Source organism: Motacilla alba, chromosome 3, assembly GCF_015832195.1.
Source record: "Motacilla alba alba isolate MOTALB_02 chromosome 3, Motacilla_alba_V1.0_pri, whole genome shotgun sequence".
Lineage (NCBI taxonomy): Eukaryota > Metazoa > Chordata > Aves > Passeriformes > Motacillidae > Motacilla > Motacilla alba.
In genome coordinates this window covers 105,787,040-105,858,455 of record NC_052018.1, presented here as the reverse complement: position 1 = coordinate 105,858,455, position 71,416 = coordinate 105,787,040, and the positions used below count along the sequence as shown (strand labels likewise).

Below are 71,416 nucleotides of genomic sequence, written 5' to 3'. Positions count from 1 at the left end.
TTATTCTGCTTCAGTGTAAAGTCCTCCCCACAGAAAGCCACGTCATTTCCCAAGTTTACCCAAGATGAAGTTTTAAGCTGAGTTTCTTTTTCCCTTCCATTAGGAGAGCAAACCTGATCCTGCAAAAGCAAGCATAATCCTCTCTGCATTACTACTAACTGCACTTTAGAGTACTTCTAAAAACACATTCTCCTAGCCAGGCAGTCACATTAGAAACAGCTGTGGGTCATGCCAAGTACTGCCAGAGAGCTAAATTCATCTTCTCTTGTAAAATTTCTCAGAAGATAATCACAACTCCCAATTATATAAAAAAATAAAATAAATAGCACTTTTGGTTTTGGGGACTGAGCCAATTAATATTTAAAAAGCAGATGGGTCTCAGCTTGGTCCTTTTAATGTAACTTGGATGTACTCTGTTGAGCAAATGCCTAATAACTTTGTGGGTGTTTGCTTAGAAATGGCATTTAGTTTAAACGCTGGTTTGGTATCTGTGCTTTAAAAGGTCAAGTGGAGCTGCTGAATTTGAAAGAGAAGGAAATTCAAATGCTTCAGCATCTGGTCATTTAGGAAAGGTGGAACTTTGAGTAAGACTAGAGCAGTAAATAAAACTCAGGGACGTGGCAGAGCCAGCACAGCTTGTGCACTGATGCAAACAAAGAGGCACCTGATGTGCAAAGGATTGCTCACATTTCTGAGTCATGTTAGAATGAGACCTGCTGGCTCCTGAGCTGTCTGTAGGGACAAAGTGAAGAGCATTGCACAGAATCAGTCGGGATGGAAAAACCTCCGAGGTCGAGTCCAGCCCATGACCAAACAGCACCTGGTCAGCTGGAACATGGCCCTGAGTCCTTTTCTGAAAGGCTCCAGGGACAGTGGCTGCACCACCTGTGCTGCTGGGGAAATCTTCTCCTGAACTGCCACCCTGTGAAGCTCACTTTGAGCCATTAATTAATAAATTCATTCATTAAATAATGAATCTGCCCTAGAGGAGGCTCCTGGATGGAGAGGTCCCTCTCAGATTCAGCCTTTAGGTGCACACAGCCACGACCCAGAGTTCCAGCTCAATCTCAAACCTAGTTAAATCACAGTGGGCAAAACCCTTCAATTGTTTCAGAGCATCCAAGTGAGAAAACCAAAGCCCTGACGTAGAAGCAGCACTGCTCAGTCAGAAGTGGGTGTGCTCCTTACGGTGAGCCTCCTTTACACTGTCCAGGGACTTCTGGCTGAGTACGGATTTCAGAACTCCACTTTACGTGAAAAGAAATGGGAGGATAATTTCCATCTTGATACAAATACCAGCTGCAAGTCAGTTTTCACCCTCCCTTAGATCAGCCTCACAGAGAAATTCAGTGATGATGCTGCCATTCCCCTTTGCTCATGAAAAAGCTGTGGAAATCACTGGCCTCTCCTTCTCCACACTGCCTGGGCAATACAAGAAACACAAAATGTTTTGACAGCATCTCCTCTGAACTCTGGAAACAGAGTTTGCTGGAAGCACCTTAAAAAGCAAATGGGAATTCTGAGTTTACAGAAGGGAGTCTTACTCAGTTTATCTGTTCTACATGCTTTTGTAAATCTTATCTTTACTGATGAAGCAGCAAGCACAGGGCAATGAGCTGGGTTTTGTCCTGTCTCTGGCACCAGCAGCAGAACTGTCAGCTCAGCACTATTTGTAGCTTTTCTCTTGCTTGGCTGACGTGAGAGACAGAACCCGTTTCTTGGGCAGAGGATGAGTCCGTGGGTCAGAGTCTCTGCTGCAAGACAGACTCAGGGATTTCAAAGCCAATGTTATGGCACAGTCATGCTTCAGAAGTAATGGTGAGCTTCTATAGTCTTCCTACTCAATGTTTTTCAGAGTAAGTCCTCAATTTTTCAATCTTAAAAGACAAATGCAGGGCTAAGGAGCCAAATTTCTCACTAGTGTAGTTTGAAGCATCATCAATTTATATATATGACAGCAGATCAATCTCCTTTTAAAGAGTCTTGCTGATTTTTAGCTATTATTTTCTTCTAGGTTTCTTACAGAATTTTTTTAGTCAGCATTTAAACAGAATTTCCTGCTCTCTGGAGGAAACCCCAGCCTGACAAAAGGCTGTCAGGATCCTACCTAGCACCTTTCAGTCTGGGAATCAAGCTGGCTGCATTTTGGAAGTAGCTACTGATTTTATTAAAGGAGCTTATGGAGCCCTAGCAGGTCTGCCAGTTGGCTACATGCTTTCAGATGTTTTTGACAAATACAATTTGATTTTTAGTTCCTTTACCAGATATTTCCATTATCTCCCTTGACACATCAGCTTCTCACCACTCACAGATCACTACAATCACAGATGAGGAGCTTTCCTTTTGAAGGTTCATCCACATACATCCCTTCTTTCCTTTCCAGTATATTCATTTTTGTTCATTTCTCCTTTTAACCCCGATGGGCAAATGGCCCCAGCTCTGTTTTTGCTCTCTCTCACTGCCTGATTCACAGCACAGTCAGACATGGCAGCAGTGCAACACAGGACAATTCACATCCAATATTGGAACAGATACTGCAGTGACTTGCAGCATAAGGAGAACTGTAAAAGACCTTTCCCCTGTAGCTATTGCACAGATCAATTCACACAGGAACACATCCTGAAGCCAAGCATAGGACAGCCTAAATTAGAGATGCCAAGGGTCAGGTCTCTTCCCAATTCAGTGCACCCTCAGTTACATCTGGAACCAGTGGTAGCTGCAGATATGCTGTAGATGCATAAGACTCCCTCAAGAGAAATCAGATGTGGAAGACAGTCTCTCAGGCTGCCAGCAATGAAGGATTTCCCCTTAGAAAATAACACCAGTCACCTTAAAAACTTACATTTTGGGGGTATTTTGGAAGGAGAGTGAATGCAGATACACCTTCTGCAGTCATGGGTGAATGTCAACATGTTGAACAGGAGAGCTGAGGTTTGTCACTGTGCTCAGAGCTGATTCTGGATCAGTTCTGAAGAGAATTCAGGGTCTGTGTTTGGAGAGAAGCTGAGGTTGAACTATAACAGCCAGTGCCAGGATAAACAGCTGAGACTACAACTCTGACTTTCCGTTCTGGTTTTGCCTTATGTAATACTTTGCATGTCATCATTCCCACTGCCATTAACAGCCACAAAGAGAGGGTTTACAGCAAAAGAGAGAATCCTTTTTCCTTTTCTGTTTTATGTGTTAATGTGGCATTAAAAAAGAAAAAAAAAGAGAAACCAATGAAAGAAATAATACTGCCATTCTGCAGACACTTTAATTCAGCATCAACCTGTCAGCTATGAAAAAGAGGGTCTTTGGAAGCTGCCATTATGCTGCCACCATCACCACCTATAATGTTTCATAATGGATTTAACACAATGCCTCTCCAGCCATAAAGAGGCAAACTGCACCACTCCTGACCAAAAAAAAGCATTGATATTTTTTCAGAAGGAGAAAGAAGGTTAAGCAGAACATTGGTATTCATGTCCCATCCTCCTTTCTTCATCTCTCCCTTCCCATGATGACTTAGGGTATTTTATATACAAAAAGCCCACTGTTTACATTAAGGAAAAAAACACAGCCTACCTGCTAGATAGCAAACATACCCCATATTTCAGAAGAGCAATAAAGTGGGAAATGACTGATCATGTGTGATTCAGTCTTGTGTTCCAATATGCACATTGGCATCACCACAATCATCACAGCACAGAGGATCACAGATTCAGCTGCAAAACACAGTGTTGCACACTGAACTCCCCAGGCCCATGAAATACACTGGGACAGACCCTCAGAAGCCAGCTCTGCAGGAGTTTACAATGCAAAGGGAAGATCTGAGTGGCAGATGCACCAAAGCTCAGCATTGGCCTGTGCTCTTGCAATCTCCCAGTGCTCTGTGCTGCAGCAGCAGGATGGGCTGGGGAGGAGCTGCTGGGGTTACCCTGCTGTGCTGGAGGGCACAGGGCAGCCAGGCATGTTCTGGGGGCAGGCAAGGGCAGCAGAAGTACTTCCCAGCTCAGCTGTCACTGTCACATTTTCTGAAAAATCCTCTTTGCCCAGGTTTTTCTCCTGGGAAGCTGAGAAGCCTCAGAAAAATGAAAACAATATTTGTCTGATTTGCTTCTCCTGTGTTTTGCTGCTTTGGAATGTGGTTATTATTAAATAATAAATTAGCCTTCTAAGAACATGGAGTCAGATTTTCAATTCCTCCTTATCCTGGGGACTGAGCAAATACCACACTCAGCCATTCACTAATGACACCCACCCATGCCAAAAGCCCCATGGGGAGCATTCAGGGGAAGGGATAGAAATGAAGCCCAAAGCTGCACACACCATGCTTTGGGACAGCCTAGGACACCTTTTCCCCACTGCCATCCCATTGCTGCTAAAAGAACAAGCTGCTCGCTGCTGGCTGGGTACCAGGTAAGCTGCCTTTCATCCTTTCTCCCCCAGGTTCATGCTCTTACTTCCTCCCCTCCTTTCCCCATCCCCTGAAGTGCTGAAGTTCTGCTCTTCTTCTCTGCCAAAGGGGACTGCACACCCCCTGCAAGCAGTGCCATACCCTGCTGGGCCTGCTGTTGCTAAGAGACTGAGAGAGACATCCTACCCACTCAAATTCCCCTACAAATCCCAATATTCCTCCTGTTGCTACTCCCCAGCCCTACTGAGAAACCATTGGTGCAACCTTGGTATCCAACAGACCCATATGGGTTTTATGGGATGTTCTCTGCCACTGGCCAGCACTACTGAGAAAGTCCCAAAATATGATACTACAGTAGAAAACACGTCATTATGGAATTAGCACAGATACAGACGCAATCTACTCTTGTGGGAAGGAAGAGGTCAGAGATCTTGCCTGTATCTAAAAGATCAAGATCTTGTAGATCGAGACAGGTTCACAAAAATATCCTTGGAAAGCCAAGCTAAAAGTGGTTCATTAGAGGGCACAGCACAGCACTGGACTGCTCCGCTGCATAAAGTCCCTCCAAATGCTCCTAATTATGATTTTATTTCAGTGTACAGATTGATTTTCCCCCTCCCCCTGAGAATGCAGGGGAGTTTACTCCGACTCCAACACTTCTGGCAGGAGTCTCTCTCAAGCTTACAGAAAGGCTAGCAAACACCAAATAACAAATCTTATTGACAAGGGAAAAACACGGAGTCAGTTTTTCCAACTCTCCTGAAGTACTGTCGTGTTGCTAGGCTGACAGAATCATCAAATCACTTCAGTCCCTGTCACAGCAGTGCCAGACTTTTGCAGACTCACAATTTCAAGGCCTGTTTGCTGCCTGTGTCTTTCAGGCACACCACCTGGATTCTTAATTCTCCAGTAAATTGGAGGCACTGATGAGTAGGCATGGAGAGAGTTCAACCATCACACCAAAACCTTGGAAATGTGCCAGTGGGTGAGGTCATGATACCTTTTGTATGTGCACAGAAATCACTTAGGCTGGAAAGCTTCCCCAGCTGAACAAGAAGCATTAAGATTATGGAGACAGAGAGAAGACTGTCTCAATACCTCAAAAGAAAAAAAAAAGGAAATATTCAAGGTTATGAACTGGCCAAAGAGCTCCAGATTAATTGTAAAGAGAGAGTAGAGCTTGGGGTACAGCAGCAAACTACTTCAGAACTACCCATGGGAATGCTGAATGCTGTTAATTAATAAGGGGAACAGAGATATTTGAGACAGACAGACATCAAACAGGTCACTCTAAGAAATGTTTAGATGGCAAAGTAGCCATCTGCTTGTGCCTTTGCCGACAGGGCTGAAAAGCCTTACCCCCTCTCAGATCACCTCTCTCCATATAGGTATTTATGCAAAGCAATCAAGTCTTCTGTTGTTCTTCCCATGGAGGCATGTTTTCCACACTTAGGTAATTTGAAAGCAGTTTTAAGGATTTCTTGTATTAAATAAATCTGTTTTGGAAATGAAAAGAACACCTCAAAATTTCCAATAACAAGTATTCCTTTTCCGTGTGCTGCAAGGCAGTTTGGGATCAAAATCCCATGCAGAAACCTCCAAAGAGAGACAAAAATCAGAAGTGTACAGGAAGCTGATGGGCAAAGCAGCAAGTGGAGGCTGACAGAACTACTGCTCCCTCTGACAAGGAAGAATTACAGATAGCTGGGAATGTGGCATGTCTGAGGGGACAGCTCTTCTGCAGAGTAGAAAGGTAAATTATACACAGGAGAAGCAGACATGGATAAAACAAGTTTTCTGTGCAATGTTTATAAGGAATGGGGAATGTGGAGAAGATGCCAAGAACAGCCATACATTTTTGGGAAGAAAGCAGAAATAGTCAGAAATTGAGATAATGCCAGGAATAGTTAGAAAATTTTTTAGAATGTCACAAGGCTGACAAAACATCAGGGCCAGATGGGATCTGTCTCAGAAAAATCAAGCCATTAACAAAAAAAAAAAAAAAAAAAAAAAAAAAAAAAAAAAAAAAAGGGGGAAAAAAACCAAACCAAAAATACAAAAAAACCCAGCAGCATATGAATCAAAGGAGTGAGGTCCATCATGCTTCACCCTTGCCACTTCCACATGGACAGCTGAGTGAAATAAGCCCTGCCTGAGCTCACTAAAAAGCTGTGCTGAATGTTCAGGAAGGCTGAATGCCTGAGGATACAGCTTCTTACAGGGAAAAATTTCACTATTTCACTAAGTTGCAGTCCTTTTCAAGGTGTCCATCTCAAAAGGCAGCAAACACCTTTGGGGAAAGCTGCTGTCCACAGCACTTTGTGTTGCTGCTGAGTAACAGGGATGTGGACCCTCTTTTTGGGGACCAGAGTGTTAAAAAAAAACAACCAGAGAGACCAGAGGTGACCAGGACCTGGTGGGCTGGGGAGGTGCTGGTGCATATTGAGGTCTGTGAGGGATCCAAAAAACCAGGAGAAACCCCACAGCTCCAGTTGCACAGCGAGGGGGTGGACACAGAACAGAGATGTTCATTAAGGACACACAGGAACGGCTCAGGAAATTATGACTTCACCAACAATAATGACTAAATGGAGACCCATACTTTAATCTGTTGAGCATGGATTTTCCAGTTTTATTGGACATTTGAAATGCTCTTTTTGAAATCTAACAGAGAAATCTGTTCAATGCAGAAGCACACTGGGGCAAAGTTTCCCAAGCAACCAGAGTAAGGGTTTCACAAGAGGAATGTGCCCTGGCCTTGCAGATAAGGCACTAGACTGCTTAGGGTGAGATCATGTAATTGAATCTCTGAGTCTCTGACATGGCTGGACAATTCCCTACAACCATATCAATAATAAGTATTCCAGCTGCCTCAGCCAGCATTCCTATAGAGCCCAGGAGAATCAGACAGTGACGTTTTTTGCCCGCTATTTGTGACCCAGAGCCCAGTGCAGATTTCCTCAGCGAACAGCCCTAGGGCTCCTCTAGCACAGAAAAATCACTTCGGGATGGAAAGCACCACTGAAAACTGCAATCTCCCTGAAATAAAGTGGTTCAGAATGAATTAGGCACTTTTATTCAAGGGTAGAAAACTGCAGGCTGTCCTTAAGCCTTTGAAAACCAAAAGCAGCCATGGCGGTCCTTCCCTGAGCTCACCATAGTCCTCTATCCAGCATCTATTTAGCTGCTACCCCTTTTTGCCTAAGAAATCCAGAAACAGAATAATTTCCACCACAAACACCCCTCTCAGGGTTTTGGGAATGCTTCCTGCCCAGTCCCCCTTGCACTTGACTCATCTCTTTAAATCAGTGTACCAGGTATAGGCTTCCTGTGGGCGAGAATAACTCAAGACCAGCAAATGCAACATTAATCCCATTCTAGATTAACAGGAATTTAAGCAGGTGTTCTTCTACACCAAAAAGCAATTTAAAGTAATCTTCCAGCTCTGGCAGGAGAAATAAAAAAGAAGTAGATGGATCTCAGGAAGAAAATAAATATAGCTTAGCAGGCAGTGGTTAGACTGATAGCACATTGACAGCACCAGAAGCCTTTTGCAGCTGGATGAATTGCTAAAACAAATGAACCAGCCTTCCTTCCCATGTGTCCGTGCTTGAGTCCACTTCCAACAGGACTTTCAGTCCCCATGCACACTGCTAATGTCAGCTCCCAGTGCCTGAGCAGCAGCTTCTGTCATTACTGCCTTCCTGATTATGACAACCTTCCCTTCTACATTCACAACTCTTGCCAACATTAGTTGGCTGCATTAAGCTTCGAGTGAAGATTTGCAATTTCTTCTTTTGCTGAACAAGCTTAAAAATACCATTTTTCTCCTATTTTAATTCCTAATAGCTGCAGAACATTGCCACAATCTGTTGTATGTCAGTGCAGCATTTGCAAAACGAGCAAGCACAGTCTCAGAAAATTAAGTCCCCTGCTTGCTCACGAGGGAGAGAAAGAATTGGCAGCAGAGAAAGTTCATGTTGCAGTGAATAGTTGACAGTGCATATCTAAAACTTCTCCCTCTTGAAGGAGATAACAAGAGGCCATAACAAGAGGCCTCCCCTTTGGATCACAGGATGCCCTGTCACCGAGTCCCATCCCTACTGGAAGCTTGAAGTCCAGTGGGTGATACCAGAAAACCCCCTGAAATTCTTACACATTGCTGACCATCAGTGATCTCAAGAAAACATTCCTCAGGTGTGGGAACTCATGGCACCAGGAATATTTCTCTGTCTGCTCTGGGGTGTCCTGACCCCCAGGGGAGCACTGACTTTGACCCTCACTGATGGAGAAAGTTTCCTAGACTTCAAGATAGACTAGAATCCAGAAAAGTGTGAAATAGATTATAGAGAGTAGTGTAGATGTATCACTTAGGTGAGAAATTTAGGTTTTGGGATTTTTAGTACATCATGGATGGAAGCAAGATGGAGGGCACAGGAGAAATCCTGGGTTTCTTCTTCATGCTGCTTCTTCCTCCTTCTTCGTGGGTTTGGGTGGTGTTTTGTAATTGGGCAGAAAAGTCCCCATTGTGGGCTCTGTGGGATCAGTTACTGGGTTAAAAGGGAAAATAATCTAGGTGTCAGTTCTTAATTGGATAGTTTAGCTTTAAAAGACCTTGTAACAAGAGATAGTTAGCCATTTGTTGCCTTGCTGCTGAGCTCATGGTTGTGAGACTGTTTTACTGATAAGAAATAATAAACACCTGAGTCCAAACATGAAACTACCATCTCAAGTGCCTTCAATCCAGACCCAGAGAAACCAATACTCAGGCAAAACCCTTCATCTGTTCTCAGCAAGCCTGCTTTAAACTGCTATTAAACTCCTGCTGAGGATATCTACACCTTGGAACAGGCTGGAAATCTACTGCTGTCCCACAAAAGGCTGGACAAAGCCTTCAGCAGGGAGCAGAGCCCAGGCAGCCGTGCTTAAGAGAACACAAAACATCTTCTATTCCATATGTAACTTTCCCCATCCTGCTGGAAACCCCTGAGCTATCCAGCAGTGCTTATGGCTTACATTCATCTGATGTGACCTGTGTCACACGAGCTACTGATTTCCATCCAGCTGAGACTATAAAGTTATGGGCAACTGCAGCAGAGAGAAGAAGGCTGAGTGACTCACTCTTTGGACCTTTAACTAATTTTTATTATTGGTCCCTCCAGATAAGAGGTAGAACACTACAAAGAAGAGAACTCTTTTTCCACTGTTCCTTTGTTGGTAAATTTGATTCCTCACAGCTGTCAAATAGATGGATACCTTTCTCCAGGATCAAAATTTATGTGTGCTGGTAAAACCAGCCTCTGTCACCATCACAATTCAAGCAAATCCCAAAAAAGGGGAGCAGCATACGCTTCTCTATTTCTCAGCTTTCTGAAAGGGCTGTCTCACAATACATAACATTTATGAACCTGTCTGAACCAGCTTTTATTGAGAAGTAAAAGGTACTACATAAGAGGCAAAAAATTTGATCTAAGGAGCAATTTCATTTAAGGGAGAGCGTGACAGCTTTGCAGTAGTTCACCTGATAGACTGCCGTGCTTCCCAAGCCACAGAACATCATTTGCCTCCCTCAGACTTAATCTCAGAGAAACAGACTGAGTGCAAAAAGCTCCCATCTCATCTCACACTCCTACTAGAAAACATCTCCAAGAGTGACCTTAAAGGGGGCCAATGCAAGTGTAAAATGAAGGGAATCTCATCTGTCCAAACACTGCCTTAAGTTGTAACTCAGACATCCTAAAGCCACTAAATCCACTCAGTAATCCATTCCCACTTACCTTTCAGGATTGTTTAATCCTTCAGGCGCCTGAATTTAAAGGTGCTTCATTACACAGACTGATTATTTCCCTGCCACATAATTTCAGTTGCCTCCTGCTGCTCATTAGTGCTCCCCTATGAATAGTGGTATTTCTCCATCACCTGCAGCTCTGCTGCGATTTACTTTAGGCTTTTGAATCCTTCCTATGTCCTTCAGAGTAGCCCTGACCAGAGCATGATGGTAGCAGCACTCAGCTTTTAAATTATAGTCTCTGGCAAAATAGACTCACTCAGAAACCAAACACACAGATGCTTGGTTCTACTTCGCACAAAGTGTTCTAAACCATGAGATGCTTGTCCTCCAAAGAGGGAAAAGCAGAAAGGATGCCAAAGGGATAAAGATACCTAATTTTCCCTACAGATTTCACCTAAACTTAACCATAGAAACAAATGCTCAACTTAAAGCAGAGTTGATCATTCCTGGAATGATTGAAGAATCTGCCTCTCCACCAGCTGCAAGACAGAACTTCCACAGCTGCGTAAGGAAATTGGATTTTTTTGGGTGAGGCTAAAAATTATTAAAGGAACAGGGTCTCCTCTTGGCCTTCAGCAGCAATTTGGCTGTGTTGGAATAAGGCTGCTACCAGAAGGACAAGGCTGAAAGAGAAAAATGGATCAGCATGTGGAGACACTGGGTTTGGCAAGGAGATTCCCCTCAGCAGAAAAGAAGGGGGGAAGGAGACTGTATTTTGTGAGGTGTAGGAATAAATGTGGAAAACACAAATACTTTAAGCCAGAAAGCCTTGGGCATTTCCAAACACTGTAACTGATCTACTGAGCCGTGGTGTGAGAGGACTGAATAATCCAAAGTACTAAATGTCACAAGAGCTAACACCTAGAAACTGTACTACCCACACTTACAAAAACCAAGTGCCCAGGAGCATCCCATAATGCCTGGGATCAATAATTAGTTCGTGCTGGGGAGCATTGCTCTAATCAAAGAGCACCATGGAAGCGCACAGAATGCTAAATCAGTAATAAAGTGTTATGCTATGTTGCAAGGCAGAAAGATTCACAGAGAAAGGTGCTGTACAAGGGGGCAACGAGGTTACATCATGAAAAAGAGGAAAAGGGAACTTGTAAATAGTATGAGAGAGAGTCCATAAGCTCAAATGGGGATAGAGACAGTCAAGACTCTTAAAAAATAATCTGCAGCGAAACAAATAGCCAGTGCCACAAGATCACCCCCTGTGACACTGGCAGCTGGTGTTTGTAGTGCTCTCGATGTGTTTATAGCCTTCCTGATGTTCTCCATTATTGTATTTGCTGGGACCCTCATGGCAGGAAGGAATGATGAATCTGACTCCATGTTCTCAGAGGGCTAATTTATTATTTCATGATACTATATTATATTAAAGAATACTAAACTAAACTATACTAAAGAATACAGAAGGGATACTTACAGAATGCTAAAAAGATAATAATGAAAATTTGTGACTCTTTCCAGAGTCCCAACACAGCTTGGCCCCAATTGGCCAAAGAGTGAAAACAACTCACACCAGAATCCAATGAAACAACCACCTGTGGGTAAACAATCTCCAAACACATCCCAGATGAGCACAACACAGGAGATAGCAATTACTATCTGATTTGTTTCTTTCTTCTTTGAGGTTTCTCAGGAAAAAAAAAAATCCTGGGCAAAGGGATTTTTCAGAAAATGTGCATGCCACACTCCATAAGTATGTTTGTTCCAATGACAGAAGGGAAATGAGGGGAAAAAAAATGCAGGTAGCATAGAATTCATAGAGCAAGGGTCTCCTTTTCTTTCCTATAGATTTTTGTGAGTGTTTGAAAATAAATTAAGACCTGCCTCAAAGTTTTGTGATTTTTGTCCATTCCCACCCAAAAGACTTAATGACAGGGAAGGACAAACAAAAGATTAAGACAAAGAACATTATTTCAGTGGCAGAAAATTAGCAACGGGGTACAATTCAGAGCAAAGGACTTCCATTGGACAAGCAGGGTACAAAAAGATTCTTTATCTTACAGGATGCAGCTGCCTGACACTATTGATGGTTTCAGTAAAGGTTAACATCCTTGTTAACCCATAACAGTCACAGGTAAATTCCAGAATGAATCTCTAGAGATCATTCTAGAGGTGCTGCCAAATCATCTGCACAAATGAAGACTGACATTAAGCCTATGTCATACGAGTTTAAAACAGCAACCCACAGCTGAACTGCAGGCAGACCCAAACACAAAGCTGTGGTGCAATAATCAATAGATTGAGCTCCAGATTTTCATTAATATCTCACATCTCCTGGAAAACTCCAAATGCAGGAGGACAAACTAGGGACTGGGGTGTCTGCTCTATTTTCAGGGCAAGCATGAATGCCTCAGAAAGGGGAAAGGGAATGTTTGTGCTTGAAGAACTGCTTTGGGCCTGTCCACAGTGTTTCTCTAGTGCCTCTAGTTCCTCCCTCCTCACCTATCTTGTCTTTGGTATGATAAGTACAGATTTTCCTGACTATTTTCCCAGTTTCTCTGTTGGAAGAATTTACTTACTGGGGATTTTTCTCTCTCTGAGCACCACAGCTCACACTGGGTGAATTTAGGGGATGTTACAGAGCCTGGCACAGGCACATGGAGCAACATGGAACAGTCCAAAGCTGTTTGAAGGAAGAACAACTGCATGAACACTGAGCTGAGAAGAAAGACAAGCAGCTACAGGCATTAGAACATAAAGACTCTTGTGATGAGATCCTCGTGTTTCCCAGAAATGACTGCAATTCATTTTGCACAGGCTGTAAGGATGAAGGGATGCTTTAACTGAAGCCTGGAAAGGAGGGCAGCAGCCAGGGGATTTGTCCAGGTTTGTCCTGGAGTCCTAAGCATTTCTTGGTGATCTTGGTACCATCACATGTTTTCAAGACACAGCAGGACACAGCTGTAAATGCCAATATGAAATGTCTTAAGCTAATAGAAATTTATGGAAACTAACACTTCCTGTTGTTTTGACACCCATGGAACAGAAGAATAATTAATAAATGTGAAGCTACTATTGCTCCCAGTGGAATCAATACAGGATTGCCACCAGACTGGACACAAAGAATCCTTTTTTTTAACTAGTGGGAAGTCTTGTGTGTGCAGGATATACTCAGGTACTAGGTCAGCAACAAGTGTAGCTCTCATTTGCACCAGGAAAAGCTCACTGAGTCACAAACCCAGCCTCATGTGACTGTCTGACATTTGTCAGATGAAAGCAATTTATGAGGTCTCAGGTTCATGACAGTCTCAGTTCTGACATGGGCCACAAGTGGCACTTGAGTAAATCATTCCTCTGCACAGAGCTGCATTTGTCTCTGTGAGGACACAGGGCTGTGCCAGCCCCAGTTTCAGCTGCTACGATGGATTTTCTAGTGGCAGACCCAACAAACAAAACTCAAACCTCCTGCACATGAATGAAATTAATTGATCTTTTCTGTTAGGAGGGTGCTGTACTCCTTGAGCCAAGCTCTGCTTTAAGTCACAGCGTGTGGAGCCATGCTGGATTTACTCTGGTGCTCTGGAGTGCAGACTGCAGGGCTCCTCCTGTCCCCCAGGGATGGTTAGTGAGCAGCAGCTCTGCTTGGCTCCTTATTGTCTTTGTTAATAACAATCCTAATGATTTGTGTTTGCATCTATTTTTGTATCTCTTAACATCCTTGTGAGATACTCAAGGCTGCCTTGGAAAGAACCCAAGCTCAGGAGTGGGGTGTGTTTAAAGCAGATGAACCCCTGGCTGCTGTGGGTATGTCATTGCTGTTCATTCCATTTGCAGGAGTTTTTTTTCTCCCTTTCCAAAGTCAGAGGCAGCCTGTGGTGTGCCCAGTTCTCAGAGCACTGCGACAGAGAAGCACCATCCCTTCCTTTTGCAGAATCTCCAATTCTCCACAAGATCATCACAAATACTAGGGCAAGCAGGGAAAGAAAAGGTCGTTCTACAGCTGCAGGGTAAACTAAAACAACTATCTGATCTTAAGCTCCCTTTAGCCTGACAACACTCCCCTCATTGCTTAGTGTACAACTCAGAATGTCCATACCTGCAAAATGTTTGTGATACAGCTTGTTTAGACTCTGTGGAAAACAAAGGGAAAAACTCCCATCATAAAATCTCCGATGACAGCTCCTTGAAAGTCAGCTAGTGACCATAACCAACCCCTTCCCCTGCTCTCTGCTGGCATATTATTCTCCTCTGACTGGGTGTTTGGTGGCCGTGAGCCACACGCTGGAGTCCCTCAGGCCTGATGGGTATGGAATTCTCAGGATACTGACCAAAGCCCCAGCAGCATCCACGTGCAGTGTAACTCACACAAAGCCTTGGCAATCACTGTCAACCAGAAAGTCCAGCCCAAGCCTGGTCAGCACTGAGACAAGGCTGCTTCACACGCAGCTTCTGTCCATGCCTGCTCATCGAGGAGCAGATAATACAAGTCAGCTACACTCGACTCTTTGCCACACTGGAGGGAGTCAGAGGCCAGGCTCCTCTGGTTTTTAGGGCTACAAGAGCGTGGAAGGTCCCGGCCACCTGCAGGATGTCTTTGTGGCCACATGGGCCAGCACCACCTACTCTTCCAGCGGACATCCAGGAGATTCAGCTGTCTCAGCTTCCTTTGGGCCTGCCCTTGACACAGCAGCACTGTTTGTCTTCAGCTTTTACAGTGCATCCTGCAGCACTTCTCCAGAGAGAAGTCTGGGGGAGGATGCGTTCCCAGCCCTGTGTGGCAGCATACTGGTGTGCCAGGGGAGTTCCATGGTCTGTAACACCACTTCAGGTGATGTTAGATTTGTCGTTTTTAAAAAAAACAACATTTTTTTTGTCTCAACTGCAGAAAAATAATGTTATATATATATATCTATATACACATAGCAGTTCTGTAAGCTGAGAAGCCAAATGAACATTTTAAAAGATTAGATCTGAGGAAATCTGAGTATTCTTAGCACGCACAAATATCACCGCTTTTTATAAACCATAACCTTATTTTCATAATTAAAAAAATATTCAGCCCTGGGCCACATGTCCTTGCTTAGGTCCCAGCACACCTTTCCATGGATTCCTGCCTTCCCTGGTGGAAGCTCTCCAGCACAGCCCTGTCTCCCGGGCCAGAGGGAAGCCCTAAAATGTAACACCACACAGCTCGCGGGTGCTCAGCTCGGGATGCTCCGCGCGGCTGTCACGCAGCACTGGTGGCGCCTCAGCAGAGTAATGCTGCCACCAACTCCCTTGTTTAGAAAATCTTGGGAATGTCACAACTTGTTACACCCTGGTATCCTTAAAACCCTGGGGAGGCAGTCATAACTTCTGCCTGAGGCGCCCGAGCACTTCCAGCAGCACGAAATTAACGACGCGGCTCAGTCTGGGAGCGGTGGCATTTGAACAGCGGGTAGAGGAAGCCTTGCATACTGCCAGCTAATCTTGGAGAAGTAAATGAACTAGCTCGCATTTGTCACAGGCTTTGAGATATTCCAGGGAAGTGTTCCATAAAAGCCAACTTGTTGTTAAGTATTTCTGACAAAATATTGTTTTAATTAATCTCCGTCTTTGACTTTCTATTTGGGCTGCTCTCACAGTGGCCTCTGGCTTGCTTTTACTGTAGGTAGTGTGGGCTCACCCACACACAATTCCCAGGACCTATGGAGAATTGTGTCACTGCAAGTTACTGATTGTGTTCCAACTGGGATTCTGCTTTGCACAGGCTCTAATTAATCCGTATTCATACCATAAGGATTTCTCATCTGACTGTGGCTTGATCAACCAGCAGAGAAATACAGAGTCCACATCAGTTATGTTGGATCTTTCCAAGAGAAAGTGCAGCTCTCCAATAGCTTTGTGTCTAGGCAATACAGAGTCTAGGCTGTCATGAACTGTTCAGATGGAAATAAATGTCACCATTAAATAAAAAACTGAACAAAATAAAAATACAAAACAAAAAAACCAAACAAAAAAATCCCCAAACCAACAAACCCCAAAAAACCCTCCCCAAAAAGCCAGACTAGTTAATATATTTCAGAAACATGTCTAAACTTCGTGCTTAATCAAAAAAAGAAGATTTTTTTTGGATGAAATGCACTCAGAAGACAAGCCAAAAGATAAGCAAAGAAAATAAAGAGATAAGAAGATAAGCAAAGAAAACCTGTTGTTGTTAAAGATGAGAGAATTTACATGGGTTGTCTATGTTTTTGTGGTTTCAAGCCCAGTTAGTAGAAAAATAAAATTATGTAACCTAGGAAGAAGATTCTGCCTTTTCCTCATTTAGTTTACCCAACCTTTTCGTTGTGCTAATTTGTACTTTAGTCAATTAAACTGTTGAATAGGGCATTTGTCAGGTGGTATTCAAGCGGCATAAATAAAGTAGTTCAAGGTTTCTCTTGGAATCTAAATTCCTTGCAGGAATTTTTTTGGGCAAAACTGCAGCTTCAAAATACACAGCAAGACACAGACGATCCTCTATCTCATGGAAAGACCCTGTGTATGTCTCACACTTTATATCAGGATTAATGCCTTTAATATTTTCCCCGTTTTCTCTGCTGAATCCCATATACAGGGACAATTATTGCGGTTGTTTGTTTTTTACCTAGACACGCTCAAGTTTTGTTCCCATTTCACCCACTGAATTCTGTGCTAAACAATAACTACCAGCCCTACAAAGCCATGTTTCGTCTCTTGGCACCGAGGAACGAAGCCACATTTCCACACCAAGCTGCGATTAGCTCTCCAGGGATGAAGTTTTCTTTGCCTTCCAACTCTCGTGGCTCCCTCTTCCTCCTTAGCGCAGCGATTGTCAAACAACAAACGCGTGTGGGTTTAATTTACACATTTTCTTACACCTTCTCTTTTTAAGGGCGCACAGGGTATGCTCTTCCACCTCTTCTGCGCTCCCTCATGCGGAGCTCTTTCCCTTATTCCAGCGGGGGAACGGGACAGCGCCTCGCCCGTCTCTGGCTGCCCAGGCGGGACGGGGCGAGGGGCGCACGGCTCCGGCGGCTGGGGAAGCCGAAGGGCTCGGGCTAAACCGGGATGCAGGGAAGCGGCTGCCGAGGGGCTCGGGCTAAACCGGGATGCAGGGAAGCGCTCCGGGCAGCACCACGGCTGCCGAGGGGCTCGGGATAAACCGGGATGCGGGCGGGATCCAGCGCCGCGAGGGGCGGGCGGAGGGCGGGGAGGGGTCGGCGCGGGGGGCGCGCAGGCGGGGCCGCGCCTGGCGGCGGGAGCGCGCTCGGCAGCGGGAGCCGCGATCCCGGCGGGACACGGCCGCGCCGGCCATGGAGCCCTCGCCCAAAGACGGCGAGAGCGCGGCGGCCACCGAGCCCAGCCGGAGCGGCACGGCCCCGTCCAGCGGCGTGGTGGTGCAGGTCCGGGAGAAGAAGGGCCCCCTGCGCGCCGCCATCCCCTACATGCCCTTCCCCGTGGCCGTCATCTGCCTCTTCCTCAACACCTTCGTGCCGGGGCTGGGTAAGGATGCTGCGGGGGGGAGCGAGGGAAGGCGGCCGCGGCTCGGGGTCCCTCTCCCCGCCTGCGGCTGCCTCGCTCGGGCTGCCGGACCCCGCCGCGGCGGCAACTTTCCCTTATCCGACGATACCGCGGGGAGGGACGGAGGAAGGCAGGAGCCCCTGTGCCAAGTTCCGCGTCGGGGGCCGGGGCAGCGCCCTGCGGGGTCCCACCGAGCGGAGCGGGCGGGGGTCGCGTTTCCCTCGGCGGGGAGCGGGGCTGGAGCAGCCGCCGGAGCCCGCTCGGCGGGGCACGGGCGGTCCCCGGCGCCGGGGACGCATCAGACACAGCCCCAGCGCCTTCCGACGGGCGCGGAGCGGGCGGTGCGGAGGGGATTCAGCTGTTGGGGCTCTCGCGAACTGTGATTGCAGTCAGGGGACCAAAACTCACGGTGACCGCATCGCTCGCTAACTAGAGACGAGCTTTCGGAGCCCACCGTGCCGGGTTTTCTAAGGAGAGCCGCTGGAAAATGTTAGAACTATTGTCCAGAGAAACTGGAGAGTCACAGTTCCTCAGCCTAAAGTCTCTAGCGTGCTCAGGTCCCTAGGATGCAGCCACATCTTTTCTGTATTTCCTTTTCCTCCACTCGAATTAGGAATTGCTTACTGCAAGAGGAGCTTAGAGTTTGAACACTACAAAAGCCCCTGGAAAACAAGGCTAAATACAAACATTCGAGCTGAAAGCAAAATAACCACATTAATAAAAAACAAAACCAAACCCAAACAAAATAATCCATGACTCATTAACCCATACCTCAAGTCTCTCATGGTCCATTTGTAGCTGCTGTTTCTGCTACTGTGGCCACCACAGAAGCCTTCCTTGTGATATGGGAGTATCCTCCACCTAGCCCTGCTTTTAAAGAGCTACTGCCTGCCTTTAATTGCTTCATGTGCTTCAGGTGACTTATATCCTTAACAAACTCTTAAAGTTCTGATTAAAGTACTACCCATGTGTGGGTGGGATAGTGTGTGCAACACGTAGAAGCCATTGCTACTCCAGCGTGCTTGCTCTGAACCTGTGGATGTGTTCCAGAGGAAAACTTGCACCTTTTGCAGCACCTCTCAGTTTTCCTGTGGAAGGACTGGTGTGTGTGCACTTCCAGATGCAATCCACTGCACAGCCCTTGTGTGCAGCCACCTGAAGAACCTCGAGTGGTGAATCAAAGACAATCTCTGGAGCTGAGTTCTCTCATGGGGCTTTAGCTTTCCTGGGGCTTAGTTTCCCACTTTGGAGAGAGAAGTTCAAAACCAGAGTTTTCGAAGCGAGTGTTGTTTTCTGCTGGCATTGAAGACACCACATCTTCAATGTGGACATACAGAAAAAAAAAAAAAAAGCCTGACTTACCACCCCTTTTTCCTTATCCAAATTATCTGACACGTCACAAAGCACACTAGAAAACCCTCAGTGCTCTCCCTTCATCCCAGAAGGACAGATCCCCATGAGACATCCTTATGTTGAAATCGGCTTGAAGTGCGGTTCTCTGCTGGAGTTCTCCTCTGGGTGCTGCTGGGGGTAGCCAGAGTTGTGCCTTCCCTCATGCAGAAGGTGCCTAGGAAGGAAGGAAGGACAGCAGATAGCCCTCCCTTCCTGAAGGTGAGTGTTCAGGGCTCCCAGTCCGTGCTGGTTGGAAGCCTGGGACTTGAATCTGGACTATGCAGCTGTGTTGGCTGTGTCACCACTGACAGGCTGGACCAGCACGAAATGGTTTTTAATTTTATTTTTAATTCTATTTGGTTTTTTAAAATTTGTTTGCCCCTTGATGCAGTGATTTCAGCGGTAGGGTCTGGCTGGCTGCGCCGCTGTTTCTCCTGGTACCCTGCTGCAAAAGTAGCAAACCAAACAACCTACAGATGAAAAGGAATCCTTCCCTGTGGCATCCCCACAGCCTGGCGAAATGCAGTGCTTTGGAGATGCATCCCAAGCTCAGTATGCAAAGCGTGGCATTTAGTTTGTACATAAATGAGCCGTTCTGTTAATGAAGCTGTTAATATCGCCTGCATTTTGAGAGAAAACTTAGTCTGAGATGACACACCTGCCTAAAATACAGCTATTTACAATCTCAGCCATATCCTGTCATGTATCACATAGCCCACACAGGAGGGGAAACGGGAGGATCACGAATCTACTGGCAGGCATGTTCAAGGTAAAAAGAGATTTTCTGTCATTGTTGTGCTTCAGCCATCTCAATGAGCTGAGCAATGCTTGTAAAATAGATTAAGATTTGCAGTGGTGTGAAGTGTTCACATCAAGGATGCGAGCCTGTTCCCTGCAAAGTAGATGGCAAAATTCCCATCAGTTCTCGTGGTCCAGATTTATAACATGTTAAAACGATGTTTCACAGGCTCGCCATGTATTTCTGCCTGCTTAGCTGGAGAGTGTGACTGTGTTTAGGTGTTAATGGAAGTCCTGTATTTCTAAGTCCCTAAATTCATCTCTCATCTTATTGCATGTAGTTGTCATGTCAGTTGTAGACTCTGCAGTGCAATTGCAAAGAAGGGTCAGAGACCACCAGAGTAGACAAGAAAATGGGCAACCTTGAATAAATCAAGATTTCCACTGCTTGGAGACTGGTGCGTTTGAGGTTTTCATTAGTGCCCTGTGCCTCAGAGCAGTGATATCCAAATAGAAATTGCACTCTCATGCAGGCTTCCAAATCCTTGGGCAGTCTCTCATCATCTGAAAGCCTCTTTTTTTTTTTTAGTTAAATTATCTTTCCTCTGTTATGGAAGTCACCTTTGAGGGTGACATCTGAAAATTTTAAATATCTGGTTTATTTTTCCTTTGTGCTATTTATGTTTTGCAGTAGTACTCTATTTGGACAATAGAAGTAACACTTTCTCTTTGTTTACAGTCAGTTTATTATCTTCAGTTGGTTAATTTTCAGAGTTTTATGTAATAACCCAGAACAGCAGGTTTTAAGGTGCATTGTAAACTGGGTTTTAACTACTCATTCCACACATGCTACAAAAGGTGTACTTCATAGGAATTTTTTCATACATAGGGGATATGTTGACTTTTCTCTTGCCAAAACTTAAAATTCAGACCAAATACAGCGTAAAAAATCTTGATTAGCCCATCTACTTGTAATCCATCCAAGGCAGAATAGCATTGAAATCACACATTCCTTCCAGCTGCTGTGATGGGCCACTTGAAAATGTATTGTATTTGGAGGGAATGCCCCAACGAAAGCAGGAATGATGCATCTGACTCCATGCTCTCAGAAGGCTAATTTATGATACTATATTATATTAAAGAATACTATACTATACTAAAGAATACAGAAAAGATACTAAATGCTAAAGAGATAATAATGAACACTCGTGACTCTCTCCAGAGTCCCGACACAGCTTGGCCCCAATTGGCCAAAGAGTCAAAACAACTCACACCAGAATCCAGTGGAACAATCACCTGTGGGTAAACAATCTCCAAACACATTCCAAAGGAGCAAAACAGAGGAGAAGCAAATGAAATAAGAATTGTTTTCCTTTTTCTCTGAGGCTTCTCAGCTTCCAAGGAGAAAAATCCTGGGTGAAGGAATTCTTTCAGAGAATGTGAATGCCACAGGAAATGTTCTGGATCAGTTTCCCATGGTCCAGTGCAGTCTTTCTCATCTGTGCCTAACAGGGCTATAGAGCTGAGCTGCAATGAAGGTGTCCCAAGCTCAGGCTCATGAATAGAGCAGGAAGGAAGAAGAGGGAGCAGTCAGCGGGTGCTGTGGCAAAAGCCATCGCGCCTTGGCTACCAGCGCTGCAGCCCTGCCACAGGCATTGCAACCTCTGCTCTGGCTTTGGGTTTCTGGAGCAGCTCTGAGGCATCGGGGCTAAGCCATGCAGTGCTGAGCTCTGGAGAAGGGGAGATGCAGCTGCCAGCAGAGCTAGAGGGTGCCCAGCGCTGCCGTTCCCGCGGGATCGGGCGCTGTGCCCCTGCAGCCCGTACGCGCCGCAGATGGCACACGGGAGAAGGGCTGGCCGTGCCCTTTAGCTGGCAGACTGTGTTCTCCTGGAGCTGCCGTGTGCCAGTCAGCGTGGGAGCAGATCTGGCTCCTTGTCATTCCCGGAGCTGATCCATGGGAATCTTGCTCTCCTTCCTCTCGGCTCTTCCTTCTCTCCACATCACGTGTGTGGGAGGGGGTAAACGAAGAGGGGGGGAACTTAAGGGAAATGTGAGAAGTGAGGGAAATGATCTGAAAGTCTGAGGTATTCTCCAAGATTAATCCCTCCTGTCAGGAAGGGGGTGGACTTTTGGATCCCAGCCTGCGTTATACGTGAATACTATTTTTATGCAGGGAGTAATAGAAATACGTAGCATAAAATGATGTTATGCAGGACAGGAGAGCAGCCACCCATGTGCCACGAAGTAGCCCGTGGAGGATTTCAGGAGTGCCAGCCTCTCCCAGCAGCGACAGCAAGAAGGGGTGATTCCCAGCCCACTCAACTTTTTGCTTCCAGGGCTCCACAGTGCAGCTCTTCTGTTCCCGGGTGTGTCAGCTCCGTATCACGAGTCTTCTGCCATCTGTTTATTCACTCTTGATAGAGTTCAAGCACTGCACCTTCAGCTGGGGCAATGTGGCTCTGCCACTGGATTCATAGAAGCCAAGCATCTTCTCATCAGAAACCAAGGCTCTCCTGAGCAGAATGAGCTCTCCAAAGAGCAGAACAGAAGTACACAACGCAACACTCGAGAAAGTCGATGGGATGAGATCTGCATAAAATTACCAGCACTCATTTTATTTTTGGGGTTGGAATGGTAAATAGATGCCTCAAGCAAACATCCATTGCCTTCATTATTGAAAGAAAGAATTTCAAGGGAAAAACACATTTTCTTATCTACGGTAGAGCAAAGAGTGCAATAAAGAAATTTGGGGGCTTTCAGACATATAAAATCTCAAACTCCCTTTGGTATTTATGATCCTTTTAATTATTTTTTTTCCTTTTAAACATACATGCCAAAACCCTGTGTGATTTACAAACTCATTTGCGGAAAACAAAGGTTTTTCTCCAGTGTTGGTGTGAATTTGTGTTTGTGAACTTTACTGCTGCAGTTTTTAAACTAACATTGCCTTTCAGCCCGTGATGCTGGTAGTGTGCAGAAACAAGCTGTTTGTTCATGGGAGCATAATTGAACAAAGCAAACCTATTGCCAGGAGACTTCACTCTGTCAGGTTTTGTATTTTGCACTGAAAAGGTCGAGAAGTCCTTGATGGTGATTTGTGTTTGTGCAAGGTGGGAAATGAGACCTGCAATAAAATGCGTGCACCCAGGTTTTACTGCTCCATTACTGGTACCAGTGGTATCAGCTGTAGCTTATCCTCACAGTGAGGTGAAGTTGGGCACAAGAACAGCTGAATCTGAGGTTTCTGCACCTGCAGGTCTTTGTTCTTTTCAGTATGCAGAAGGCCATTAAATTCCTCTTTTATTTTATCTTCTTTTATTTTTATAACAGAGATTTAAGTGAGAAATATAATTGTATCATATAACTTACCTGGCAGATGGTATTGAGCAGTCATTCCACAATCTTACCACCACTGGCTAGTCTGGAATATTTTTGTTCCATGAAGTGTCTGGACTACCTAGAATGGCAATCAATCCTGGAAACCTCAAAGAGGTTCACAGGTAATTAGTGATCTGAAGAAATGCCAAAGTGTTTCAACTTTGTAGCTGCTGGATTGAGACAGCTCCACCTAGTGTAACTGATCAGAAAAAAAGGAAAAAAAAAAAGGTATTTTATCTGCCGAGGGACCTGATGTGGCCCCTCAGTTTAATCCAGTGTGGAACAGCACAGTTGCTGGATTTTAGGCAGAAAGCTGCTTTCTGCTTTGCCCATACTTGCCTGAATACTTAATATATTCCTCTTCCTCCCCTTCCTGTGTGAAACACTGTGTTCCTTCCTTGAGTTTGTGTGCCCAGCCATGATGGTCTCATGTGAATGTGCTGTCATACTCATCCTCCTCCTGTGCCCTCCTTTACAAATGCAGTCATGGGCAGCCATGGCAAACGAGGCACTCTGCTGCCTTGTTCATGACCACAGCCTCGAGTCACACTCCAAATATTTAAAATTGTTTCTGTCCTTTGGTTAGTTTTTGCTCTTCCCTTGCTACAGCTGGTAGAAGCCAGCTGTTAAGCTGCACTTGCATTTAAAATGATTTTTTGGTTCATTTTGCTGTCAAGCTGTGCACTAACCCAGTGCTGCAGCCTTGGAATTGCTGTCCGTGCCAGACCAGCTAAAATGCAAACAAGTTTCTCTGCCTCCCTCATGCCTTCTGTTTCCACCAAAATAGAAGACAAAAGGAATGGCCGGGGATGTTTTTCTTCAGTGGTTTTTGTTGAAGCAGCTCTGTGGAGATATTAATTTCTTAATGAACACATAAGGAGACAGGGTTTGCTCAGCATCTTGTAATCTTGTTTGTCATTTAATGCAGTTTGGACAGATGTACTTGAAGATTGGGAGTGAAGGTGGGAGCAGACAGCAGAGAAGAGCTGTTAAATGGCCAAGTAAAGCAGCTGAATTTTAAGGTGGATTCAAGGCTGTTCCAGACAAAGGGTGTGATGTGGAGAAAGACAGAGAATCAAGTCCAGAAGGAGAAAAGTACATGTGCAGAGATTCAGTGAGAAGGCAAAAGAACTGAAACTTCTTGCAGCAAGGGAGAAAATGAGTGAAAGGATTTGAAGATTAAAGTAACTTGGATGAGGAGAGTGCTTTTGATAGGTGAATTTTTCCTAGTCTGGATAGCAGGAAGGAAGTGAATTTTCTCCTGCTCTGAATCAGTGGGTGCTGGAGAGATTTACAAAGCCTGATAAAGCACCATTGCCTGCAGCAGCTCACTGCCATTTAATCTCTCCACCATGAAAAGAGCTTTGAGAGCTTCTGAACTGTTCAGGATCACAGAGGGGAGCAGGAAGCAGAAACCAGGTTCCTCAGGTTCTTTCCTACCCATGAAACTGTGTGCAGGACCCTGAACACAAATATACACGCAGTTGGCAGTGTCTGGCACAAAAGTGAATTTTAGAACCTGTGCCCAGTTTTGAATTTTGTGGAGAAACAAGAGATTGGATGGTAAAGGGATTCTAAGATTGTCCTAAGGTTTGTAATGAGATGAAGTCAGTCTGACATGTGACATCCTTTCTCCTGTCTTAGGACTCTTCTCCATTGCAGAGCTTTACAGCGCTAAAGTGACACAGTGGCAGCACCACAGTGGATGAGCACAAACTTGGTTGTGGCACTGTGCAAAGATGCTGGTCAAAGACAAAACAGAACAGATTATTTCATTTGGAAGTGACCTACAATCATCATCTTGTCCAGCTGCCTGCCCAGGTCAGGGCTGACTAACATTAACATTAACATTGACAGTAACAGTAACATTAACATTGACATTGACATCAATATTAATAGTAATATTAACATTAATATGAATAGTAATATTATTAAGGCCATTGTCCAAATGGCTTTTAAACACTGACAGGCTCACATGAGAAAGAAAAGTTCATGTCATTGACCTTGCTTTAGAGACTGCAGGAAGGTGAAACCTGAGTTTTCCAGGTTCTGCTGAAGATAAGGAGTTTTTTTAATTAAGGGAAGAAGTTAATCCCTGTTCCCCTTCCCAGGGTTTTTGAGCATTTACATTATCTAGTGAAGCCCAAAGTGAAAATACTGTAAGAACTTGAGAAAAAAAAATCACATGCCATTCTATCTAGTTATATTTAATCTGTTGATTTCTGATATCATAAACTTAGGTTTCATTCTGTGTAGAGTAATGGAAAAAACAAATGGGCAGAACTCAAATATTTGACCTAAAAAACTGATTTCCACAGTGTGTTCTCTCTCCATTTTACAACTTAGAAGCTGCTCTCAACCCTCTTTCCTTCAGCAATGCAGACCTTGTAATAAAGGCAGTTCAAACTCAGTGTTTCCATTCCAAAGGAGTTACAGACCAAACAATTTCTCTCTAACTACTTGACAGCTCCTCTAAAGGCCCAGCAAGGCAATCTCGACTCACACAATATTTGGTGTTTCCTTAGAACCTATTCCCCCGAGGCTCTTGATTAGATGAGAATCTTTGCTTTCAGGAAAAGAAAAAAACGTGACTCTTATGGCTGTGGAGCAGGATTTGAAGATAATGATCCTGTCTCAAAAGAAAAAAAAAAAAAAAAAAGGAGATTGTGGGAAGAAAGAATGAATTGCCTTTTTTTTTTTGTTTGTTTCAATTCTCAGTTTTGGAGAATCTGAGTCATGATTTTTCAGCACTGGAAAATGGCAATATTATACTGAGCTTTTAAATTTTAAAAAGAGGATGCATTACTAACTAATTTACAGTTCTGCCATATTAGAGAAAACCATGGGCATCCGTGTCTTTGAGCACAGCATCATGAAACATAAATCCTTCAATATAAATTAGGTAGTTGATGAAAACTGATGGGCAATACACTAACTTAAATTAAACATCCCAGTGTAAACATGCCCAAAGGATATGCCTGGAGTGGATCATGGTCAAACCTTGTTAGAGGAAATGGTGAATGCAATCAATAGAGGAACTCTTGGAAACATAATCACATTCTCTGCAGGGGCTCATCCTGTACTCCATTTCCAACTTCAGAAAAAATGCTTATAATATATGGATAATGCTTATACAAGGAATTGTGCAGGGGAGCACGGGCATCTTTGGGAACGTGAATTGAAACGTGACAGATCATTATCCAGCCTCTCACCAGCTTGTTGTTTGTCTGGGCTGAACTCTCAGCTGGCCACAAGCGTTGGTGAATAGCCACACAAAACTTAAAAAAGCTTTGCGATTGTGGATAATCATTTTGTTTTAGTTAAAACACAAACAAGTTTGGAAAGAATGCAAAGGGCTAAATGGTCAAATTAATCTCATGATTGTGTTGGGGAAAAAAATTCAATTGGACCAGATAAGAATGCTGCTTTAAAAAAGTGTTTGTACGTTTTTACTAAGTGTTACTGCTAATAAGCCTTTGAAGAACTGAGATTTATTGTAACTAAAAGATAGATTATAATGAGCCACAAGTTCACTACGTTAAAAAGTTCAGTAATTTCACAAAGTATGAATCGTGATGTTTTTGTGAAAATATTTTACCTGAAATAAGCTAAATGATCCCATTAGTAGGACACTGTCCATCAGAAATAGTTTTGCTGGTTTAAGTTTAAAATATGTATTTATTGGCATGCATTATCTATTATGTATGCCACTATGGTGAAATGAGATCATGGCATTAAAGGAAAGTCTCCTGTGGGCAGAAAACCATTTGTTGTATCTGTTTAAGAGCATTCATGAAAGACTGGATTTTAGACTTCATAAATTGGTTTTGTTAATCTGCTATTTTTAAAATACTTGCAAGACCTCTTCTGTTGCCATGGCAATTTGATTTCCATAAACATGATATTTTGGATGTGACTGTCCAACAGTGTGTTTGCTGTGCTGTGTGGGGAAAGGAGATGGCAACTTGGCACCACAGAAATTACAATGCAAAGAGGCCCACAGAGTCAGACCTCTCACTGAGAGTGGTCAGGACAAATTCATTATGGTCAGAAAACATATCAAGTTATTAAAAAAATATCAAGTGTATATTTATCAAGTTAAAATATCAAGGATCAAGTGATAATGTATTTATATTCCCTGTAAATTAGATTTTTTTTTCGTATCTTCTTGTGAACACTGTTTTGGAGTGAGGAAACTTCAAGTTTCCACTGAAAATTGGTTCCAAGAATGTGAAGACTAAATTCTGGCTAAAATTATAGCTGAACCTTTCTGGATCTACACACACAAAGCAGCTGTAAGGACACACAACTCTCATTGCCCTGCAACACACTCTGGAATTGCAGTCTTAGTGGAAGGGGTTCACAAAGGATTTAGGACGGTGAGAAAGGAATGGTCATCATTTAGGACATCTGTGAGGTGTGGAGGAGAATCCCTCCCTGGCTGAGGGATCAGCGTGATTTCCCCATACTCTCCTTCTGTCTTTTTGAAATTATTGCAACAAATCAGACCCCTTTCAAAACTCATTTGCACCAGATGCATTACTCAGTAATCCACTGAAAGACTTGGAACGTTTTTTCCAGAGCAGTGAGACAATTTGATGAGTGTGGATTCTCTGGATTGGGCCATTAAATTACCTCTCTTGATCTGTTTAATTGTGAAAGCCTTGCCAAACCTTCCTGTCTGTCGTGCAAGTCTGATAATGCTTTTTCTGCTGCATGTCTTTCTGCTTTGGCTCTGCAGCCGACAAACTGATCAATGCCAGGGAAGGTTTAGCAAGTCTTTTACAGAACAAGAACTAAACTTTTTTTAAAACAATGTTTTAGACTCAGCATCACGGGATTTTTTTTTTCCTCCTACTGAAATTGCATCGTGGCTGCAGAGAGCCGGTGGGATGGTTTCTTGTCTTGTGTAAAAGAGCAAAAAGAGCACGGGGACTACAATCATTGTCACTTGAGAGTGTAAAAACAGTCTCTTGTTTTCTCTTTTACAAGTCAGAATGTAATTTTATACACTGACTTGCATCTGAGTACTTATTTCACTCAGTCCCCCACACGTCCCACGGAAACAATGTGGAAGTGGAGTCTCCTGACACCCCTTTGGAGGTGACTCCCTGAGGTGATCTAACTTGGTTGTTTTCTTGCTCAGCTGCACGTGGGGAGCAGATTTGAGTGCCTGGAGAGCCGACCCCTTCCATGGCACATTCCGCAGAGCGTCCGTGCGTCTTTCCACCCCTACTGCAGAGGTGTGGACAGCTGCACACACACAGGGCACAGCTTGAATCAAGCCAAGGGTGTGGAGAGCAGGATGGAGGCACTCTGGGCTCAGCTAGTCCATGGCACCAGCCCATCCTGACCCAAATAAATGCCCAGCCCATCCCGACCCAAAAAACACAACGGCGCCAATGAGCGAGCGCTCACCGCTGCCAGAGCTGAGCCTCAGCATTTCCACTTTGGATGGTAAATTCAAGGCAGTGCAGTTAAAAGTAGGATCTGTCTCCTTGTGCTGTCTGCAGCTGACACTTAGAAGAAGCCTGTGGTGGAGCTGGGAATGGATTTTAAACCAAGCATATGTTCCCAGGAACCACTCTTGCTCAGCAATTACACAGGGAACCCTTCTGAGGCTGTGGTGATTAAATGGTAATAGTCCACCCCTTGTTGTACTGACACAAAGAATAAAAAATTTTTGTCCTGTGTATTAACTAAAACATGGTATTTTTGTTACAATACATGTGTGTCTGTGTTCTGGTCTCATACCAGTGCTTTCAATCCACCCGATGTTCTTTCCGTGCTCATTTCTTCACTTGGTGCCAAGGCAGAACTGCTCAGAGAGGGTGTCCCCTTCCCAGGTGCTTTGTAGATTCCAGGTCACACTGCTTGGAACACCAGCCCATCATATGAACCAGTGCAGAACAGGTAGAAAATGTTCCCACTGCAAGCTCAACTCCTTTGTCAGAACTGAGAACCCACAACTTGCAGAGCAATGTTGTGTTGAGTCTCTAGAACTATTTTGTCTACCCCTGCTCATCTCTTTGGCTCTAGTAACATGAACTGGCCCCATGAGGTTGCTCCTGTGAATAAGTATTATTTACTGTAAATAAACATTGCAGAGCTGAGCTCTTTGCCCTTTCAGCCAGGGAAGACCCTTCCCAAGTTGCAGTACCAAGCTGGACACTCACTAAGAATTGTATTTCCCAAATTAAGCCAGCAGCCAAAGCTAAAAATCTGGTTTATGCTGCATCAGAAAACTTAATCTGCTTTCTCCCTTACAAATGTGGGTTTGTTTTAAATATTTATGACAATTCATCATGCACTAGTAAATGTTCTTCAGTACATTTTGTAAAAGAAATGATACTTAAATGACATGATAGCTTACTCCAGTGACTGTGATTTAAGTCTTTCCTGAGAAGTTCACTATTTACTGGTGTGAGAAGTGCCAAGCAGCTAGTCAAGCAGTGTTTTCATAAAATCATAGCATCATTTAGGCTGAAAAAAGACCTTTAAGATCATGAGTCCAATCATTAACCCATCCCAGCCAGCCCTAAACAACATCCCCAAGTGCCACATACGCACAGCATCATTATTTCAGTGGCACTGGGAGGTGCAGACTACACTCAAGCCCTGTAATGATCCAGAAGGGAATGTTAAGATATGAAAGAAGAGTGTATTTCATACACTTAAGCCTATCTGTAATCTGAGTGGAGAGTTCAGGGGAAATATCCAGACTGTCCAGGAAGTCAGTGGCAAAACTGCTGAGAGAATCTACACCGACCTCTTGCAATTCAGCACCTCAAATTATGCAGCCACGCTTCAGTTCCATTATATCTCTTCCAGGGAAACTGTTATTAATGAACTACTTCCATCACTCTTGGACTTTGTGTTCATTGAGAAGAGGGGTGTTGTCTGTGCCATGCATTAATGAAAACGCAGTAAATAGGATGGACAAAGCAGTTTTTAGTTTGGGTGTGCTGGTTACTCCCTCACATGTTTCTGTGATCTGCTTTATGCCTGTGAGAGCCACAAACTCTCTTGCACACACATGAGAGGCTTCAGCATGTTTTAGTTGGTATATGGCAAAAAAGAAAACGCACACCAAAACCCAAAGCCAGGCAAGCACAGATGAGCACAAGTGCTCTTGCAAGAGCACTGATTGATGTTGTGCTTTGTAGTTTAGTATTAACCAATATTTGCAGTAAGTAGGCTCTGTATTCCTTCTTGTTTGCACCACAGTTGTGCACAAAACGGGGCCCTACTGTGATGCTTTAAATCATACTATGTTAAAATATATTATTTATGCAACTGTGTAGGTGACCATGGCACTGTACTGACAATGGAAAAAGAAAAGGTCCTCTCCCAGAAGACTGTGATGGGAATGTAACCTCAAGAGTCAGATCCAAGTTAAAAGAAGTCCTAATAAAAACACACAATACAGTGTAATGAAAAGAAAAACATTTTCTTGAGTTGTATGTTTAAAGACAGAGTTTTAAAGGCGCAGTTGGGACTTGTTTCTTAGCAACAGGGCTCATCTGAGCCCTGCAAACACTGTCATGTTGGAAAAAGATACCCTCCAGAAGAAAAGCAATATGAAAAGAGCTAGAAACATCACATTTAGATGTCTTCCTGCTGTTGCAAGACCATTTCATCAGCATTGCAAAGCCTTCAGGCAACAACAAGGTCATTTTGATAAACTGTAATGATCAGAACAAAGAACTCCTCTTTACTTCTCTTTATCAACAGGGATGAGCAGTAAAAATATTATTTAAAAATAGGTGCATTGGTATTACCATAAAGCACAATTTAGGTTCTGCCATCCTCCTGTAGCCATAGTAACAGGGCTGTTTTCTGCACTGAGGGCACAGGAGTCCTGCAGAACAAAGTCCTGGCTCTGTTGTGCCTCATTCTGTCAGTACCAGAAGTTTCAGAGGAAGATCTCTAATGCACGGAGTAAAATCCCACTGGCCTGTAGGAAGAGCTCCTCCTAAAAGAGCTGATTAGCTGGCTGATACCCCAAAGCAGGAGAATTTTTATTAGTATCATTTAATCAAAATAGATCAATGGCAAAGGTATTTATTGGGAAGATTAGATGGGGTTCATGGAACCTGTGCACCTGAGCTGGTTGCCTTTCTAATGTGAGAGGAGGAATGAGGCACTATCAGCATGTGACTCATCTCTTTAAACTAGGTTAAGTGAATCACACCCTCTGGGGGCCTCCACCTCTTTTTATTTATTTATTTATTTTTGCCTCCAGAGGGTAAGTGGCTCAGATCAAGACGCCTCCCTTGCAGACATCAGAAGTTAGGCCAGATGAATGCTACCCATTATCTGGTTTGCAAAATCAGGCATTTGCTTCGACAGTTTCAGAACACTTCAGGCATTGCCCACACATTTTTCTGGATCTCATCCCGTCCTTACAAGAACTGAAGTAGTTCTGACCTCCTTGCCGTCTCCTATGCATACACATCTGCTGTGTCTCATGGAACTGGTGCATTTTTGAAACACAGACCTCCTCCCTTTCTTATGAGTGCTCAACATAAAACCCTATAATTTCTCTAATTTCCATCATTTCAGAGTGCAGCTCTTTGGCAGCTCTTTCCCAAAGGTTGTGCTATTGAGAGGGAGGGGGACACAGCTGTGAGAAGATCCCAGAGAGATGTGCTTGGAGAACCCGTGCTGGAACAGGAACTCCTGGCAGGAGTGGAGCTTGTGGAGAGCTCGTGCTAGGGCAGATTTCCCCCAAAGGACTGTGGAACAATTGGCTGAACCAGAGCAGGGGAAAAGCATCAAGAGGAAGGAGTGGCAGAGAGGAACTTTATGAACTGACCACAAATCATCTGTCACTCCCCCATCCATCTCTCACTGTACAGGGTGAGGCAGAGGAAGAGAAATCAGGAATGAAAGAGTGAAGTGAAAGGTGAAGAACTCCACCTGGGAGTGGAGAGAAAATTAAGGGGCAAGGGTCACGTTTTGTTTCTCAGTATCCAAACTTATTTTAATTGGCAATAAATTGGTTTTCCCCAAGTCCAGTCTGTTTCACCTTTGACAATAACTGGTAAGTGATCCTGCTGTTCTTTATCTTGACCCACAAACTTTTTTAGTCTTATTTTTCCCCTCTGCCCTTTGGAAGGGAAGGGGAGTGAGAGGCTGGTGGGTGTGTGGCAGCCAGCCATGGGCAGCTCACCACAGCACATCACCAGTTTCTGTCCTGCTCTGTCACCATCATATTTTCAGGAAATAGCCCTTCGCCAGGATTCTTCTCCTGGGAAGCTGAGAAGCCTCAGAGAAAAAGGAAAACAAAAGTAATCTGACTTGCTTCTCCTGTGTTTTGCTGCTTTGGAATGTGGTTTGGACATTGTTTACCAACAGGTGCTTGTTTCATTGGTTTTTGACTTATTGGCCAATTGGGGCCAAGCTGTGTCAGACTCTGGAGAGAGTCACGAGTTGCATTTAGTATCTTTCAGCCTTCTGTAAGTATCCTTTTTTTTTCTTTAGTATAGTTTAGTACAGCATTCTTTAATATAATATAGTATCATGAAATAATAAATTAGCCTTCTAAGACCATGGAGTCAGAGTCATCATTCTTTCCTTCCAATGATGGGGGTCTCAGAAAATACCACACTGCTCTCCATAGGATCCCTCCTTAGCCCAGCCTGCAGATCCTGAGGGCTTTGCTGACCCTGGAACACCTTGAGCATGTGTTCTCTCAGCACTGCTCGTGGTGATGTTTAGATCCCTTCCTTGGGGGATGTGCTGGGTGTTCCCAATGTTTCTTTCCTTCATGCATTATCTAAGGGATGGAAGACATGAGAGAGGTCCTTGCATGCTCTGTACCAGTAGCATTGAGAGCTGCTCAGTTTACCAGTGGGGCTGACAGGTGACCCCAGGGGAGTCTTGAGAGCTGCCTACTGCCTCTCCTTGCCTCTCCTCATCCCAGCCAGCCAGGATGGTGCCTGGCTGTATTCCCTGGGTGTGATGACTCATGTAGAAAGGTTTCCCTTCTCACTCTTCTGACTCCTGGGACACTGACATATCCATCAGGGACTGTGGCAATTCTACAAACAGTGTTTGTCCCTTGATCTTGGCTGGAGATGACAGCACCTCACATCAAGAAAAAGCAGAGAAAACCATCTACCAAAAACTCACTGCAAAGCCACGATTAAAGCCAAGTCTAAGTTTAGGACAGCTCTGGAAAGACTTTGCACTGAACCTGCTGTGACACAGTTAAGTTCCCCTTCTGTTGACTCTGATGCAGGTTTATTGCCTATACTCAGAAGAGATTAATTGCCTGGCCACTGCTCCTCTTCAGCCTATGAAGTTCTAATATAGCTGCACAGCATAAACACTTGATAGGACACTATTGGATCAGTTCTGCTCTCCTCGAGTCATAAAAATCCTCATAAGGTGTCACTAGCATTGCTAAAGCAGGAAGAAATACGACAGCATGGGAAAGACATTTCAGATGAGCATTCCTTAGCATCCTGTAACACTTCTTTTCTGGTCCATACTTGTAATCCTAATCTACTTATTTCATTATAGCCAAAACCCATGGAGGGCAGCAAGGCTTAACTAGGAAAGCCAGAATTTGATTGAGCAACCTAATGGTCCTTTCACTATGGCTTCAGGCATGATTTAACCTGGAATTCGTTGATTTCAGTAGGAATTTGATGCCAAAGTGTTTTCAAAAGTCCGTGCTCTAGTTTCTTTGCTTTCCTTCTACCATTCTTCAACAGAAGGAAGAGAACATTGCCATGTGTAATTACATAGACATACACTGGGGTATCATTAGTTCTTACGAAATGCTAAAATAAAGGGAACTAGATGAAGTGCTGCTCTGGGTCAGTATGGACATTATGAGAGAAGAGGCAGTATGTTTAAAACAGAATAAGTAGAAAAATAGATGCAGTTACTTGCATATGTTAAAAACCATTTTTGAAGGATTATAAATAGTTTAGGGCCAGACGTTTGAGAAGGGTAAGAATTATGTTTGTGTTCTCTCCCTGCTGAACAGTTTGGCTCAGCTGTTAATTCTCACTAACATGAAATTAAAAAGCACTTTTCTGATAGACTTGTATTGCCTTAATGCCAGATCTAGAAATGGGATGTTTCCCATTGATCCCATGGGTGGTGCACACTGTGCTTGCCTGGTATGATGTCACCGTCATATTTTCTGGAAAAATCCCTTTGCCCAGGATTTCTCTCCTGGGAAGCTGAGAAGCCTCAGAGAAAAAGGAAAACAATAATTATCTGATTTGCTTCTCCTGTGTTTTGCTCCTTTAGAGTGTGGTTTAGACATTGTTTACCAACCAGTAGTTGTTTCATTAATTTCATGGGAATTGTTTTGACTTAATGACCAATCATGGTCCAGCTGTGTCGAGGCTCTGGAGAGAGTCACAAGTTTCATTATTATCTTTTAGCCTTCTGTAAGTATCCTTTCTGTATTCTTTAGTATCGTTTAATATGGTATTGTTTAATATAATATAGTATCATAAAATAATAAATTAGCCTTCTAAGAACATGGAGTCAGATTCATCATTCCTGCCTTCGTCTGGGAACCCCGCAAATACAATAGTATGATTTGTCACTTGTCTGGGCATGATGAGGCTGAACTTCCCCACAGCACCACACAGGTTCTGCCTTGTGCAGCCAGCCAACATGTCAGCAAATGCACCTGCACCTTCTCCAGGTACTCCTTCCTTCCTCAAGGTACTCTAAGATTCCTACCCCACCAGTGGTATTTGCATTCCTGTATTGTTCCTTTCTTTGATCTTTCTTCTGTGTGTATTTTGACCAGAATTAGTTCAAAGAGTACCAAGGGGAATTAATTACAATTTTCACTCCATCCACTCCTCTTCCCACCCCGAATCTGGTGCTTTCTGTCAGATGCCACGGTTGAGAAGAGTACAGAGCAAACTGCAAAGGTGAATGCAAAGATTTCTAAAAAGTCCTGGGGCTGCCTCTATTTTCTTGCAGGGGAGCACAGGAGGAGCTTCCAGGGGAGCACTGCAGCCTTGAGCTCCCTGTGGTTTCATGAATAACACATTTAGGCTGGTCTGTTCCACCTACACCCCAGGCCCATCCATGACCACAATTTTGCCCAGACACAAGCACCCAGTGCTTTTACTATGTGCTGAAGTTGCTTTTCTAGATGAGAAGCATTTTCTGGGTGAGAACTCATGGGGTCTGCATAACCCTTAGCAACTTCTTTTTCAGGAGTTTGATCTGTGCATTTTGAACTTCAGCTTCCCTTCCCCCCTGCTGTCCTGTGAACCAGCTTGTCACAGATTTCCCTACAAGGAGCTGCTGGAGGACAGTGGTTCCATTTCTAGTGCACAGTGTAAGGATTTCTTGGGATGTGAGACCCTACAGTAAACCCTTCTGCTTAGAGTATTGCACTGCCTTAATTCCTTCCCTGTGTGTGAGATGGAGAGGTGTGGTTTGCTGTGGATGACTAATGTCCCAGAGTGGTGCTGCTGCTGTTCCAATCCATCTCCAAGAAAAGGAGTAAGATGCAGCTGCTCTGTGATGTGGACTTAGTGCATCAGTGTCTTTGGATTTTTTCATGGAACAGACACTTTTCTCTGAAAAATACTAATTGTAAAAGTTAAGATAATTTTTCATGAGTGCATCTGGTTAAACAAATGCTCCTTTGAATGACAATAACAGGCCTCTGCTATCTGATTGTTCTGTGTAGCACAGCTAAAAATACATGGGGTTTTTTTTTCATTGCAGACAAGGCACAATAAAAGATGACAGAATAGCTCTGATGTGTCAGATTGCTTCTTTTGTACAGTACTGTACTGGAAATCTCATTTTGTAAAATGTGAGAGAAGAGAAAGTGCTATGCTTTTAATCACTAAAATTAAAAGAAAAATGAATTATTTTAGCTAGAAACGTGGGGCAATTTAATGCTTAAGTGTAGGAAGTCATAATGACTGTAGAAATACACTTCAGACACCTGTAGGGATTAGCAGAGAAGAGTAAGGAATCCCTAAGTAGGAGGACAACATCAAGGTGTATAGCAGCACATCAGTGGTCCGTGCTTTCAGAGCACATAGGAGCCCATGCTTTGAGGAGTGGTGTGGGAAGGAGCACTACGACTGAATTTTGGGCAGGAGAAAGTATTGCTGCCTGTCTTCTTGGTGTCCAGAACTGCAGGTACCTACATGTGCAAGAAAAGCATCTGACCTATAAATAAAAATAAAATGACACAGCAGTGGTTTAACTGATGCAGCCTTTTGTGGTTTTTCTCTGGGACCCCAGTTGAAGGGAGGAATGATGAATCTGACTCCATGGTTTTAGAAGGCTAATTTATCACTTTATGTTCTATATTATATTAAACAATACTATACTAAAGTATACTAAAGAACAGAGAAAGGATACAGACAGAAGGTTAAAAGATAATAATGAAACTCGTGAGTCTTTCCAGGGTCCCGACACAGCTGGACCATGATTGGTCATTAAGTCAAAACAATTCACATGAAATTAATGAAACAACTACTTGTTGGTAAACAATGTCTAAACCACACTCCAAAGCAGTAAAACACAGGAGAAGCAAATCAGATAATTATTGTTTTCCTTTTTCTCTGAGGCTTCTCAGCTTCCCAGGAGCAAAGTCCTGGGCAAAGAGATTTTTCCAGAAAATATGACAGTGGCAGCCTTTCTAGATTCCTAATCCAGACTGGGTCACTGGTTAACTACAGAAATAAATTGTTACAGCAAGTTACCTTGTGTCACACAGGATCTAGAGCAAATCCCTAATTCAAGGTAAGGCATTTGCGTTGCAGGATGTCTGTAAATGAAAACAGTGACAGGTTTTCACCAGCTCTGAAAGGCAAGAGGGAAAAGCATTTGATGTGGCGTGTGAAAGGGAACTCTGGCTGGAGAGCAGGTGAATATAAGGAAGGAAAAAATATTTAATTTTATGATAGAGAGGAAAAAGAAATAGAAGTTGGAGTGACCTGACTGAATGGGAAAAGGAGAAGGAGGAATTAAATACATAATTAACCTCCTTTTCTATTTCCTTGCCAGCCAGGCTGTTGGAAAGGTGGTTGGTGGTGTCATCAGTAAGAAACATTCACTGTGCAAAGAAATTGAGTTTGACTTTGCCATCTTCAGTAAGAGGAGGGGATGTCCAAGCAGAGACCACAAGGAGTGGGCAGGATATGGGAGAAGTGTCCTGAAGAAGTGCAGGAGTTGAGTCATGGGCAAAGAAATGGAGATGGCACACAAAGGCTTGTGTGCAGGTAAAGTTTAAAGAGGGCATGATATGGAGGGAGCAGAGGATGGGGAAGGGAATTGCAGAGGCTGAGTCAGTGCCTCTGTGAAACAGGAAGAGAAGGATGGCAGCAAAGAGTGAGAGATGCTGAGGACATGGTGGGAGACAGAAGGGAGGCAGAAGGCAAGATGTCAGAGAGCCCTGGTGCAGGCCAGAGCGAAGAATCAAAAATGTGGAGCACAGGTCCTGACACTCCTCCACACTCTTTGCAGACCTTGGTGAGAACTGTTTCAGCAGAGAGGACAGAAACCTCATCTGTGAAAGAAGGGAAATTTAGGTAATGTTGCAACACTTCCAAGCTAAAGCAAGGGAGGAAGGAAGTTGGTTAGGGGAGCTGGAGTGCCAAGTGAAGCTGCATGACTGACACAACTCTGCTGAGGTAGGAGACTTGTGAGAGACCTTTTTCTACAGTGGGGTAAAGTGTAGACCTCCCCTTAGCTTCAGCTGTGCAGACCCATAAACTGAATGGAAGTGTTGTAGTGTGAATGCTGAGACAGGGAATCCAGGTGGGATAATGAGCTTAAACCACGGCTGCCATTAGAAGCTGGAGAGTCCCAGGAGCTGGATGATGAGTCTCACAGCTGTACAGCTGCTGGGCACAATGCAAGCCCAAAGAACTTGCCATGACCACCAGGACCCCGCTGGGCCTGCCCAGCTGGGGAGCCAGCAGAGCAACACCATCTGCTGAGCAGAGCCTGCTCCTCATACAGCTCAACAGACTCTCTAAAAAGTTAGGAAAGAACATGTATACACGTAGAATCCTGTGGTGTTTTCAAGGTCCCCTGGACAAAGGAGGAAAATGATGAATCTGACTCCATGTTCTTAGAAGGCTAATTTATTATTTTATGATATTATATTAAAGAAATGCAATACTAAAACGATACTAAAGAATAGAGAAAGAATACAGACAGAAGGCTACAAAAATTATAATGAAAACTTGCGACTGCTTCCAGAGTACCGACACAGCTGGATGGTGATTGGTCATTAAGTCAAAACAATCCACTTGAAACCAATCAAACAATGACTAGTTGGTAAACAATGTCTAAACCACATTCCAAAGCAGCTAAACACAGGAGAAGCAATCAGATAATTATTGTTTTCATTTTTCTCTGAGGCTCCTCATCTTCCCAGGAGAAGAAATCCTGGGCAAAGTGGATTTTCCAGAAAATATGACAGTGACAGAATCCATTTTCTACAGTTTCTAATTCTGCTTAAGGATGTATCCATGCTCTCCATGTTAGCCATGTTTGAATGTACCAACCTCACACCAAGCAGCAGGCGTATGCTGTTTGCCATGGCCTGTGACTATTATTTAAAAGTCCTGTCATTCCGCACTTTGCACTTCAGAATTGCTGCCAAGATCAGGTTAGGCCCTGGTGAGCCAAATTAATCCCTGGTGTAACTCTGGCAGTCAGTGGATTTGTGTCAGGGATGAATCTGGGTCCAATATAGAAGTATTTTTTGGCAGAAGGAGAAGTAAAACAACTGAGGAATGAATAAAGGTCAGAGGGATGGTCCCTCAGCTGTGCCTGCCCTTCTTGAAAGAAGGGTTTTCCTTCTATGCCCACTCCTTCTTTCCAAGGAAATGCATTCCTCTGTTCAGAGTCCTGAACTAGGGGAGCCATGCAAGGTGCAAAAGGCAGTCCATGGTGAGGGGGACGTGATGAAACCTTTTGAGCTGCTCCAGGGAGCCACAGGCTCTTGACAGACACAGTGCCCAGTTCCCAAGAAAATATGGGAGGAGGAGCTTTGGAGATAGTCGAGAACTGCAGAAAGAGCTCTTTGGCCCAGGGAGAGTCTTGTGGGGTGCAAACACTGCTTACCACTTGAAGCCTGGTCCTGGCTGGCACACAAGTGGCAAATGTGAATTCCCTTTCCTCAGCAGGACTGGTACTCCCCAAAAATCAGCCTTGCTTAGAAAACACAATGGAAAATTGACCCTAGTGAATTCCAGTTAGCCAAACTGGAGGATGTACAGAAGCAGAGGAACAACATCTTTGTTCAGATTGAGAAGTCTTGCATTGCAAAGTCAGTGTCAGGTGTTGTGGTTGGTCTGCTGCCCCCTGTGTGGCTTCTGGAAAGGACATTTAAAAGTCTGAATCTCAGCTGCACCTTTTGACAGTGAGATAAGTGCTTCCAGCAGTCCTGCACAGGAGTGTTGAACCATTGTGCCCAACCTCACTGTAACCTGTTCCAGGTCAGAATTTAAAAAAAAAAAAAAAGGAAGAGGTGGGATGAAACCATGTTAATTTCAAGTTTCTCTGTATAACCCTTTTCCCTACCATACCTCACTCCATGTACATCTCCTCTAGCCTCCAACAAATGAGGTCCTTGAGTCATTGTACATAGAGGTATTACTTTTTGTACTTTACTCAAAATCATTCTGTGCTCTATTGTGATGTTGGGAGCTCAGTTCTTTGTGACATCTACAAAAAAAAAAAAAAAAATACACATTCTCTTTTATCTAGTGCTGACCAGCAGCTAGTTTGCAGATATTGGAAAGTATTTGGTAAAGGGAAAATCAGTCCTTGGACAGAAATAAGTGTAAATCAAGTGCTATTTGCTGCAAACTGGGAACACCAAGAACTCCAAGTGATGGGAGAAAGAGGGAATTCAGGTGAAAAGATCACATATAAAACCTCACAAGCACATTTACAGGGCTGTGCCTCTGCAGGCCTTGCTGGACACATCCAGATGGCCAAGAAGCATTAACAGTTTGTGGATAACCTGACATTTGAACACAAGTACTCATCTGTGTTTGTGACCTGCTCAGCTCAGCTGTGGCATTTCCTTTAGCTTTGCTCTCAGACAGAAGAGGACTAGTCCCTGCAGACATGATGATTTTATCCAAGTAAATATTTCTTCTAAAGAAGCACAGTATTCTGCAGAAAGCAGTATTTGCATCACCCCTCAGAGGCTGCCTGAGCTGGGTGACAGGAGCGTGCACAGCTCAGGGGAGCGACTTGAGGTTCACGTGTTTTGGCGTGATCAGCAACTCACGAGCAAGTTTTCAGATTGCTCTGAGAGTAATTGCACTTGACATTTTAGAACCAGAGCAGCTTTTCAAAAACAAATTGAGAAATCATGAAGAGGCCTGTGTTCAAGGGCTGTCAGACATGTGGTGGCAGAAGGACACAGCTCTGGGGGAAAAAACCAGGGAGATCAGCTGGAACTGGAATAGCTGGGACTGGAAGAGGCTTCTGGGGGTCACTTAGTCCTTCCTATAAGTGAGTTAAAGTAGAGCAGGTTGCTCAGGTGCTCCTCCACAGCATCACAGGACACCTGCTGCTGCTGCTGACACATGCACCAGCCTCCATAATATCCACATTTTCTCCATCCTAATCAGAAATCTTCCTTTTATAAAACTGCTCTGTCTGGGCTGGTCTCATTTGTCTTGGCTGGTGCTCATATCCACAGAATCTGTGAAGTCAGGGGTCACTCCAGCCTGCACTATTTATGGAGCCTGGGCTGGGGTGATGTCAGGCACAAGGTACCACAGCTCATTTCCATCCTGCCAGGAGACATTTGCTTTTCCAAGGGGAGCCAACTTCAAAAATGGCTGTAAAGGACTCCAGAGCTTGTCCACAGGTGCAAGACTGGTTCTGTGCAGAGGCTCACCCCTGGCTTTGTGCTTCACCTCTAGAATTACAGCACCCTCACCAAGGAGGCTGTGGGTTGCTGCAGCTCTGCTCTGAGTGGATCCTCGTCCTCCTCACCCCACACTGCTCTTCTGCAGAACCCATCCTGTTCAATCAGGGATGATCATTGCCATCATGCTGGTCAGGGATGGCAGATGGAAACGTGGCAAGCTCCACTTAAAAGGGATGCAAAAGCTGCAGGTATTGTTGCAAACGCTCCCTAATGGTTTTGCTGAATAGGATAAAACAATCTTGATATTCTCAGTCAAGTAAACGACCGTGAAATGAGATTTTTGTTTGTAAAGCCTGAATCACCTGAAGGTACCAAAGCCAAACTCAGAGTGTAAAGCACCATCTCCTAAATATACTGGATGCTATGTACATCAGCAAAACAGCAATGGCTTTATTAGGTAAAGTGCTTTACCTTTCATCTAAGAGCAGTGGTTTTATGAAAAGTGTCCTTTAAAAGCGAGACTTGGTCACTGTTTGACTAATGAACTGAAGTGAAGAGAACAACAAGGATATAGCCCCATCAGGCTAGACAGTAAATTTCCTGACAGACTCTCTAAATTAGCACCTTAATAATGTTACTTTGGCATTATAAGAATCAAGTTATAGCATCAGAATTACTTAGCAAGCAGCTGTAAATCCAGGATAGATTTACAGGTCTCACAAATCATATTCCAGACTCCTGGGTACAGCACCACACCACTTAGCTACAGAGTGCAATTCTCCTATGTCCTGTTTGTCCCTGCTTGAGACACTTTGGCTCATAAAATGTGTGCGCTGAGTTTTCTGGATTAAGGAAAAAAAGATGAAGGGATGTTTTTGTTACCTCCTGCACACTTATCACTGCAGGTCTCCAAACATTTATGTCAGTTTTGTTTTACATTCCTCTAGTCCTTAAAAGATAGCTTGTACTTTGAGGTGATTTTGGAGGCTGATGCAATTTATTACACTGCCATTTCAGCTGCCTTGTTCAGTAGAATAACCTCTAATTGCTCTGCATCCCCATCTAACTTTCTAATAAGATTAATTCTGTCTTGTGTCTCAGTAGTCCCTAATTAACATGATTTGTCTTCACAGTTAAGGGCTCCAGGGTATCACAGCAAGCTCAGAGCCACTGCTCAGTGAATCTTGCAAGTAGTTAATCCATCCTTCCACGAGCAGAGCAGATCCTCCTAGGGAGCTTCAGAGGGCCAAATTCATCTCAAGGCATTGATGAGAGAGCCCGAGGAGGCAGAGCAGCTGCAGACCTCGCCTGGAGCTGTGGCTGCAGGGCTGAATCAGCCAGGCAGGGCTAGGGGGAGAGAGCCTGCCCTGCTGCTGTCCTTCTGCTCCACGAGAGCTCCCCGAGGTGGCTGCTGGTGGCACTTGATGAACGTGTGCAGGGCAGAGGCAGGGAGAGGAGTGAGCCTTTGATGTGGCTTCACCCAGCAGCCTTAAACTCGTGCCCTCCTCCTGCTCTGTGCCTGACAAGAAAGAGCTTCCCGTGGCACAGACAATTAAGAATAAACATCAGTTCATCACTGTATAATTGGCAAGAGCTTGTGTGAAAGCTCCTAAGAATCCATAGGCTCTTCCTCCTTATGCTTCTGCTGTTACACATCTTTTATTTCCAGCATCCTTTAGAAACTGGAGGGATCAGAAAGCCAGAAAACTTTTCTTGCAGGAGGTTTCATGGCCTCTCTGAAATGAGGAGGGGCTCTCCCCAGACATTCTGCTGTCGAAGCTTCCAGGTTGGTCAAGTTTGGGTAAAAAGCCAGATTCAAATTACTTCTGTATCAACAGCACAAAACAGAATGGCTTGAGGTTTGTTTCTGGATGTATATCAAGAAAACAGAAAATTAATTTCTGTGAATAGGATCAGAGTCTTAAGAATAAGAGATGGTTTAGAGGATGATTATTTCTGGCTCCTTGGGTCCTCTCTCCTGTAAGTCCCAGGCTCCTGCAGTGGGTGGGTGCAGAGCAGCCTGGGACTAGGAGAGCTGTGGCAGAGCATCCACACCACTGCTCCCAGCAGGAAAAGGGAACACAAGATGGGATAAGTACCTGGTTTAATAGTAGACAACAAATACAGAAAGTTCTGCATGGCAGCAGACAGAGAGAAACCAGCAGCAGAGCTGATTCCATAAAAAAAAAAGAGCTTTTAAATTGCTGATAAAGTTACAGAGCAGCAGGAATGAGTCCACTTGGGTCAGATGAGCTCTCAGCAAAGCTCCCTCTGCTGTAAACAGCAGCCGTGCCTTTTGTTCTCCTTTATGTTTGTTATAATTGGAAGCCAATTGCATTATTTCTCTGAATGCTGGCATACTTAATAAGGACGTAAATTAATTAAAAATCTTCCCTCCATTCCATTAGTAAAGAAAAAAAGCAAGCAGTGAGCAGGAGCGAGGCTGCAGTGCCTCGGTTGTTTCCACAGCGGTGCCCCTGCTGGCAGCAGAACCAGTGGCAGGTCGTTCAGCCTCCCTGGCTCTTCACTCCCTGTCTGACATGCAGATGGGCTGCCATCCACTTCTGATGGACTTTGCTGAGCTTATCTCCAGCGATTCGTGTTCCTTGACTGCAGCTGGTAGGTATTGTCACAGCTGTCCACGTAGCAAAACTTCTCCCCACTTCTGGGACATCACATGTTCTCTGCAGTGGCTCGCACTGTTGGAAAGCATGATGCAAAATGCCGTTGGTGGTTCTGGGACCACATCATTTATCCAAAAGGAGAAAAAAAATAAATAAAAAACCCTAGGAATCAAGCAGGTGCAATTTGCAAAGATAATTCAGCAAGTCCCGGCAGAATTCTGAGGTTTGCTCCACCACTGTGGATTGTTTGGGGCCTTGCATTTGCTGTTCAGCAGAAATTCTCCAGTCTCTAATACTTTAAGCACACCCTTTATTTTATGCATCAAGTCAACAGAATTAAACCATGGGACTGGACTGGAAAACTTCACCCAAGGATTGTGGAATGTCTGGCAGTGGAACAAGCTGTACTTCAATCTCACTATTTATGGGTGGCTGCTTTTAAGTGTTCAAAACATTGCAGTGCTGCAGAGTAAAAATAATTTTGATGGGTCCATGTATAATTAAAGCTTTAGTAAGTCACTTCACCTTCATGCAGCCCCCTCCCCCCACCATGTAATTTAAGATTTTGCTGTGTATTTTTAGCCTTGGAAGTCTGTGAAAGTTTGTTGCAGTCAAGTTCTGAAGTTTTAGTTAAAAAAACTCTGCATTTCGGAAGAGTTAACTTTTTCTAGAGCATTAAATACAAGAAAAATCTCATTTTTGATGCAAAGGCACTGCTGTCTTACTTGCACGTGGGCTGTCTTCTGTAGAAGCTACACAAACACTGTCAAGTGTGCTCTGACCACATGACACAAAGCTCCTGATAACAAACCATTGCAGAGCTCAGTGCTGGAGCTACAGCCAGGTGCTGGGAAAGCTGGGATCAGCCACGGGCACACGGTGCTTTGGGATGTGCTGGTCATTTTCCAGGTGTGTAGGGAAAGCAGAGAGCTAATCCCATACACACAGCCTGCCTTCTGCAGGCTCAGGACTTGGAACAAACCCCGTGGAGACAAGGATTGCAGGTGCCAGCTCTCCCTTGTCACTGTATATTTTTGTCCACAGCAAGGCCAAAGGGGATGGAGGGAGCCAAAATTCCCCCTGGATGTCCTTCGGATATGGAAGGGGAAAATAAAAACAATGTGCTGGCAGAAGCTAAACAAAACATTTTTAATAGCAGGCCACGGAAGAAAAATTCATGAGCTACTCTCCATGGCAACATCCAGGCTCTGTCACGTTTGCTGCCTCCACTCTCTCCTCTTTCCCTTTCTCCTCTCCCTCTCCTACCCTTGGGCTCCTGCTGTCCCTGCCCACACAGCTGTCCAGGGGACCTGGCATTTGCACCAAGGTGTCATCCATGTCCCCTCCTGGCAGAGCTGAATCTGTGGCATTCAGGTTGTTAATTCTGAGAGGGACCAAGTGTGGCATTCACATTCTCTGAAAAGTCCCTTCGCCCAGGATTTTTCTCCTGGGAAGCTGAGAAGCCTCAGAGAAAAAGGAAAACAATTCTTATCTCATTTGCTTCTCCTGTGTTGTGCTCATGTGGAATGTGTTTGGAGATTGTTTACCCACAGGTGATTGTTCCATTGGATTCTGGTGTGAGTTGTTTTGACTCTTTGGCCAACTGGGGCCAAGCTGTGTCGGGAAGGAGTCACGAGTTTTCATTATTATCTCTTTAGCATTCAGTAAGTATCTCTTCTGTATTCTTTAGTATAGTATAATATTCTTTAATCTAATATAGTATCATAAAGTAATCAATTAGCCTTCTAAGAACATGGAGTCAGATCCATCATTCTCTCCCCTTGCTGGGGTTGCCTGCATTTACAATAGGCCTCCACCCCCAGAATGACTCTTTACAGCTCTAACTAAAGTATAAAAACAAGTTTATGTTGCTGGGGAGCCAAGGATGCCTTGACCAATAGATACCATATTCACTGTAATACTGAGGCAAGGAGTGCAGTCCTGATAACCATTCCTGCACAGCTTTTTCTGACTCACACCAGCAAGAGCCTGCACATCTCATGAATTTTCAGCACATCCACAACATCTGCCTCACTCACATACCTGCCAGCACTGTTTAATGACAGCTAATAATCATTTTACTTAAGAAAACTCAAAGCCACGCAGCAGACGTGTCCCCACACAGAGCGCTCCCCTGACACAATACAGGCACAGCTCATCCCCACAAAGCACACACTCATCAATTACATCTCCCTGTGATGATCCAACAGCCCTGCTCCCACAGACACCTCCAGCTTTGTTCCCATCTTTGCCTGTACTTGCCTCCAGCTGTGTGCTTCCTGCAGCTTTGCTCCAGCTCCTGAGTGGTGACGTGGCCCTGGTTTTCCTCTCCGGCAGCAGGAAAGGAGCCCCCAGAACACTGCCTTATTTACTCCCAGCACTACAGGGGAACGTCTTCAATGATCTCCAGGCTTTCAGGAAGAGGAAGAAATATTCCTCACCCCCTCCCAGGCTTTTGTAGGGTAGGGATCCTCATCATCATCGAATCACCATCATCATCTCCACATGCGGCCCCTGATTGCAGTAATTTGGGTTTCTGCTGTTCCTCCACCTGTAGCAGCTCATCAGGTGATTTCCTTGCATCAGAGATGCTTTCTTCTGGGAAGTCTCAGGTACCTGGCAGTCAGCGGGAAGCCCACTAAGCTGTCTGCATGCTCAAGTTACTTGCAGTTCCACTGTGGTGCTCAGTGTCCCATCTTCCTCTGGCTCCAACCAGGCTCCCACTTCTGATGTTCCTGAGAAGGTGCCATCACAGCTGGTCCTCCACAAGAAATGTGCCAAGCTCTGTCTGACTAAAGCCCTTGCAGGAGTGCCCAGGATAGGCTTTCTTGTAGAAACAGGAGAGGAAAAACTTCTCTCCTGCAGCTTAAGGTATTCCATAACACATTCCCTTCTGCACTCAAATAACACAGAGGAGACTGCTCAGGACTGGCCATGGTCCTGACCTCATGCCTTTCTCCACCCTGGATGAGTGACTCAAACAACAGGAAACCAGGGGAGGCCTTTCTAGGGTCTGAGGTTTTGCTGTAAAAGAGAAAAGCCCAAGCTATCCCTCTCATACTATTTTTCTGTACACTGTGAGGCCAGGAACCAGCAGGTGATGCTCTTGGGAAGGCTGCGGCTGCCAAGATACCAGCAGACATCAGAGAGGGGACTTCATCCTGCATGACAATGGACCAGAGAGGAGAAAAAGGGCAAAACCCCCTCCTTTGCCCCTTCATTTAATTGTGTTGTTCTGCAGATAACACATCCCCTTCGTGTTCAATGGGTTAAAGTGCTGGAAACAAGCAGCAGACTGGTGTAGTCTAAAAATACCCCAATTGTGCTGACAGCCAAAGCAAGCAGAGGCTCCCAGAGGCTCCTTTTCTATCCCAGTATCATGTGGGTGCCCCAGCTGGCTGACACTGCCCCAAGTGAGGCGAGTCTGAAGAGCAGGATGGGTGTCCCAACCCCTCAGAGCCTCGCTGCACAGGGTGCCTTCACTCCCTGCCTCCCAGCTTCTCCAGAAGAGCCATCCTCAGCTCCCACCCAGCCCTGTGCCCCTGGCACTTGCTGGCTTCAGGTGCAGCAGGGGCTGTACAGTTCAGCCAGGTGATTGCAAGGGGCTGAACAAACAGACTCATTAAAAACAGGCCAGGACATCTCCATCACCTCCCCTGTGGCACCAAAGAGGCCGTATTAATTCATGATTTAAAATGATCCCAGATTTCACTGCAGTTTGGGTGTTTTCTGTTGGGAAGATAGAAGAAATGCTTGCTGTAATTTACCTATGTTATACTGGCTTAACTGCATGGGTGTTCAGTTTATATCTGCTTGTGGAGTTACTGGTTTGTGATTGCTGGTTGCACTCACAACCTCAGACCTTTGGGGACTGCTGATTTATTTGGCCAACATCACCCCCAGCAGCTGGCATTCCAAGTTTAGGATTTCCAGGCTGTAGGGATTCAAGCATCTGAGTGCCTGGTCAGGGAGGGAAATGGTTCAGTGCCCCAGCTCTGAGGCAGCCAGGTGCTATCAGCAGATACAGCTTGCGTGCCTTCCTCCTCCTCCTCCTCCTCTCCACCTCTCCCTTTCCAGATGCAAATAATTCCATATCTGGCAGTGTGTAACCACGATGGCTTCCTAAGGGGAAAACATCTACTTTGGCAAAAGCATTTAAGGCTCTCGCTCCTGCTTCACATTCTCAGCCATATGTGGAGTAGAGGGAAAATGCTTCCATCTTATGCCTGCTGGCACAGCCAAAGTCTTGTACTCAAAAATGCCAGCAAGCTCCCAAAGATTGGCTCATCATAAGTAATAAAGAAAATGCACTGACACTGGAAAAATGAATTGGCTCCTGTGAGTAGGAGAGTGGCCTGAAGAGGAATCAGAAGTCAAGGTTTGTGAGATTTTAATCCCAGTTTCTGTATCCATTCCCAATCCAGAGGAGGACACTTAAATGCTTTGTTAGCTTTATTCCTTTCTGAATGCGACTAGACTTTAGCTTAGTCACTGTGGTATTTAGGGCATTAATTGGCTAATTCAGCACCTTGCTCTAATGATATAAATATCTTAAAAGCTTCACTGGAAGGATTTGAAGCTGTAGTTTAAGAATTATTGCTCATTTTTGACCTTTCTTTGTAACACATCTTGGAAGAGTTAAAGGTTAGGCAAGAAGGGAAGATTTTCATTTTTAAAAGAGACAGGCATTTCCATTTGGCAAGATTTTGCATCCTGATGGGAAAACATAAACACCCAGTCTCTGATCTTGCCTCAATCCATATTTAATCTCAGAGAGTGCTGTGGTGCAATTTTGAAGACAACACTTTCAGGAAGCAGGAGGGAAATATTCCAGGCTTCCTTCTGCTTTGATAAACTATAAAGGAAAAAAAAAAAGGTAGGTGAAGCAGGGCAGAGATGTCACATAATCCCACACAGGGGACACGTGAAAGACAATGCCACAGAGCAAAATACAGCTATGGGGAGACTTACACAACATCCTTTGGGATTACAATGACTTTCCCTTTCCTCTCTGCAGACCCTTTTGTTTTTCTGGATAAGGGGATGAAACCCTGCCTGTGAAAGCCCGAGGAGGAATCCCAGGGGTGCAGAAGATGCTGCCCTTGTCCCTGGCAGTGATGCTGTGCTGTAGGGCTGTGTTCCCCCTGCCCCAGCAGCACTCCCTCACTGCCCTCCATGCCTGCTCCGTGCCCAGCTCTGGCAGGTGCCACAGGGAGGGGGTGGCAATAAGGAATCGGATCCAGCCAGCGGCAGGAAGACGAGAGGGGTTTTAGGAGCTGGTGGAGTGTTAGGAAGACTCTGGAATTGAAGCTTGCAGAGGGTGGCAGGATTAAAAATAGGCTGTAGCCAGCCTTCCCCAGCATTTTGGCATCTCAGCTGCCTGTTATCCTTGTGACCCACTAAGGAAGAGGCAGCAAAGAAAGAGATTCTCTCTTCCACTTCCCTGGCAGTGCAGGACAAAATGGTATTTTGGTTCTAACCAGATGGTTCTGCTCTCTTGGTCTGATAAGATTTACTACAAGCGTGTAAACTGAGTGTTTTGTCCCTGTCTTCAGTCCAACCAAGGGACTCCCACCTTCCCTGAGTTCAACAAGGCTCTCATGTGCACTGAAGATGTGCTCACTCATTCACATCTTACAGGCTGTTTGCAGGCTTCCATCCTTGAAGAGGGAAAAAAGGCAGTTTTTGTAGAAACCATCATTTTAATTCTGGATACTGGTGAAAGAAAGCACTCCACAGAATTGTGTTATCCAATGCAATCAACATTGCACCTTGGTATTTACCTTAACAATACCATATCTGTTATTAGAAAAACCCAAAGACAATTCATAATGTTGAGAAGTGTTGAAATCCATACTTAAAAAAGGTGCCTGGACCTCCTGGCTAACAGCTCATATTTTAGAGGAGCCAGGAACTGCTGCTTCTGCTCCTTACCCATAGTGTGTATTTCTTCATGTTGCTTGTGGGACAGACAAGGCTTCCCTGAGCTGTGAGTTTCAGCCAGCCATGAGCACAACATAGCAGCTAAAAGTAAAAAATCTGCCTTGTCCAAGAGTGTAAATTTAGGAAGAATCTTTGTGAAAGGCTGCTGAGGTTGTAGGTTTTTGGTTTTTTCCCCAGCTTTAATTTTCATACATCAACAAGATCCTTCATCTGAAACATTTTAGGAAGTTTAAAGTGTGGTTGTAACATTTGTAAGTTGATCTGAAGCTGAGCCAAGGGCTGCCACACCAGGTCCCCTGGCTCCAGCACTTTAAGAAGTTTAACTACATCTGCTTGGTTAAAACATGCCCTCAGGTAGCAGCTTGTCATTGGGTGTGCAAAAATTGTGCAAAAATGCAGTGCCACTCCTTTTTTTTGTGTCTGCTCCTTCTAGAGCAGTATTTGTGCATAGCAACAGACTGCCAGACCATTAGAGATTCCTACAGCCAGTCCTCTTCTAACTTTGGGTTCAGTTTTCCTTTCCAGAGCTGCTGTGCAGTGTTTCTCCCCAAGAGAAAGTCACCAGGCAGAACAAAGGTATTTCCACAGACACACAGCACTCCCTTGCAGTGCAGAAGGGGTTTCTGTTTGGTGGGGTGAGGTGGAAGGAGCCAAAACCCAAGTGTAGCTGCATCTCTCTTAACAGAGAGCAAGCAGGCACAACTTCCCAAGGATATTTCCTTGGAATCGCAGTGAGGAACCTCAGAGAAAGAAAAAGCAATTCTCATCTCGTTTGCTGCTCCTGTTGTTGTGCTCGTGTGGAATGTGTTCTGGAGATTTTTTTACCTAAGGTGATTGCTGGATTGGATTCTGGTGATGGTGTTTTGATTCATTGACCAATGGGATCCACATGTGGGCGTCGGAACTGCAGACAGTCATGAGTTTTTCAGTAGTTAGTTAGAAAAAAGAATGTGTGGAGATCCTGGTGAGCACATTCCCTGCTCTAGGGAGACACAAGAAGCTTCCCTCAAAAAGCTGTTAGACCTCATTGGCTCCTTCCCCTGTTCCTATGTCTGTTCCTATATCCCTGAGCCACTCCTCCCTATTCCCTGATTTGCCCTCATCTTTTGCACTGTCCTGAGAACAGGGTCAGCCCCCAAGCCCCTGGGGATCAAAAGCTGGACCCTCTCTGTGTGTGTGTGTATCTGGGACTTGAACATCTTATCGCCAGCTGGGGTTCTATGTACAAATCACAAACAGGACAGGACTGCTAGGAACGTGCCTTGAGCTGTTGTGTTTTCCAGCATCAGCCCCATCACATGGTTATGACAATGGGAAGATGCCAGCAGCTCACATCCCAGGCAGCAGACAAAGAACTTAATGTTACAACTTACTTTAAAAGTTTTTTTGACCAATCACACAAAGCAAAAGCTTATTGACAGTGGCTCTATCCAATCACTATAAGCACACGTACCTTTGGTTAAAACAATCTTTGCTTATTTAGAATACAATACCTGCTTGTAAGCCTTAAGATACAATGCACAGAGCTCCATTATTAAGCTTAGAACTTCCTAGTATCTCTCTAGATAGACTTTTCTGCAGCTTAAGGAGTTATTCTAGACAAGAGTTAATACACAGACCATTGTTCTATTTGTCCTTACTTTTCTACTTCTTGCATCATTTTTCTGCTGACCAATCTCATGGCTACTGCTTAGCTTTAATCACAGTTCTGCTGTCTCTAAGGCCTGCCTTTTGCAGCTTTCCCAAAACCCTCTGATTTTATGGATTCCCACACCTCTCACCGCGCGGCTGAATAAAACATCTGTGGATATTATGCGAAGGTCCTTTTTGCTTCCTTACCCTGGACTATGCTAGCAGCAATTCAGCTTGCTACAAGTATGATATAGTATAGTTAAAGTATGTAATATAGTTTTAATAAAGCAAGCGTTCAGCATTCCAAAGCCTTGGAGTGTAGCCCCACATTTCTCTTCACAGAGAAAAGCAAGGCACAATTCTTCCCAAGAATATTTCTGGGTTTCACATTCTCTGAACATCAGAGAAAGAAAACACAATTCTTATCATTTGCTGTGCCTGTGTTTGTGCAAAAGTAGAAGGCAATATGGAGATTGTTTTCCCAGACTGATGGTGTTTTGTTTCCTTGCCTATCAGGGCCAAGAGTGTGTGTGTGTGTGTGTGTTGGGACTGTCGGGGACAGGCACGAGATTCAGTGCAGTGTGAGCAGTTGTGTGCAGGGTTGAGTGCTTGGCAGATTCAGTTTAGATGTAATGTAATATAGTATAGAATATTATAGTATAATAAAGTATTTAATTAGCCTTCTGAAATCAATGGAGTTCCTCCTCATCATTCCTCCTTCATCAGGGCATTCTCAGCATTGCTATATTGGAGTCAGATGTCAATCATTTCCCTTCCCTGATTTTACTGTACCCAAGGAGTGCTTTTTTCCACCCTGGTGTTCAAGTACAGGAAGCGAGGCGCTCTGAGTGTGGTGCTCTGAGGGCAGGAGGTGCTGCCGTGGCTCTCACGGGGTGCTGTGCTGCTGTGTGTCCCCAGGAACGTTCGTGTCGGCGTTCACCGTGCTCTGCGGGGCCCGCACCGACCTCCCGGAGCGGCACATGTGCTGCGTCTTCTGGCTCAACATCGCCGCCGCCCTCATCCAGATCCTCACGGCCATCGTCATGGTGGGCTGGATCATGAGCATATTCTGGGGCATGGACATGGTCATTCTTGCAAGTAAGTGCAGTGAACTCACCCTCCTCACTTCTCCTCTCTGTGGCAATGGTGCTGTGTCCCAGATAACGGCCCTGCGAGCCGCTGGGCTGCACTCTAGGGAGGAAGAGCCACAGGATGGGCTCTGCAAGTCCATGAGAAACGCAGTGATTTATTAAAAAATATGGATATTGATGTAGTAGCAATATGGATATTGATCTAGTGTGGATATTGATCTAGATATCCAACTGTGACGGACAAGAACTCCCTAATAGTTTAAAGTTAGAAAGTGTATGTTTGTTGTGACGCCGTGCAGCATGTGGGATAACTCCCAAATACACACCTCAATTTACAGGTGATTTCAGAGTCTTTTTATCTACACAAGTATTGAATACCCAAAATACAAATACATATTCATGACTTTGGTACATCCCATTCCCTGCTTCGTATGGTAATTAGTTCAAAAGCTATTAAGCATGCGTAGTTTGTTCCTTGAAATGGGTCAGTGGTCCCTTTCATGGGGAGGGGTCCCAAAATGAGGACATAAATGAAGTCTTCCTCGTTCTGACCTTTCTACCTTTTCAATGCAAATATGACAAATGAACCCTAGGTAGAACTCCCATTCCCTGTCTTCAATTTGTTTCAGAACAGAGGAGGCCCACAAATGTCTTATGCTACTAAAAGCTATTTATCAGTTTCTATATTCTTCATTATAAACCCAGCTAACCAAACATTGTGTTGACAAGCCATCAATTATTAGTTAATTACTAACTCTTAACTTCATCAAGGCCTTCCCATTTATTTTAATTAACTCCAATAAAGCTTATCTCTAACTAAAATCTTAGCTCCTCTAAAATCTCTTAATTCCTTAAAGTTTACGTCTCAGCAGTAGGCAGAGAAATTGCTGGGAGGCAGTGGGAATGGGCCCTGTGACACATCTGGGAGAGTCTCCCATCCCACCACATGGGTCAGGAACTTTCTTGTATGAAATGAAATGTGCAGGAAGGGGGAGCACTGTGAACTCTGCTGTCTGGAGCCCCTTCTGCCCTGGTCACATCCATTTGAAGAAGAAAGCCCTTTCTCCCTTGTGACTCTGGCTGCAAATCTGTGGTTAGTGAGACATTCTTGCTAGGCCAGTTCTGCTCCTAGGGCCAGCTATCCCCAGAAAAGCCCTGGGGACTCTCCTGGGCCCTCCTCTTCCTTCCCAGGATAGATTTATCCATCGTTTTGGAGTATTTTTTCATGTTTCAGACCAAGTTCCTTGGCTGAGCCAGAAGTGTTTTGCTGCTCCTAGAATGACATCCCATACACCCTTTGAGTTGACTATAACGTTAGTTTAAGGAAAGAAGAATCCTTTTTCAAATGTTCATAATTTAAGTCACCAGTTAGGAGAGATTACCAGTCCAGAAGACAGGCTCTGTAACTTTCATCTGGTAGAGGCTTTCGCTGGTGTAAAAGTTGTGTCCTATCTCCTGTGTCCTGGTGCAGAGGATGGAGGTGACAGCCTCATGTCACCTCCAAAGCCAGAAGCAACTCAGAGCTCAGGGTGCTGGTGGCATCTGCAAGACCCCACTCCCTTTCCAGAGGCTGATGGGCAAGCCCTCAAACCAGACAGGTCTGAGACCTTTCAGGCTGACAGGACAGGCAGTTCCCAAAGCAAGCCCTTCTCTCAGAGACCATCTTATCAACAGCTTTTGCCTTTTGGTTTGAAGAGGCTCCACTTTGTCATCTCTGCTGATGACATCTGTGGCTGCATGACAGAGGGGGAGAGAGGATCTCAGGAAGTTGCCAGAAACCTTCCCAAAGACAAAATGGATGGAAAAAAGCAGGAAACCAGTGCACATTTTCAGCTGCCAAGCCCAGGGGTTAAAGCCTCTCACCAAGCCACCTGCTAATTTCTGAGCCAGCTTCAGTTAAGGCAGTTCCCATGCAGAGCAAATGATGGATATTAAAAACCTGAACATGTGCAAAGCAAAAGCTTTCCTCTGGATGAAGGCAGTACTGCTCTTTGCTTTACCCTGCAAACCACCTGCCATGTTTCCTTCCAGATGTACCTGCAGAGCAGGTTATTTCTGAGGCTAAATTGTGAATTGGTGTACATGTGTGATGTGTCTTCAAGAATCTGCCAAATGTGTGTGTAGAGCCATAAGTGCATGTTCATAACCATCAACTCTTGTGCTCTTCCTCCGCGGGGCAGCCCCTGGGTGCGGGTCACTGTCTAGCAGGATCCCTCTCTGCAGGTGTGGGGAGAGCCAGGAAAGCATCTGTCCTGACAAAGGACCACCACTGAAACCGTGCCTTGCTTTGCTCCAAAGCCCTGCTCTCCAGCTAGAGGGGTTGGTGCTTAGGAGGGTCTTACTTGAAGGGTCTTCTCCAGTTTCGCTGTTGGGGAAAACCATACAGCTTGGAAGTATCTCCAAAACACTCCTTCCCACACCTGGCTGGAGTCCACCAGTTTGGGAGGCAGAGGATGCATGAGCAGCATGTGGTGGGAATGCTCAGGTCAAGAGGTCCCCAAGCACAGCAGCAGTATTTCATCCCTCTGGTGGTAGTAGAGAATGGCAAGGGGAGTCAACATGCCTTATGTTTTACCAGCAGCAGCCCTTGGCAGTTTCTTGCCATCTCATTAAATAGCTGCTTTTAAGGTTACTTGCCCTGCAGAGGAAGTAGTGGCTAAATGCAGCAGCTCTGGGTGGATGGAGAAGAAAAGAAAAACCTTAATTGAAACAAAGAATGAAGTGACTGGTTGCTCTTACCTGTACCAAACAGCCCTGTCAGACCCAAAGTGGTTGGTTCTTGTTATCATATTTGAAAGAAAACAATAATAACTTAAGAAGGAAACCGTGTTTCTAATGCGAGAAGTAAGACATTTCATTTAAGAACGCTGCCAGTTTGCTTTGGTTGGGTTTTGTTTGCATGCAAACCTTTGGATGCACTGAACAGAAACCGTACACCACTGCAGCTTGGGTGGGAAATAGTTGAAATGCAGATGGGAAATAGTTAAACAAGTGTGAAACTACTGCCCACCTCTAGTCCCCCTGCCTTGAAAGGGTCGATTCCATGTGTTCCTGTGAGGGTGCCAGGCTATTTGGGTGGGCTAGAGGCAGGACACAGCAGGTCCAGTCTAAGCTGGTGAGGGCTAGCAGTGAGGAGGAGGGTGGGAAGCAGCTGAGGTCCAGGAACTCTGCTCAGGCTTTCCCTAAGGGATAATCACCTGGCTCCCTGTACCTGGGCCTGTCTCTCTGTTAGCTGGTAGAGACTTGGGAGGGAGTTAGAACCACAGAATCATAAAATCACTGAGGTTGGAAAAAACCTCCAAAATCATCGAGTCCAAGTCTTAAGCCATCACCATCATGTCCACCACTGAGCCGTGTTCCCCAAGTGCCACATCCACGTGCCTTTTGAACAGGAGACTCCTTCCAGCTTTTCACCTTCTAGTGCTCTTTCCCAGGCATGGAAAGGGGGAGTCTGGTCTGAGGATAATGGCATACTGTCCTTAATGAGGGAAAAAGGAGAAGAATTACAGGCCAGTCTGGTATGCTTCAGTTCCTGGAAGAAATAATCAAGTAAGTGACTCGCATGCATTTAGAAAATAAAAAACACCCCCACAAAGTCACCGTGGGTCTGTCCAGAGTGAGCTGTGTCAGACTGGCTTGATTCCCTTCGATGGCAGAGGAATTAATTTCATGTGAGGTGGCAGCAGTCAGCCATCCCTCCTAACCTTCAGATGCTGACCCCGTCTCACACAGCGTTCCTACCAGCGAGCCAGGGGGACGTGGCCTGTGTGAAAATGCACTTGAGGACTTTCCTCTAAATGGATTTTCCTGCGCTGAGAAGAGATAAAGAGAGGTGTGTTGAAAGGTCCCTCCTGAATGCAGCTCTGCTCAGTATTTTCATTTGTGGCTTGAGGACGGGCTGGAGAAGAGGCTCCCCAGCCGCACACCAGCTCTGGCTGCGAGCGTGGCAGGCACAGCGAGGGCAGTGCCCTGATCCAGGCCAACCAAAGAAATGGTCTGGAAACAGAAAGTGCTACTCAGGAGCACTGGACAAGCCCAGGACTCTACAGAAGGACTAATCAGCTGCATAAATACACACCAGGGAACAACATGTTTTTCAGGGAAGGACATGGTGGCTGCAGTGAGTCACAAGCAGAACATTGCTTCAGAGGGAATGAACACCACACAGGCAGGTGGGAGCAGGGCTTGTAGGGCTTTTGCTGATCCCATCACCTTTCTCTGCATGCATAAAGCTGTGCTGAGGCTTGTGGCCAGCTTTGGAGGCTGTACTTCAAGTAGAAAACCTGGAGAGAGTCCAGGGAACTGTAAGACAGCAGGCATGTTGATGATGAAGGTGTTCAGTGGGCTAGTAAATGTGAGAGGGCAGCAGTTCAGCCTAAGACAGACTTGAATAACACCAGGAAGGACCTGTGTGGAAATTAGAGGACGTTCTTCCTCCAGTAAGGTCAAAATGCTGCAGAGGTGGTGTGGCAGGATCTGCTCTCTCTGTCCCTGGAAGGCTCCAAGAGTGAGAACATCCATGTCTGTCTGGGACAAGGTGGGACACAGCAAGAGACTGACTGACCTGGGGGTCCTGTCCAACTCTCATCTCCCCTAGGGCGCCCTTTATCAGGATAATATCCCAGAAGGAAGATAAATTGAATGCAGTTTTGCTGTCACACTTAATTACTTTTGGCAGCACCACAGCACAGGGCATTTTCTCTGCTAATTTAAATGAACTGCCAGCTGGCCCCACTGGACACCAGAGATATCTTCTTTAAGCAGCCAGATGGCTTTGGGAACTGTCCTCTGCTGTACCTGCTCTCTGAAGACAAAGGTAGAACTAGGGAGCACTTAATTCTTCTGCCAAAGAATGGCTGGGCAGCACTGCTGCAGTGTGCTCTCCTGGAAGCCCTCGCCAGCTCTGCGGGGACAATGCACAGAGCTGAGGCAAACCACAGCTAATGATGTGGCCAAAGCCAACTGCAAAACAAGCCTCCTAAGGCTTTCCAGGGAAAGCTCCCTCGGCTACAGGCACACCTTGTCCCCAGCCCACATCTCCATCAGCCCACTGTGCGGAATGAACTTTCCAGAAGTCCCTGCCTGCTCAGAGCCGGGTATAAAAGGCTGTGTGCCATTTCTTGACAGAAACGACAGAGGAATAACATAGTAATGTCACACTGATGTGGCTCAGGGGACACAAGTCAGGGACTGTTTGTCCAGGCATTGTTTTGCCTCTGCTGAATGCAGCCAAGAAGTCAGGGCTGGTTTCTGAAGGAAGCTCAGCTCTCGGCTCTGAATGAATGATGTGCTTGGCTGCACCATCACTTTGGGTTCACTGGATGGAGATTTTGGCTGACTGTCGGGGCTGATTTCCAGCCAGTAGTGAGAACTCACCTGTAATCATGCCATCCTTGTCACTCCTTTGCTAATTACTCTGTTCAGACCCTGCCAGAAGCAGCAGCAGATGATTGCACAGTCGCTGTATGCTCAGGCTCCGAGGGAAAGCATCACCGAGCCTCTCTGCTCTGCAGGGCCCCTGCTGGGGCAGGTAACACTGCTCTCCAGGGAAGGAAAGGGGAGCAGGAGACCCAAACCAACCAGTAACCTTTCACGAGATGAAGAAAATACCAAGGACAAATTGCCTGCTTGAACTTACTACACTTTAAAAAAAAATCGAAAAAGAGCTGTCCTCCAAACTAGACCTGAGGAAAGTAGTTAAAGTACCCTTTTTTTGCAGTTTCCTACCAAATGCAGCAATGGGGCAAGTTCTGAAAACATTGTAGGAATGTTAAATAGCCCCAGTGTTTGCAGCACCCAGACAGGCTGAGGCATGCTGTGGTTGTGAGTTACCTGTGAGCACAAGCAGACTGAGCAGGGAAGCTGCCAAAAACTCTTCAGGTGTCTTTTTCCCAACTCTGGGACTGAATGGTATGCCACAAGCCCTTTGGTACACTGTGATGTCTTGTTTGACGCCTTCCTTCAGTGGCTCCCCTTCAGTCAAACCCACAAAATGCCAATGGCACAGAGGAGAGAGTTTCTGGGAGCATTGCTCAGAGGTGTTAGCCTATCCAGTCTGTTCTGCCTCGGGCTGGAAAAGCAGATGAGGATTCCCCCCTGTCATCTTTAAACAAGAGTCCCAAATGAAGTAATTCAAGTACAAGGATTTAGAGAAATGTTTAGCCCTGGTGTGAATGTCTGATGGTAAGGCAGCTGTTCTCTGTTTACTCTGCAGCCTCAGTTTGTTCATTCTCTTCTGCTTCTCCATGTGTTTCAGATATATCATCTACAGTTACATTTCTCCCTCTCTCTTTCTTTCCTGTTCCTTTGCCTCCTTTTGTTCACCATCAAAGTCTCACAAGGTAAGTTTGTTTCTGTTCTTCCTCCTCCTCCTCCTCACGCTCCAAGGCAGTTTCCCATGGAGAGCAGCGAGCATCGGTCGGGGCAGGACACCTGGAATTCACTTTGGCCAGCGCTGCCCACTCCCAGCCCAAGTGCAGCCACGTGCCTTTACATGTGTGTGTCTGACTGTGTCTGTGTCTGTCCTGTGGCCGCACAGCCCCAGGAATGCTGAAAATCTTCACACAGCATTGAAATGCCCCTGGGGATGCCCCAAGGACACCCTTGGAGCAGAGCATGAACCCGTTTCAGCATGGAGAGCATCCTGAAGCCACCCTGTGCATGAAGCCAGTCCCAGAAGGACAGCCTGTGCACAGACTGGGTTCCCTTTGCCTCAATCTTAGATGCAGTGGTTTACAGGAGAAGTGCAATTTCAGGTAAACTTGATTAAATCAGTGACTTTGTGCACAGGCCCACTTAATCCTGAACCCAGAGCTGTCTGTTCTACAGAATTGCACCTCAGTTTTATTGCAGGCATATTAATGTAAAGCTGCTTCATACAGAACAGCAAGTCCTGTGCAAGAAATGCAGTAACTATTTTCACATATAAACTATTTGATAAGCTAAGTCTGAAGTATTGTAATAAACAAGTTTAGCATAGGGCAGGTAATTTTTTTTGGCTTATGGTCATGTAAAGAGACAGGCTTGGCCACTGTCACTTCCTTCCAGCCAGTTTCAACAGTGACAGCCAGACTGAAAGGATTTCTCAATCTTAATTTTCATATATCTCAATAAAAAGCATGGCTGTACAAGTAAGTTACACTTACTTTAGCTAAAGATTTAATGCAGGCCCCACCTTTCTGGTCCATGGGGTTGTTTGGTTGGTTTTTCAACTCTGCTCCCTAAACAAATTAAACCAATGCCATAGACAAGCCCAAATGACAAGTTTCCAGCCAGCTCACCTTGCCTTCAGAGCTGACTCACACTTAAAACATAAATGCATGTGAAATCATCATTTTGCCCCCTAGAAAAAACTGTCTGAAAGAGATGAGAGTCTTTCTGTTCCGCTGCACACAATAGGCAGAAATTCAGTTAAGTGTCATTATTCTGTCACTTGTGCTTGTTTAGCAGCAGGAGGTCCAGGCTGCCAAACCTGGGCGAATGTGTGGGTTTTTTCCAAAGTACAGCAAAGTTCATTCGCTGGAGTCAATTCTTAGTTCAGCAAAAAGTCCATTAAAGATAGGGGTTCTGGCACCTGCTGGTATTTTATGTTCAGTTTTTGTAAGAGACTTATAAAAGCCTAGCATAAGGGTTGGAAAGAATATTACAAAGCATAAATGGAAAAGTATTTGAAAAGGGAAGCAGTCTTCTGAGATATGAAATTTCAGACTTCTTTGAAATTCAAAATATGAAAGTGACAGGCTACTTATGTCACTTAAACTAAGGAAAAAAAAACCCATCCAGATTTTAAAAAGTTTTTTAGTTGAAAGATATTCACTGTGGTGGGCACTGCAAGTAAGGGCAGTTTGCTTCTTTAATGAGGAGAATTTTTTTGCATTGATAAAGTCAGAATAACAAGCTTCTCTTGGAAGGAAAGTAGGGAAAGCTTCTGGTGCAGTCACTGCAACCGCTCAGGAAAGTGTTAAAAAATCCTGTATTTTTCTCATCATCCTGTACTAGCACAGGAGCTGCAGGTGCTCTGCTTTGCCCTTCCCTGCCCTAGCCCTCGCAGGGGATGAAGCTGTCCCCTGTGGCATTTGCAGCCTGCCCTCAACCACTGTGTGCAGGACAGTAAATGATCTGGGGCCTCAAGGAGCTGTGACAAGCAGCAGGACAGGCTGCTTGAGCCCTTAGAACATCCACGTGGCTGCAACACAGTGGGGACCCCAAGGGCTTTGCTGTCTTGGTTGGGGAGTGCATCAAACCTCATGGCCACAGGAAGAGGAAAGGGCGTGAAAGCACAGGGATCCTGGCAGTTTCCTTGGTTTTGCTGCTGAAAAGATTTTCAGAAACTGAAAAGTTTCCTCCAGGCCCACTGGATGCCTGCTGTGCCCCAACAAAAGCACCTGTAATTCTGCTGGGCTGGAGCAAAGCAAGTGCAGAATCAGGCAGTGAGGACATCATTAGAGGCATCCCAAGATCTGTGTTTGACACTTCCCCTTCTCTTCCAAGAGGTGTTTGCTCACCTGTGCAAACTGCAGCACAAATTGGTTGCTGCTGGGGAGCGCCATCAGCAAAAGCCAGCAGGGGAACACAAAGATGGATAGAGGAAACCAACCTCCTCACACAAAGATGGATAGAGGAAACCAACCTCCTCCTACCTGGCAGTGCTCTGGGAGGACAAGGCTCAAACACAAGTGGATTCTAAGGAGAGATGTGTGTGGGATGCACGACCTACCAGGGCAGTGCTTGGGAACAGCTGTGTCTCTGGAGGAGGATACAAGGGCATCCATTTCCCCTGCACCGCAGGAAAACACACTCCATAAAAACTTTAGGTTGTTGGGCTGGAATTGGTGACCACTGGTACCTGCTGTGCACTTATAATCTCTTCAAGCAGAGCAGCAGGGCTGGCTGCCAGCACCCACATGGCTGTGCCCAGGAAGGAGGCAGCACCAGGCAGCTGTTGGCTAAAGCAGGGCAGGGGGCTGCCCTGGGCAGCCCGGCCCCGAGGGAGAATGTGGCAGCCCCCTTGTTTTCCCACGTGGTTTTTGCCACTCCTGGTAAACCAGGCTTGTGGCTTGCTTGAGCCTCACCGAGGGTCTTCATTTGGAATTAACTCTAATCATGTTCCCTTCCCCTCCCTCCTCACAGGCTACAAGGAGCAGGGGATCCCACAGCAGCTGTAGTGGCTGGGACAAGTGTGGTCAGAGAAACACGGCGAGAGATTTCCTTTGGCAGCCGTGGGCCACGGACCTTTTCATTACCCTTTGTCTCTCTTCTTGTCCCCTTTGTTTTGTCTCCTTGTGTCTGCCCGGTCCCCGTGCCCGTCCAGCGGAGCGGAGATGCAGAGCAGCCGGCGCAGACTTGCACTGAGGCCCGCGAGCAGCGGAGATGAGGCAAGCACGGCTTGGCTTGGACTGGTCCCGGCCGACGAGGAGGACGAGGGTGCCAGGACAAGGAAACAGCCTTGGCAAAGGTGGCACCTGAGCAGGCAGCTGAACCAAGGGAGGGGGAGATCCTGCCTTCTCTCTGCTCCCACGGGGAGGTCGCTGAAGATGTTTTGCCTCCTTTTTATGCTCGCTGTTAAAGGACGCTGGCTGTGAACATCAAATGCCAAGGAGCTGTTCATAGATATACGTACAGGATGTAAAAGCAAACCAGTGGTACTTTCTTCCTGCCCCAAGATTCCATCTGTAACTGTTTTGCAGTAGTGGGGGGTCCAACCCAGCCCCCTCTGCTGCCTGTGTATATATGATGTTCACTGAAGCTCTGTCCCCGCAGATGTCTTGAGAAACGTGCTTGCTGTAAATCGTATTGTACCGCTGAAGTGACCGGGGCCACCCACTGCTTCCATCCGCTGCCACCATGCAAAGACTAGAGCTCCCACCAGCCCAGGGGACACTTCTCCTAGCACAGGACTAGTGTCCTGCAGCACCTTGCCTCTAGGGCAGCAAGTACTGCCAAAAGCCTCTCCAGTATAAAACAATACTGGGGGAGCCAAAGAACAAGAGCTTTCCTGCCCCTGAAAGGGACTTGCTGGCAGTGTCTCCATGCTTTGGAAATGGATCCCCTTTGAGCACGGCGAGTGCTCCTGGCTGAAGCAGCATCCCAGCTCTGCTTGCCCAGGTAAGTATCCAAAACTCCAGGATCTCCACCTGCTACTAGACAGGTGCTTGGGAGCTGCTGTGGTTGGAAGGCCCGTGGCCAAAGGGGGTGGGGCTGTGATTTCATGGTTTGAGCCCCACGTGCAGAGTTGCAGTGGCTGCAGGAGGAGTGATCCCTCTGACCGCAGCAGGGTGAGAGGAGCTCGGCTTGGTGCCAGCACCTGGATGCTTTTCCTCTCCAAAAAGATGGCAGGAGGAGCCCTGCTGAAAGAGGGCAAAGCCAGGCTGCTCACATGCAGGCAGGGCCCTTCCAGCCAGAGGAGTTTCACACAAATCCTCTGCCAAAACCGGGAGCCACCCAAGTGTGGCAGAGCTGAGACCCACTCCCAGCCCACTGGCAGCAAACCCCACTGCCCTGCAAGTGTCCAGCCTCTCCTGGTATGATGGTCTCCTCTTAACAAAGGTTTTTATTTTTCATGCAGAACAGGTCCTGTCAGCTAAAATACCTCCTGTTGTAAAGAGAGCTGGGGCATCAAAAAGCACCAAGTGCCCTGAGCTGCCCCCCAAGGGTGGAGGAGAGCCCTGTGTGAGGCAGGATACCTGTCAGTGATCCCACAGTGGGCTGCTGGGGTAGGAAGCTCCTTTGGTGCTTTGGTGCAAACCTCTGGCTTAGCCTTCCCACTGCCCCTGCTGTTTTCCTGATGCCTGGGCACTGTCTGGATTTAATGCAACACCTCTCCTCCCAGAAAGCTTCCTCCCTGTCCAAAGCCCACGCTGTGCTGTGAGCCCACAGCCTGTGGAAAGCAGGCATCAGTACCTCTTTGCTATCCCAGCTCAGGAGGTCCTTCTTCAGGGCTGAGGATAAAGCAGTAGCTGCAGTCCCAACTAACTTGTGGTGGGATAGGATCCCTCCAAACTACGCCCCTTTATCCAATGCAGGCATCAGAAGGGGTGACAGGCTTTTTTCACTTCACTCTTTTGTGGCTGGGCACTATAAAAAGCTTTGGGCTGCCTGAACAGGAGAAAGAGGCAGAGAGTTAGGAGCCTTGGAAGTACCAAGGTGAAGATGCTGGCTCAAGCATTTCCTCTCATCTCAGCAGTATTAACTGGAAATAAATAAATAAATATATAAACAAGGAAGCAAATTTGTAACACAAACAATTAGTTGTACATTTTACCAAGCCAGACTACTTCAGGTAGGGCAGTGTACTTTTACAGCTCTCAGTACAGAGTAAGGAAAAAAGAGAAGTCTCCTAAGCAAACCCATGGCAGAAGCATAGGAATAACTCAGGCTGCATTTTTCTTGCTTCACACCCTAAACTGTTGCTTGTACTGCCATGCTGAACAGACAGAAACAGGTATTTAGTCACTACCTTGTATCCAAACAGGGATGCTGAGCTCTACTTTTTGGGCTGCTGCATAGAAAGTGAAGATCATGACATGGTGCAGACAGAAAGACTTTGTATTTTTCATTTTAGAGGAAAAGAGATGAAAACCCATCAGTTTTTAGAGCGACACAAGCCACACAACACAGGCAGCAGAGGAGCAAAGGTTTCCTTGGAAGACAAGTACCAGTTGGTGCTTCTCGTTAGCCCAGGGCTGGAAGTGCTCCAGAGGAAAAGCAGCACAGTTATCCTGCCAGAATGCCAGGCTGCAGCCAGCCACAGTGACATTGCTTTGCCAGGGAGAGGCGTGGGGGACAGCAGCAGCTGGAGGAAACCAACCAAGCAGGTCAAAAAGCCAGAGCCATCTGGGATCCGCACTAAAGCCAGGGATGAGCTCCTCAAGAGTACCACTGCCACAGCGATGGCCAAAAGGATTTCTGCTCACAACATTCGACAATTTCAAGTGTCTTTGTCCATTTCTACCAAAGAGGCTGGTTCAGGGAGCAGCCTGTGCTGTGCATGTGCAGCTCTGTGTCTTGCTGGGCTGTGCAGCTGTTACAGACCTGAGCTACAGCATTTCCTGTGAGACAGACCATCTCTGCTCCTCCATTTCCCACCTGGGGAAAAAAAGGTAGTAAATAGGATCCTAACCAGTAGCAAATGGGGAATCTGTAGCACATCTGGAAAACCCCTTCAGAAGCTGCTGCTGTCATCAGTGAGAACTCTTTTATTGAGGTCTATAACTGGCCCTGAAGCCACTCAAACCACTTGCCTGCTCAGCTGCAGCATGTGCAATGCCAAAGAGCAATGGTTACCCCTCACTTTTGCCAAACCAGAATGGCTGGGTCAAGTGCAAACACCAAACACTGCCTAAGCATCAAGTTAGTTGTGCTGTGGTGTGAGGATGGGTGTGCAGGAGTCCCTGCAGACATGGATTACAGGCCATGGATAAAAGGAACCAGGCAAAACCTTTGAAATAGGAGCAGCAAGTGTGGCTTAAGAACAACTTTTTCTGGTGCCTGTGAAGTTGGGCTCACTTTTAGAAGGTGGATTTAAATGTGTAGTGGACAGGCAGCACAACAAGCCTCAGGCTGGGGAGGAATAAACAAGCTGACATTTTCGCTGGGCTAAAGTGCCAAAAGTCACTTCTCCTGTGGCATCAGATGTCAGATCAGCAGCAGATGCCCCATGCCAGAGACTCAGCACCCGCACAAAAGGTCCCCTGGGAACAAAAAGGGACAGAATAAGCTCCTCATCAGCATCACCAGGGTTTTGCTGAACTTCTGGGCCACACTTGGTGCTGTCTGTCTCTGTGCTCTAGTGAGGATGGGAGAATTGGATTGGCTGGGGAAGGACTGAATGGAAATGCTGCCCTCCCTGGGATGGCTGCAGGTCTCTGAGAGCATCACTTTGGTTAGGTCTGGGTCTGCCTGCATTTATTGCATGAAGGAGTCTGAGCACTGCACAGATGAGGTGTGGGATTTATAACTTACTTTCAGGTTTTGCTTTGTAATTTTTTTTTCTTATCCTTGACCTTTTTATTTAATTGATGAAGCCAAGAAAACACTCAATGCACCACTTCAGAGGCGCTGAAATCTGTCAAATGACACCTAGGACAAAAAGCCTTATTTTTGCCTATTGTGGTGATTTGCTTAATTGATTTTAATTAGAAGCAGACAGTTTCCCACTCTCAGCTTTATAGATTGGCCTTGCTACCAGGCAGCGAGCATAAAATTGCATTTTTCCCAAGGCTGTCCTGTGGTAGTAATAAAAATGATAAATCCCTCTGCTTTTTCCAATAGCCCTGAATAAAACTGGCACTGCCAAGCTCCCCCCAGCCCAGGTGTGAGCAGCAGCCTGCTCTCAGGCAATGGTGAGTATTGTATTCACAGGGAATGCCCCGATGAAGGCAGGAATGATGCATCTGACTCCATGCTCTCAGAAGGCTAATTTATGATACTATATTATATTAAAGAATACTATACTATACTAAAGAATACAGAAAGGATGCTTACTGAATGCTAAAAAGATAATAATGAAAACTCATGACTCTTTCCAGAGTCCCAACACAGCTTGGCCATAATTGGTCACTGAGTGAAAACAACTCACACCAGAATCCAATGAATCACCTGTGGATAAACAATCTCCCAATAAATTCCACATGTGAGCACAACACAGGAGAAGCAAATGAGATAAGAACTGTTTTCCTTTTCTCTGAGGCTTCTCAGGAGAAAAATCCTGGGCAAAGGGATTTTTTTCAGAGAATGTGAATGTCACAGGTGAGCCCCTCTCCTTGGCTTCAGGTCTGCCCATGGCAAGCAGTGGGGAGCTCAGAGACTGAGCCCAGGGCAGGGCTGTGCCCAACAGGGAGTTCTGCTCTTCCCATCTTTAGTACCACAGCCTCCACTATGACTTGGTTTTCCTCCTCTCACAAGAGGTCAGAGTTCTGTGGGCAGCTGGCAGCATCTGGAGGGGCATGTCTGGTGCCCACAATCCAGGCACTGACAAGAAGAGCCACGCTGTGAAGACACAGGTATGAGTGAAAATCTGGAGCTTTCCCCTATCAACAATTCCTTTCTTTCTCTTTAGGGTAAAATTAACCACCCAGCGCTTTCACACCTCCTTCCGAAGCACTGCAGAGGGGACAACACCTCCACCTCCCTCCTGTGGGAGCTGTGACCAGCTGCAAACCAGCACAGCCAGAGGGCACAGCCAGAGCCCCTCCTCTGGTCCGAAGTGCATGGCCCCCAGCTATCCCAGCACCATCAGCTGCTTTGTAAATGTAGATGTTTGACATGCGAGTTTTACAGCTAAAGAGTGATCGTGGGTCATGAAGAATAAATGCAGTTGCTTCACCCCCATCTGCCAGCAACACAGAATTTTTCTGCTGCTCCTTTCTGATTGGGAAAAGCAGGTTTCTCAAAAAAACAAACAAACAAAACAAAACAACAACAACAAAAAAACCAAAACAAAACTACCAAAAAAGGGCTTTAATGAAATAGCTTCTTGGTACTTGAACCCAGCTGGGCTGAACGACTGATTTACTACTCATTGGAAAGCAATTCCAGGTAGGAACCAACCCAGTGAAAAACCAGCTTCATCCTGGGTCAGAATGCAAGGCACAGCACCATTTTCCCAAGTTCATTGGTGTTGCCAAATCCATATTTACCATGGAAAAGATGCTTTGGCAGGTGACCCCCAACCTCCCAGGCTTTTGCCTGATTGGCCATACTTGCTGCAGAGATTTAGGGTCGCTCCCAGCTGGGAAGGTTAGTGGGGCTTTGTGCTGGGAGCAGCTCTGGCACACGCAGCCATGGGTTCAGGAGAGTTAGGTGTGAAAGGGGGTTCCATCTGTGCCACACCCCCTGCTTCCCAAGACACAAAGCTGCATGTCCCTCCCTGTGTGCATTGACTGTCACACATTTTATTAAGGACCTTCCAGTTGTGCTGGAAATTGTCCCTTAAGCCTTGCTGAGCTCCGTGGGCAGGAAGCTGAAGCTCACAGTCCCAGCATTCTCCAGAGGGCTGTTTTATTCCTTGCCTCCTGCTTGTTCTGGGCTGACCCTGCAGTTCACACACATGCATACACTCCAGCCAGGATGCATCTTATTGCTACCCAGCCCAAACTGCATCCACTGCAAGACACCAACAAGAGTTCCTTGACATCCAAACCCCAGGTACAAGGAGACCCTGGCTAGATCTGACATTCCTCCCCAGGTAAAAGCAATGTCTTCTCCCACACGCTTGCTAACCATGGTGTGGCAACACAGCCCTGTATTTTCCAGCTGACTTGGCTTCATGCTCACACACACGATGCATTTTGAAGCAGTGCTGCAATTTATTTCCCAAACTGGCACTCACCATTCCCATCCCCCTATGGGAGCAGCATGGTGCAAAACCCCAGGTCACAGTGGCACCATCTGAAGCAGGGTTAATTACAGTGAGCCCCACCAGAGCCCATGCTAACCACAACCCATCTTTCTAAGCCAGGCTAAAAGTCAAGTCCTGCTTCTCTTGCACCCACCCAAGTGGCCAGAGGGAAGCGACAACGCCCTGTCCCCACTGCTGGAATGGTGCAGTGGGAAGCGAAGGTTTTGTTCAGGCTCTAAGAATGGCAAAGGCCAGAGCAGCTCCATCCATTTTCCAGCTCTGAGAATGCTTTCAACAGAATGGCACATTTTGGCTTGGGATCAAAACAGGGGCTCACCTGGACCAGCACTGCTGGAGGTGATGGCAGTGCTCCCCCAGACACCCAGCAAGCCATCCCACCCTGGCCCACACCCCTCTTCCACCCACCACCCACCGGCACAGACATTGCTCCCAAGGCTGGGAGGGGGATTGCTGTCTCAAGTCTGTGTGCTCTGTGGTTTTGGCCATGCATGGGTACCTCAGATTTTCCACCTTAGGAAGGAGGGAGCAGGGGCCTGCCCACCTGTGCTCTTGGCACCTTGCTGGTGAGCCCACCTTTCCTTTTAGCATGGAGGCCAAACTGAGGGGTTGCAGAGGACCATTTGTATGCCTGTTTATATCACTGAGTATTGGATTGTGACTTCTTGTGTTTTGATACTGTGGATATTTTTTTTTTAAAGTTAAATATATTCTATTGCTGGACAGCTGGAATGAAATGCAGAGTCTCTTTGTGTCACCCGGAGAAACCCCATCATCCCTGTGATTCCAAATGGGTTCTTGTTCTCCTCCCACCAGTGAGGTGATGGAGATCATCCAGCAGACACCAGCCCACACCCACATCCCCTGAGGAGAGGAGGCAGGGGCCAGGGCATGGCTTCCTTAAGGAATTCACAACCAGAACCTTCCAGAGGAATAGAAGGCTGGTGAGGAGCCTCACCATCTAGAATGGAGACAAGGGAGGGAGAAAAGCCACCCTGTGTTGCCCTGTGCACATGCCTACCAGCAATCCTTCCTGACAGGGTTTTATCCACAGTTTTAACATTTTAAAATGACTCCAGGTGCATTATCCCTGCTCCCTGTGAGAGAACAGCCCATGTGCTGCCAGGAGCTTGGCCACAGACACCTGAGCAGAGCTGAGCAGGTGGCAGAGCCTTCCCATGAGAGGCAGCTCTGCTGCAAGGGCCAGCAGCTTGTCAGAACACCTGCACCCTTCAGCCATCCACACTCCATGCTCCTCCTGTGATGTACAATGCCACAAAACACCACTGCTCTGCTCCCTCCCCAAAGCCACTGTGGGTAGGGAAACACATGGGAGATCCCACTGGATCAGGGGGTCAAACTCAGAGCCGGTGCAAGGCCAGCAAGAAGGGTCTTCTCACAGCCCACGGCTTTGGGGGCTCTGGGAGGTGAGGCAGAAGCTCCTGTCACTTGCTGTATGTTTCTATTCAGCCCTCAGCAGGGGAAGCACTTTGGGATGAACACTGACACAGAGTAGTGTGATGCTATTTAATACACCCATGCAGACACACCAGCACATGGCGAACCCACTAGAGAGATCTGGGATGATTATCTCAAAGAGATTTCTTTAACACCCTGCTAATGGAACCATTTCAGAAGGGGAGGAGGAAAATCAGCAATAAACCGCACAAAAGCAAAGTCAAAAACCGGTGCTTGGTAGAGACAGATGAGACTCAGGGAAAACCTCCATGCCATGTTTCTGGGCACCCACCTCTTCCACACCGTGGCCCAAGGGAGGCCCACAGCCAGCACACACCTCACCCTGACTTCAGGGGTGAACTGGTTCATCCCCCAACACAAGAGTAGAGCCACCCCAGGTGCCCTCAGAGCACAGCCCAGCCCTTGCTCTGTGCAGCACACAGCAGTGGCACCAAGGAAAGTCCCTTTCCAGCAACCACCACACAACAGGGACAATACCCTCCCTCTCCACTTTCAGCCTCCCTAAACCAACTTACCTCCTTACAGCTGCCATACACCTCTGGGATACATCCCCATCTTGCTGGGAGCCCCACAGGGCTGCAGCCACAGCACCAACACCACTCCCAGGGTGATGGGGAGCAGCTGTGACCTCCTGCATCATCCAGAGCAATCAGTGCAACCAGGTGTGCTTTGCATGAGGCCATCTGGGGGAGTTTGGGCTGTTGGCAGCTGTTACACTGGTGAGGCAAAGGCAGCTTGTGCAGGAGGGATGGGGTCAGTCCTGGCTTGCGGCTCACCCCAAAAGGGAGCCAGGGTCTGCCCACCAGCAGCTCTTACTGTTCACCATGCAGGGACATGGAAATACACCACCTGGATATTGGATCATTTAGAGATACACATTTAGAAAAGTATAATTTCAACTGTATTCTGTTCAAATTAGCCTGAGCAACCATTAAAAAAAAAAGTCCGTGCAGAAGAGGGTTATTGCAAGGTATGCATGTGCTATCTCTAAACCTCAAAGTCAGCAGTCCAAATACACATTCAGATCCACATGCAGCTATGAGAAAGTAGCACCTGATCCTAGGAGGTAATACTATAATTACAGGCTATTTCAGGGCTTGTTTCCACAGGAAAACTGCAGCCCTGGGGAAGAGGATGTGAGCTGCAAGGCTGGCAGGAGCATATGCTTATGTCTAGGGCACACGAAGCATTGCACTGCCAGAGATGTAAGGGAAGTTGTGGGTTTTTAAGGGACAGGCCTTGGCTTCAGGCCAGCCAGATGAATGCCAGATTCCAGGCTTAAATTCTGTTTATTCAAAGGCCCATATGCTGCTGAGCAGCCTGGGCAGCACAGGGATTAGGAGCCACTGTCCCTGCAGAGACAGCGTGTGAGTGTCCTGGCACTCTCAGAATGCTGCAACCTGCCCTGCTGGAACCAGACAGCCACTGTCACTGCCTGTCCCACCAAAAGAGCCACTGTCACTGCCTGTCCCACCAAAAGAGCCAAAGGACACAATGGGTTCAAAGGATAGGATGGCACCAACCTGCCCTGGGCAGCAGCACTGTGGGCTGTACCTTGCTGGCACACAAGTGCTCAAGAGAATCCTCTGATCCCTAATGATGCCCCTGTAAACCACAGGGCCTGTGAGCCTTCCTGCAGAGCCATTTCCCATGGGAAAAGCAGCTGGGCACGTGCAGAACATGGCAATCGCAGCAGGGCACGTTTGGAGTGCCTGCTTGGGGCTGATGAATGGTGGGAGGAAGCATGTGGCACCCTGCAGAGCCCACCCACGGGTCCTGCCATCTCCCCTCGCTGTTCTGGAGGCATAAAAAGAGATGAAACATGAATTTAGCACTAGAAAAAGACACCACGCTGCCCGTGGGAAATGTTTTTTTTTAGCCACAGATCTTTTGCAAAGGGGGAAACATATCCGTAGCATCTCTATCTTGCTACTACAGACTCCTGCTGCTTTTTCTTCTCACATTCCCTTCTCTGAGCCAACCCCACTGCTGCAAGAGGAGCAGATCTCAGTGTGTGTGTGTGTCCCTGCAGAAGTCCTGAGGTTCCTGCCATGGAAAACAGCATGTAAACCATCTTGGAGCAAAAGCCCCTTCTGACACAGAGGTCAGTCACTAGAAATTAAAGTATATGATTTTGTTTCCTGGTTCTGGTCAGGCGTTTGAGTAAGTAATTTTGTTCCTCTATTTCTTTTCGTGCTCCTTTGTCCTGGTGGTTTCAGGTCTTAGGTTTCTACACTAGGGGAAGTGCGTTTGAACAC

The 71,416-nt window shown here is 45.8% G+C and overlaps 1 protein-coding gene across 5 annotated transcripts; it reads left to right on the top strand.

The window, feature by feature from the left end:
* The first annotated feature begins 17,383 nt into the window (after nt 1–17,383).
* STUM (stum, mechanosensory transduction mediator homolog) lies at nt 17,384–66,809 on the top strand. 5 transcript variants are annotated; one of them, XM_038133352.1, is made up of 6 exons: nt 17,384–17,648; nt 52,152–52,331; nt 58,657–58,665; nt 61,635–62,428; nt 65,594–65,664; nt 66,381–66,809. In XM_038133352.1, exons 1-4 carry the CDS (start codon nt 17,459–17,461, stop codon nt 61,673–61,675), a joined length of 420 nt encoding a protein of 139 aa, XP_037989280.1. In that variant the 5' UTR covers nt 17,384–17,458; the 3' UTR covers nt 61,676–62,428; nt 65,594–65,664; nt 66,381–66,809. The 5 variants fall into 5 exon arrangements, with proteins under 5 accessions (XP_037989280.1, XP_037989279.1, XP_037989281.1 ...); XM_038133351.1 differs by lacking the exon at nt 65,594–65,664; XM_038133353.1 differs by lacking the exon at nt 65,594–65,664 and having other exon boundaries at nt 61,454–62,428.
* Nucleotides 66,810–71,416: the final 4,607 nt, after the last annotated feature.

What these genes read in the sequence shown, in the direction of transcription:
- STUM (XM_038133351.1), top strand. Translation starts at nt 17,459, where the DNA reads ATGGAGCCCTCGCCCAAAGACGGCGAGAGCGCGGCGGCCACCGAGCCC. An exon ending in CACCTTCGTGCCGGGGCTGG is followed by an intron (nt 17,649 to 52,151) that starts GTAAGGATGCTG and finishes GTGTGTCCCCAG; the next exon opens with GAACGTTCGTGTCGGCGTTC.